This window comes from Chenopodium quinoa, unplaced genomic scaffold (assembly GCF_001683475.1).
Source record: "Chenopodium quinoa cultivar QQ74 unplaced genomic scaffold, ASM168347v1, whole genome shotgun sequence".
NCBI classification, from domain to species: domain Eukaryota; kingdom Viridiplantae; phylum Streptophyta; class Magnoliopsida; order Caryophyllales; family Amaranthaceae; genus Chenopodium; species Chenopodium quinoa.
The window spans coordinates 148697-220402 of NW_018744304.1; the positions used below are offsets into that span (position 1 = coordinate 148697).

The following is a 71706-nucleotide window of genomic DNA, read 5'->3' on the forward strand; positions in this document are numbered from 1 at the left end:
TGTCCATTTTGAACAAAATTAGGTCAAACTTTATGCTTAAAATAGAATGAGCTATGTCCAAAATCAATCTTGCCAATATGCAAATTAATAATGGATTTGACAAAAGGGAGTTGGAAAAATAAATTAACCATCCAATGATAAAATATTTCCAACTTGCATACTTGTGTAAAATACCAATATTACATCTTCCAACATGAAGATTAATCAAATTTTACTCACAAGTAATTGAACTTAATGGATTTTAATCAACCAAAACATGAAAAAATTCAAACTTTGTTCAACATGGAATTTAGGGTTAGGGTTCCAATCATTTAAACATTTAAAGATTAGAACTTTAACATTATTTGGGAACTTAAAATACAAAATCACAACAAGTTTTCACACCTTATCGCAATTTATTTGCAAAATTTGTGAAAAACAAGTTTATGTGATAAATTGGTATATCAACTTAAGCACTAATAAACACTCCATTATTATGCTCAAGGATATTTTAAAACCAGTAGATTAGTGATGAAAAAGTGGATTTAATATAACCTTGTAATGCTTGCATTAATCAAGGCTTAAAAAGAATTAAAATTTTCGTTGAAAAACGAAAAAGCCCAGAAAAAATTGGGTTTCTGGTTCGAATTTGGCTTCTGGATTATCCTAAAAGGGTTGAAACAGTTCCAGAATGTTGATTCCACCCAAAAATCACTATTTGTTTGAGCCAAAATCTGGGTTCGACAGCCAAATCGAAAATAAAATCGAGTTTTAAAAGATAATTAAAACGAGCATCTAATCTAATTAGATGAACATGAACCAGAAAATTAAATTCTTTAAAACACCTTAATTAAACAATAATTGCAAAAATTAAAAGGAGCGTGGCTCCGATACCGCTGTAGGGTTTCGTAGTGACCCGACACTACGCGGAAGGAAACCCACCAAGACCCGCCCCTTAATTAAAGCAATTAAACAAGCATAATAAACTTAATCAAACAAGATTAAGAACAAGAATTATACCTTTGACGCGTGCTTCGCTCCTATAGAGCTCTTACTTTAAAATCCCGAAAAGACGAGATCTCCAACGGATCGTACCCTCGACCCAACCCGAGTGTCCTAAGTCTTGAAGGTTAGTCAAGACCCGGACAAAATTAACTATGAGTTTTACGAATCAAAGGTTTACTCTTTTCTAGAGTTGCCTTTTTAATTCCACTCAAGGTTGTATCAAATCCCAATACCAAGCTTGGTATTTATAGGGAAATGATCCCTTGACTCTCATTCCCCAACCAATGTGGGTGAATGTTTTATTTTCCAATTAATTTATTTCTAAAATAAATCAATAAACAAATGCAATCACAATTCGACAAGTGTCAAAAGGAGAGAGAGTGTTAGGTGAGGACCACGGAGAGGTGGGGGGACCAATACCTTGATCCCTAAGGCTTTCCCAAAGCCTGGTCCCCACATCCCTCATAAACCATCTCACCCTTGGCTGCTGCCCAGCTGCCAGCTAGCCCAGCATGCTAGCACAAGCCCAGCAGCATCGCTGATGCTTGCTGGTGCGTGCTGGCGCTGGTACTGGCTGGTGCGTGCTGGCGCTGGTGCCAGCATCCCACGCATCGTCGCTGCTCGCATGGCCCAACATGCGTGCTGCTACCGAGCCACGCATGCTGGCCTCTCGCCACGCACCGCACTCTCACACCATGCGCACCACGCATCTCTCTCTCGCACACAATGCCTAGCATGCGTGCTGCTAGCAAGCCACGCATGCTTGGCTTGACGTTGCTTGCTAGCCTGCCAGCCCCTCGTACACACTCTCGCACAGCCACTCGCATTAGCCCCGGCATTGTGCACCATGTACGCACATGCCTCGCCCAGGCACCACGCACCACGCATGCGCCAGTGCCTAGCACTAGCTTTGCTTGGTGCGTGAGGTCCTGCCATACGCCCAGCACTATGCTAGGGCTTCTATGGCACCAGGCCATCCTAGGGCACGCATGGTGCGCCTAGTGATGCTGCCTGGGCTGCGATGGTGCCCAGCCATCCTAGGCCACGCATGGTGCGCCTAGTGATGCGCATAGGCCTGCGATGGGCTGCTGGCTTGCGATGGTGCCCAGCATCATGCTAGGGATGCGATAGCGCCTAGGCATGATGCTAGGGTTGTGTGGGCGCACCTGGTGCTAGCGATAGCCAGCCATGGTGCCTAGCCATCACGCTAGGGCTGCGATAGCGCCTAGGCATGATGCTAGGGCTGTTATGGCGCGCCTAGCGCCTATGATGAGCTAGCTTAGCCTAGCTACGGCTACGCTCATACTTGTCGATTGTGATAATGTGACGCTCGGTCTCGACGCCCTAGGCTCGATTTCCGACGTCTGTATTCGTAAAACTCTGTCGACTCATTGAATCCTTTTGGATTAATTCGTCGTCTCGGATCGGAGATTCGATTGGGTTCGACCCGAAGGGTTCGATTAAGATTAAGCTGTAATATCAATTGTACCTTGATATTACTGATCGGAAGCGGCCTCCACCTAGGCATTCCGATCACTTGACCTTACTGAAGAATTAGCTCTGTAATAATTCTGAACCCTTTATCGGAAGAATACACTTGTTGGAAGGACACCATTCCTTTCATAGCTTTTCATCTTTGAGCGGACTGACAAGCCGAGGGAGAGTATGCAAATGATTCTTTAACTGAATAAAGGCTTCCTAGCCTCATCGGTCCACTCGAACATAGATTTTTTCATAATTGTTTGGAAAAAAATAACGACACTTATCCCCTGATCTTGACAAAAATCATCCGAGTGCGGCTAAGCAGTCGGTTAATCTCTGGACTTCTTTTGTGATTCTGGGCGATTTCATGTCTAAGAGCGCTTAGATCTTCTTAGGGTTAGCTTCAATGTCGCGTTAATCGATCAAAAATCCGAGAAATTTGCCGGACTCAACACCAATGACACACTTCTTTGGATTTAACATCATCTTATGCCGCCTGAGTTTGGTAAATGTTTCTCAGAGATCGCTTAGGTGATCGACCGACTTCTTTGATTTAACAACCATGTCATCATTATAAGCTTCCATGTTTCGGCCGATCTGATCTCTAAAGATTGTATTCACAAGTCGCTGAAACATGGCAGGGGCATTCTTCAGGTCGAACGGCATGACTTTGTAACTGTACAACCCCTGCTCGGTCACAAATGTTGTTTCCTCTTTATCGTCTTCCCACAAAGGGATTTGGTGAAATCCGGAATAAGCGTCGTCCATGAAACTCATCAAGGCATGCCAGAACATTGAATCAACCAAGCAGTCAATTTTAGGTAGGGGAAAGCTATCTTTGGGACATGCCTTGTTGAGGTCAGTGTAGTCAACACACATCCGCCAAGTTCCATTCGGCTTGTTGACCAAAACAACATTAGTCACCCAATCAGGGTAATAATATTGCCAAATAAAACATGAGTCCAGCAACTTCTTTACTTTAGCCGCGGCCGCCTGATTCCTTTCTTCACCCTGGTTTCTCTTTATCTACCAAATAGGCCTTACAGTTGGATTAACCGCCATCTTGTGAACCGCCAACTTCTACACCGCCAAGTCTGGGCTTTTACCCGACATGTCATGAACTTAGAACACAAACACATCTCTAAATTCTCTTAACACATTTACTAAGTCATCTCCAAGCAAATCTATGGCCATATCGCCAACCTTGACCGTTCGATTAGGCTGGTCCGGGTCTAACACTATGTTCGTATGATCACCGGCCGATTGCGGCCTTAACTCTTCTAGTCGGCCGACGGTCATTAGCTGTTATGCCAGCTCTTTCTTGATTGACTTGCGCTTTTTGCCGACCTGCTGTGCTTGGAGTAACCCTCCTTCGGAGTTTTTCTCGGACGCCTTGCTATGTCCGAGTGAGGTAGGCTTCACGGCCAGCTGAATACATTCTTTTGCCATTACTTGGTTTCCCTGAATGAGCCTATTTTCCCGTCCGACCACTCAAACTTCATCAACATTAAGTAAAGGACAATTACTGCATTTGCCGAGTTCAGGGTCGGGCGGTCGATGATAACATTATAGCCTGTGAGCACTTTGACTACCATGAAGCGGACGACCATGTCCCTTCCCTCTCTCTTTTGCCCAAAACGGACGGGCAAGTTTATCTGTCTAACGGGATGGATAATGCCTCCCGCTAAACCCAACCAACGGGTGAGAAATATCCTTCAAAGCATTTTCTGGAAACTTCAAATTTTTCAAACAAGCTAGGCTGATTATGTCGGACGATCTGCCGATATCCATCAGCACTCGTCCAACCTTCAGGTTGGCAACCTTAAGGATGAACACCATGGGATCATTGTGGGGGGCTTTGACTTTGCCTCTGTCCGCCTCGCAGAGAGTCACCTCTGGGAAAGGCTCCAGTTTTACCTCTTCCGTCTGCATCACCTTCCCCAATTGCCTAGCATCCTGCTTAATTCCTTTCATGGTCGGGCCGCCTGCAGCAAAGCCACCTAAAATTACGGCCACAAACCTTGAGTGTGTGTTATTCCCATCTTCATCATCTTTTTTCTTCTTCTTCTTTTTCTCGGATTTGTTATCTGTCCGAGAGTAAGTGAACTTAGACTTTAGTACATACAAGTTGATAATGCCCTTCTCGGCCAGTTTGTCCAACAACCTCTTCAGGTTATTGCATGCGTTCGTATCATGCCCCACATCGTTGTGGTAATGGAAATACTTGTTCTTGTTTTTGTAATGGGTCGGCCCCCTCAAAGGCTGGGGCTTCTCGAACTCGAACTTGTCTTTAATTTCCATCAAAATTGAGTAACAATCCTTGTTGTATTCATACTGTGAATTATAAATCTTGGCTCTCTTGGACTTGGTCTGTTAGCAGTCGCCCACCTAGACTTCATTCTTTTCTTTTGTTGTTTCCTTCCTTCTTTTTGCCAGCCGAGTCTTGTTGAGAAGAAGGTTTCTTCTCGGCGCCCTTGGCCGGCTCCTCTGCTTTTGTAAGAGAACATAAATTAGTTGCCTCTACATATGATTCAACCTCCCATAGAACACCTGCGTATGTCCGAATCTTTTTTCTGATCAAGTCAAACTTGAAACCATTGTGCCTTAAACCTCGAAGAGCCACTGAGTAGGCTATCTGGCAGGTTCTGAATTTGTGCTTTCTCCATGTTAAACCTTTGAACATATGAACGCAACCCTTCTTTCTTCCCTTGAAAGATGGTTGCCAAGTTAAGACTAGTCTTACGGGGCGGTATATTGTACGAGAAGTTTCCAACGAACAACAGACTAAAAGTTGTAAAATAATTGATGCATCCGGCCGACAAACTATTTTACCAGTCTTGAGCCACACCCTTGAAAATGGCCGGAAAGCATTTCCACTAAGTTGATTCATCCACATTTATCAAGTACATCAGATTCATCCACATTTATTTTCAGTACTATTGGCACCGGTTTAAAGCAAGAACCGGTGCAAAAAACCCCACTTTAGGCACCGGTTCTGGTCCAAACCGGTGCCAAAAATACCCCAAAAAAATAAAAAAATAAATTTTTTTTTTTTGCATTTTTTTCACTTAAATTGATATAGAAACGTTAACATATATATTAAGTTACATTATTTCATTAAAAAAGGCTGTAATATTACAATTTTCGTCCAAAAAAATTAAATAATCCAGACTGCTCTGTTGTTTCTGTTCTGCTGCGCTGCTGTGCCTCTACCTGTTCATGCTGGCTGGGCATCTGTTTGCTTTTGTGTCTGTGTCTCTGTTATGTTCAGGCTGGCTAGGTGACTGGTTTGAGTTCTTGAGCTGTTGTGTTTCTGTTCTGCTCTGGTTAGGCTGTGCTAGGCGTTTGCTGTTCTGCTGTAGTGCTGTGTTGCTTGCTGGTCAGGCTGCTGTTTTTGCTGGGTTCTGCTGTGTGGTCCTCTGTGTTGCGGTATTGGTGAGCTGTTGTGGTGTTGTGCTGGTGGCGCTCTGATGTGCTCTTATTTGTTGGGCTGTCTTGCTCGTTATTGCTCTGATGTCCTAATGCAGTGAAGAAATAAACAATATAGGCAAGCTGATTCTTGTCACAAAGAATATCAACAACTTAAAATATCATGAGAATATAAGATATTTTAACAAAATAAAAAGAGTATACCTTCAGCAATATCATGAACTACTGCCATCTTGATACATCTGTGCAAAGCATTGTCAAAAGAAGATAATACAGCTCATTAACAAGGGAAATATCAATATGTCCAAAACAAGCATAATTGGTTAACATCCAACCTCTCCCTATTCACACCCGGAATGTCCCCATGCAGCAATCAAACCCATCAACGCCATTCGATACATATGATCAGCAATAGATTCAGGGCCCTTTATCCGATGATTAATACATCCCTGCTCCACCTGCCCCGGCCCCCTGCTGCACCTCCCCCCTCCCTGCTGCAACTACCCCCTTGTTTTATTGATAATAGAAGTGTACTCGTAATTCCCCAATATCATACTTGTATCTAAACACGACACAACAACCAAAGCTTTGAGCCACAGGGTCAAGTTGTTCACATAATTTCTATAATCAGAAACATTTAAGATTCCAGAATTAGGATAACAATTAAGCACTATAATATAGTACTAACAAGAAGATGCAGTAGAGCTTTCTAGGACAAATCCATAATTGCTTAACTGATTACAAAACCCATGATAATCCCTAAATTTTTCGGCAGAGCAATTCTGTAAAAAAAGATTGTCCAACCAAGTAAACTATAGCCAATTCATCTTCAAAATTTGTTGCTCTTCCTTTGCTGTGCTTAAGCACTCAACAGTTTTGCTAAAGGCAAAATGTACAAAAAAAAATAAAATAAAATAAAATAAAATGAAATAAAAAATATGAACGGGAGCACATAAGGTTAAAATTTTTTGCAAGTGATGCGGCTAGCACTAGAATGGCAAGTGTTATGGAATACTGGTATTTGTCCCGAGGGAGTTATATATAATACTGTAGACAGTTCTTCAAGAATGTATGCTAGATTTGTCAAAAAACAATAACAAAAAAAAGCATTTATTAGTTATTTAGTATAGTTGGTTGTTTGATTGGATTTTGATATAAAATGTAGAAGGAAGCAAGAGCAGTAGGGCTGCTGAGAAGTGAGAAAATGGAAAATTTAGTTGGGTGTTGTTGTGAGGGTGATGAGAGATTGCTAGTTGATGAGTCACACTTTCTAAGCATCTATTGCTTCCTTACCCTCACCTTGCTTCCACCCAGGTAAATTATACTTATTCATCATAAAGTTACTTATTTTACAGATGAAGTTCATGATACTTGTTGCTAATTAATTATACTAACAATAGTAGTAGCAATTTAATCCTTTTTTTTATCCCTTGTAATATAATTGTGTATATATGGTAATTATACTAAGAGAAGTGTTTATGTATGTAATACAGGTGACAAAAAATAGCAAATTATTTGTAGAGAATGCGACAGATAGGCTAAAGCTGTTTGTCAAGGCATTTTGTGCTAAAGATGATGTATCTTCTCAAGCATTAATCTCTCAAACAAGGTGTTTAGCTGGTAAAGCCAAGAAATTTATCCAGTGCATTAAATTAAAAAAAAAAAAAAAAAAAAAAAAAACAAATGTCTCAGGAGAGGAATTAAAATTAGGCTCACCTCAGTTTCTTTCTGAAGTGGAGTAAGAGCTATCACAAGAGATCTGGCATTAGGCCTTTCACGAGCTTCATACTGCAAGCAATGTGATGCTAATCGTACTAATTCAGTTCCATCATCATTTGAAAAATGGCCCTCTAAATTAGAGTCGATCAACATCGAAAAGTTTTTTCCACGTATAAGATCAAGTGCCTGGGAAAATCAAGAGAATTCTGAGTTAAAATCTTTTGTATTGTGTTCCCAAAACATCTGATAACTCTTAGATTGGTGTGCCAAGACCTAAGGCAATTAGAGAGCCAAAGTGAGCTAAAGAGTTTATATAAGATATATACTTTTTGGAACAAAGGGATAATTGGAAGGGTGGAGAGCGTGATACGATACTTAACATGTTTCGTAGTTTGACAAAACTTAATATCCAAATCCAATTTCTAAAGTATTGCAAACTTTAAATCATTCATGGGAATGTAAAAAGCTAAGCCAGCTCCAATAAGAGGACTTACAATTTAGCCCTATAATTCTTTCATGAAAGAATTTTGATGTGTCTAATAAAAACCAAATCTCAAGGATATTTGGATTCTAATATATGAGTTCTCAAGGATTCTTAGATTCTTGTTTCTTTCTAGTTCAAGTGGAGTTACTAAAGTAGCACACTGAATATAGAGGTTAATGAAGCATTAAGAGGGTAAAACATGACATGACACATTGAAAGTTGTATGAAAATTTGAAGTTTACATGGCTTGGCGGTATATGTTTCCCACTGAGCAGGTCAAGCAGTAAGGTGCCAAAACTGTAGATCACGCTCTCTGAAGAAATTCGACCTGCCAATTAGAAAGTAGGGCATTAGCTTCCTAGAGAAAGCATGCTTTCAGAAATTAGCAGCTCCATTGCAACAGCTTTATAACGTTCTCTGCACACATAACTAGAGAGAGACCTTCATCATTGAATATGCAATCAACAAGGAGATCAGGACAAGTCAATATTGTCATGTATACCATTCAGCATAGTCTATATTTACGGCAAAATGAATCATTTAGGAAGGGCCAGGTACCTGTCCTCATGTACTCAGGAGGAGTGAAAGCCAAATTTGTACTATAGCTTTTGCCATCTCGGCTGTTTTACCATCCTGTCAAAAGCTGAGTCACGACATAGAGTATATGGAGAAAAGGATAGAGACAAGAGAAAATATACAAGTTCAATTGTACCTGGTCAAATAGAACTCTATAAGCATTAAGGTTGGGGTACAATGATCTTCCTTTACTGCTACAATATTCCAAGGCTTGTGCTAAACACAATGCCACTCTCAACCTCATAGCCCATTTCAAAGGCTGATTTTCCCCTGAAGTAAATAAACAATTTGGAACTTAAACCAAAATACAATAGCACCATCAACACAACAACTTCACCCATGAATCAAAGTCAACTACATGGAAACTCTATCTACAAACGAGCATTCCTAACCATTTAAGTCTCATAATGAACGTTGTAAAACTGGTGTGCACAAACGTACCAAAACCAATCTTAATCAATTAAAAAAACCTTAAAAAAATATTTGATTATATTGACATTGCCCAAAGTTCTCCTTTTCTGTTTGAGAGTCCTAAGAAGATTACACCAATGATGTGGTGCAATTATTAAGAATACACTGGTTGTACATTGACTGTTGCTAACTCGACACAAACAATTTAGATCGAACTCGTTTCCCCTTGTCGAAAACATTATACTTTCTCGAAAATTAATAATAGGCATAAACTCTAGCATCTTCAAGCAACGTACCATGGTAATCATACCTCATTGATTATTACATATCGAAAACACAAAAGCAATGCCTAATTCAACACGACACATACAAAGTCCCTTTGATAGAAAAATAACAAATGCATAGTCAAGGTCACAACATTTCAATCTTAAACAAGAAAGTTATGAATTTAGATGATACTCACAGTGAAAGAGATGCTTAGAAAGTGTTTCATTGGGCATGAACTCAGCAACTAGCAATCTCTCATCACCCTCACAACAACACCCAACTAAATTTGCCATTTTCTCACTTCTCAGCAGCCCTACTGCTCTTGCTTCCTCCTACATTTTATATCAAAATCCAATCAAACAACCAACTATAAGATCATTTTGTACCATTTTTGCTACTAATAACTAACACATATATAAAACTATAAGAGCATTGGAAAAAATAGCCACTAACCTTTGAATTTGAACTCTTTTTTGTGGAGCAAACAAACTAGATCTACAATTCCTACAAATGATCGAATAAAAAATATTAAAATTAAAAAACTTAGGGTTTATGGTTAATTAATTGAAACTAGATTAAAAAAAATAGAAATAAAACCAGAACCCTAAAATTATGAAATTGAAAACCAAATCAACGACAAACCCTAGATTGCGAAGGAATTTAGTAGATTAAGAAGACCACATTACCTCGAAGCTGCTTCAATGGAGGTGAGAAATAAAACCAGAACACTAAAACCAGAACCCTAAAATTACGAAATTGAAAACCAAATCAACGACAAACCCAAGATTGCAAAGGGATTCAGTAGATTAAGAAGACCACATTACCTCGAAGCTGCTTCAATGGAGGTGAGAAAGCTCAGAATCGGCTTCAATGGAGAATATAGAGCACGAGTTCAATGGAGGCCAGAGATATGGAGAGAGAAGGAGGTGCTGCTTCAATGGAGTGAGAAAGCTCGTAAACAACTTCAATGGAGAAGGTGAAAATTCGGGATGGTGGAAGAGAAGGTAAAAACTAGAGGGAAAACAGAAGATGGAAAAAACAGGGGGAAAGAAAGAAAGAAAAGCAGGAGCCTGGATTTTTTTTTAATATTTTTTTAATAAGTGGGCACCGGTTTGAAGCGGTTCTAATTAAATAATTGGCACCGGTTTTGGTTGGAACCGGTGCCAACACTGATTTTTTCAATCCCGCCCATTTCTTTTGGCACCGGTTTTCAAGAACCGGTGCTAAAAGGGGGGTGCCTATTTCATTTTTTCTACTAGTGATATCCTTCCTAACCAGGACCGGGTGTCTGCCTGTCTTTAGCCATTTCAGACGTGTATCCCCACATACGGCGCCAAATGTTTTGGTGTTTTTTTGGATTCCCTCGGGATGCAGGTCGTGAATATAGCCGGACAGCCGCAAACACCTGCAAAACAACGAATATACCGTTTGACGGAAGATTTGCCTCCGACGATCAAGTTAATGATCAATAAGCGAAAGAATTTAGAGAGAGAAGTTAGAGCAATTTAATAAGCCTTGAATGAGATGTCTCTATCTACCCTTCCCGTCATAAATGATTGGGGTATTTATAGGGGTGGGAATATGCGCATTCTAAGGTTGGTGCCCTAAAAAGGGGAGATCTGATTGGAGCCAATCAGGTAGGGACACGTGTCCTTTGGGGGCGTTCTTATGGCGCCTTTCTCAGGATTTAGGCCTCATAATGTAAGGAGGCCTTCTATCTTTCAGATGCCCTTATGTTTGCCACGTGTCTTCTTCCTACTGGGACACGTGTTGCCTTTTTTATTAAGCCACGTGTCACTATAGGATTAGACCACATGTAAGGGTAATTTTTACCCTAAACAGTGTTGACCAGATGCCTTTAACAGAGTTAATTACTAAGAGATTAGCACATTCAAATAGAATGTTTTTATCCCATTATCCCATCCTCTATTATAGTGATGATATATTCAAACCCTAAGTAAGAAAATGAAATTTCAAAAATATAAAATAATCAACAATCAAAATTATAAATCCATAAATCAAAAAATGATTTCATCAACCACATAAAACATATCATCTATTACAACAACAACATTTATAAAACCCTAAGTAAGGTAATGAAATTTCAATAATATAAAATACCCAACAATCAAATTTAGATAAACCTAAGTCAGATGAACATAAAATATATTCTGAATTAGATTATAAACATACTGAAAAACCTAAGTAAAAAAAAATTCAAAAACATGATGAGTCAAATGTATACCTAGATGCGAAATTGGATATAGGTGTAGAAGTTTCGAGTTGATCGTCGAAATTTTCAGCATTCTTAGCCGGTGATCGATTAGCATTCTTCGACCTCATTATTTTGGATTAACGATGATATTACACCGTAAATTCTTTCTTATAATGGAAAAAATGAACTAGAAGAATAAAAGGAAGAAATGTAGTCGAAAATGGAGAAAGATTTAGCAAAACGAAGGTGTTGATTAAAAAATAATCGAGAAAAATGAATTGAAATTGGAGAAAATATGAGAAAGTGAAAATGACGTTTTTTTGGAAGAAGATTAAAATACGGGCTATGTGGAAGAAGAAAGAGTGGAATGGGCTATATGGAATAAGAAAAATAGCAGTTACAAAATGAGTAAGTGGGCTAGGCCGCTGAAACCCACGCGTCTCACGAAGCGTTGGGTGAGGTTTGCCTTACCCAATAGTTTGTGAAACTTTATATAAGACGTGGACAAATTCATGTATGTAGGAGGATATGATGAGGTTAGTTAACCCCACTTGAAAGTCAAGAAATCCCATTGAAAGCTTGCAAAAATATGGAAAATAAATTGGGCATATTACTTTGTAGTTTGAACCCACTAAGTAATACGGAGTACGAAGTATGAAGTAAAGCTGTTAAAAAAAACTATTATCTTGTTTTCCTATTTTTGCTGGCACATGGTGACTTTGACATGACACATGATAGTTATAATGCTTTGCCACTTTTAGACCCGACTACAACTTATGAAGTTTTTTTTACTTATTTTCAAAAGCCTGACCATTTGTCATATGAAAAGTTTATAAGGACAATTGCATATGACACTACTTTAGTCGTTCAAGGTACATACCCGTGTTGTATGAGCATCCTACTGCACATGGTATTTTGTCATTTGATGTGAAATTTTAAATTTCAATGGTATATTTTGTGTACCTTTAGAAACATATATAGTACCATTGAAGTCTTAAGTGATATATTTTGTGTACCATTAGAAACATATACTCCCTCCTTGTTTTAATAAGTGTTACACTTACTAAATGCGGCCGTGTTTTAATAAGTGTTACACTTTTTTTTTTGGCAAAAACTTTTTTGGCAAAAAATTACATTTTAATATTATATCTCTCTCCTCTCATGGTCCCCACCCAAACCCATTACTACTTTTTTTATTATTTCTTTCCTCTCATATTCATTACTTTTCAATTAATTATTAATTTCACTATCTTTCTTTTATAATTTTTTAATACTCTAACTACACGACTTACCTCTTATTTTATTCAAGTCAATTGAATCGCCTAAAAGTATGTGTCGGTCTAAGTGTAACACTTATTGAAACATAAAGGGAGTATAATATCATTAGTGGTATATTTTGAGTATCATTAGTATTATTGAAATTTACCTAGCTAGTCCATAAAACTCTATTTGTACTGCTAGAAAAGTTTTGTGACATATTTATACCAGCAGAATGTATTATAATACCATTATTACACTATCTAATGGAGTTATTTATTCACTTAAAGATAACTTTACTATCTCAAAAAAAAATTCATACTATTTACTAAACTACCATGATATGTACTGGTTTATATCGCACAGGTATGTACCAATAATTAGCACTATTTCTATCGCAAATCCACAATAGATAAGCTCTTTTTAAATTTAAGTATAGTAAGAAATTATAGTGAATGATTAGTACTCCCTCCGTCCCATTATTAAGTGTCCGTTTCTCATATTTCACAGGTTTTTTAAATGAATGAAGTGTAAAATGCATGTGTGAAGTACATTGAGAATAACTATAAAGTGTAATTTTTTGTTCTAATAGAGACAATAATGAAAAAACATGTGTGAAATACATGTGGGTACCAATTTTAAAGGTTATTTAGGGAAGATTAGTATGTTAAAAGGTATAAAGTGGGGGTATGTAGGTAATTATACATGAAACAAAAATAGTCAATTTTAGGCCACCCAATTAGAATAATAGGCATTTAATAATGGGACGGAGGGAATATAAAGTTTAAATATTTAGAGTGTTAATTTTTTTTTTTAGGAAAAATTTAATTCAGATAGTTGAATGTTTGACAATAGAAAAACAGTTAGCCAACCAAAAAGCTAAGAGACATTTAGGGTACATTATTTTTACAGTATTGTCACATATCAAGACATTTGAAATATACGAAATTAAATGCTTTTATCTAAACTTATTAGTAGAGCTTATTTTAATATTGATCTCCTTATGGACTAACTAAACTAATATTTCTCAAACTTACCTTTTTCAAAATAAAATGAACTATTCTTATCCCTTGTTTGAACGAAATTATTTTTCATAAAATAAGTGTATAGAGTGTGAATAGAGCGGAGCCTTAGTGTATTTATGCAGTATATCAATTTTTTTATTAGTTTCTCAAAAAATAAAGTTTTTTTTGGGATGTTCGTTCTTTGAATTGAACCTTTTTAATGAAAATCCTAAATCCGCCATTGATATATAAGGTCTATTATTGCGATTATTACGAAATAGAGGAAGTATATTAGTATAGATATTTCTTTCCTCCTATAGTTCTCATACTTCCCACTCAAACCCATAACAATATTTTAATTATTTCTTTCCCTTTCACATCCCTTACTTTTCAATAAACTAGAGCAGATAACACGCGTGATGCGCGCACCATAGCAAGCCATATTCAAAGAGTTCTTTAGGTTTGGCCGTAAATCATAAATTTGGGTATGACAACATTAATAAGAGAAGATATGTAAACAAATATTTTAAAGGGTCTAAATGTCCACACATTATTCTTGAGAGGTTTTAAAAAAGGTGACTAATGATGTGAATCAAGAGGGAAATTCTTTTGAAGAGCCAATCATATTGGTTTTAAGTCCTATAGGGTTCGAAATTGGAGGGAAGAGTCAAGAATGGTTAACATGCGTAGCCATTGAAGAAGATGCGTAGTTCATTACTTAGTTTTTAGAGTTTTGCTTACAAGTTTTTACCTTTCACTTGAAAGGGTTTTTCTTGTTTTAAGCACATAGGATTTCTATTTCAATTAGGAATTGTTTTCGTTAAGTGAGTTCCTAAGTTGATTAGAACTTTCTTTTGACAAAGTTAGTTCCTATTTGAATTAGGACTTATTTTAGCTTAGTAAGTTCCTAAGTTGATTAGGAATTGTTTTTAGCTTAATAAGTTTTCTAAGTCAATTAGGATTTGTTTTAGGAGTTTTAGGTTAATAAGAACTAGTCTTATTACTAGTTTCCTAGTTTAGGTGGAATCGGTTTTCCTATTCTATCTAGGATACTTGGGGATCAAGGCTAGGGTTTTATCCTAGTTTTATTAGACTTAGAATTCATTAGCTTAGCCTATAAATAATGTAATTTTCGTGATTTTTCAATAACATTTCGAAAATCATTAAAATTCAAGTTTATTGTTTAGCTTAATTGCTTACAATCTCTTTCACTAGTTTTCAATTCAAGGAGTTGTTTTGAATATTAGTTGAGCAACACTTAGTTCTAGGAGTAGTCTAAGTTTTGTTCTTCAAAATACTTAGTTCCAGGATGGTCTAGGTAATTTGAGAGGCGTTGAATTCGTTCCAGGAGTGGTCGTTTTCAAAGTCATATCCGGTTCGTTATTCTTAAGTTGTTTGATTTTCTAAGGAGATTCGAAGGGCTTATTTTACTTGTGTGATTTTACATTCTTTATTAAGTTAAGGGGGATAAATCCACATCAACTAACATTAATGAGGGCAAATAAGTAAATAAACATTTTAAAGGGTATAATTGTCCAACCACTGTTCATTTTCAAAAAAATGTTGTACATATTAATGAGGGTACATATATATGTAAATCGCATTTTGAAGGATATAATTGCACCACAGTATTCATAAGAGTAATCTTGTAATTTTTATAAGGTAGGATAGGGATTATTACCCAATATTTTTTCTTATACTGTAATTTCTTATGCCTCAACTAGAGGTGATCAACTATGGACCAACCCGCCAGCCTGGCCCGAATATAGGTAGATTGGGGCAAGCCTAAATACACATTTTTTAATTGAAAACCCAAACTCGGTTCGAAAAAGTCCAAAAATCCCACTTTGGCCCCATAAGCCCGCTTCTTTTTATAGAGTGCGCATGATATCTAATGTTAAGGCTCGATTAAACTCGAATTTTTGATCACCTCTAAGGCTCTAACCTCAACTCCACCACTTATGCCCTGTTCACTTCACCTTATTATTGCTGAACTGAAATTATTTTTACTGAACTGAAATTATTTTTGCTGAACTGAAATTAATATTACTAAACTTAAATTATTTTTGATGAAGTGAAATTATTTTTGATGAAGTGAAATTATTTTTACTGATTCTCTATTATATTTCTTCTTTAAAGTTACCGATTTTTACTGAACTGAAATTATTTTTAGTGAATTGAAATTATTTCACTAAATACTAAGGGTTCTATTGGTATCGTTGTGGTTTTCTGTTTTTTGGTTTTTTGTTTCTCAAAAGCATATGATATACGTCAATAATGAATCAACAATTAGTCAAATTAATTAAAATCATGATAATTTTGAAAACTTACAACAGAAAAGTGGATACACTTTTTTCTTGTTTCTTGTTTTTGGTTTTTTGGTTTTCAAATAAACAAAAAACATCTATATCTATATAATATACTAAAATAACCACCAGAGTTATCCCTTAAATACACGTGTCGCATTCACAATAAAAAATCTCCCGCCCCAAAACTTTTTATTTTTTTATTTTTTTCCCTTAAAAAATAACATGATAAAAAAATTAATGAATAAAAAATTTCAATTATTTTAAAAATATTTTAAATTACATAGTTAACAAGAGAGTTATAAGGGTAGACATTAAACGAATTCAAATTTCAAAAAAAAAATTATATATTCTGTAAGTCATTTTATTTAAATTAACTTCATTTTAATTGACTTTAATTATTTAAGTCATATTATTATGAATCCGAGCATTGCAGTATTGCATGGGGCAAAACCTAGTAAAATAAAACAATGTCAAATAAGTCCTAAGTATTACTTTTTTAAGATAGGTACTAAAAAAAACGTAAAAAATACTCTCTCAATAGAGAGCGGGCGTATGGCAGCGGCCAGCAGGCTAGTGGGTGGTGTGGTTGGAAAGGAGAAAACCAAGATCAGTTATATTCGATTATTCGTTGCTTAAAATATGCCAACTGCTTTATCCAACATTTTTCATTTTTTAAAAACCGTTAACATCATCAATACAATTGCGCATCACTACTTTCCGTTTGTTTACCCCACTTAGCGTAATCACAAGCAAAGAACAACACTCACTAAAGTAGGATTTTCTTGGTACACTCAAATGGGGTTACTACTCATAAACCAATTTCACAGATGTTTTTTCTTCTACTAATCTTCTTTGATCGATTTTTCCCACAAAATTTGTGCCATTCATGGAGCCTCCAACCGGAATTTGGGCTTCTCTTTTGCAGTTTTTACGCTTTCTCCCTTTTTTTATCGGTCTTCTTCTTCTGGGTACAATCAAAGGTTTGTCACCAATTTTTTTTTTAATAATTTTTGATGGATTTTTAATTAAGTTAATCTTTGTTTGGTTTTGGGTTTGATTTTTTGTTAAATTCACATATATTTTTCAAGAGTTCGGAATAATTTTTTTTGGGTAGTCTTGTTGAATGTTGAAGATTGGTATAGTGTCATTTTATTGTGGTTCGGTTAGGTTGATGAAGTGTTTGAACATTTCAGATAATTAGGTGCCCTGATGATTATTAGAAACATTCATTTTTTTTTTTCTGACGGGATTAGAAACATTCATTTTGTTATGAAATAATTGTGATTAATGTTTCAATGCAAAAGAGCAATTCTTGTTGTATGGCAATGAGATGGTCACATTACGTTTATGGCATGTATTTTATCCCTCTGATTAGAATATCAAATAAAGGAGAGATATGGAAGGATCTCCAACATCTCTAAGATTGGTTATTAGATTTTGGCTTATTAAAAGTTTGATATGTTGTTGGAGATAGTTTGGAGTTGAAGTTGTTCCTTGTATGTACTTGAGTTAACTGGTTATTAGATTCGAATGAGATATTAGTAGTTGTGTGAAGTTTCCAAATCTTTGCTGTTTTGGTATTTACTTAGGTGTGTTGAGTTTACTATTTTTTACTTTATTTAATTACAGAAGTTGAAGCTATCCTAGTTTTTTTTTTGGGATTTATAAGCTGAGGTTTAAGAAACCCTGTCAGATTCCTATTTGATAGGGAAGTTGTGATATGTATAGGAGGATCTATCAAAGACAGTCATCCTGATTTTTCAGAAGTTCTGCAATACTTGATTGTAATAATAAAAAATTGCAAATAGCCAAAGAGATCAATAATGTCTATGCATACTCTTACCAACTAATGACAGTTAGTACTATTATAATTGTCACCAGTCCATTGGTGACAATTGACGTGTATGAGGGTACTTGGAGTGTAATGCGGCGAAAATTGTAGAAATAGATGAGGGTGTATGTACATTTCTCATTTGGTTAATAAACTCATAGCAAATAGAGGCATTTGGTATATAGTATCATTCACCCCAAATACTTGTAGCAGATTTGATACATGTGATGGTGTATTTTTAATAGTAGATTGGGCTTAAATCTCTTTTTTTCCCACTCCTATATGCTAATTAGTGCAGCATATTGAGAATTAGAACTGATTAAATTATAAAATATTGAAAAAAATATTAATATATTAATTTATTATGTACAAGCGGTACAACTAATAACAAAACAAACTTTTGTCTGTGTGTCTACGGGTGCATTTTTATTTTATTTTCTATACGTCATAAATAAACTGCCAATAGAGAACTGATAGTTTACCAAACAATTTTGCAAACTAGTTATCTTTGTGCCTCATTACATTTGTTATCTCTGGCTCTCTGCAATGTGTCTGATTCCATGTCTACCGAACAACTTGCTGTCCACCATTTGCCAAATAGGGCCAATAACAGGGTATATATGACTGTAGATATGGTTTAAAACTGAAATACCTAATTTTTTTCTTCAAATATTAACTATTTGTTTGCCTTTCTGTGTTAAACAGATTGTACTTGTACTTTTGAACCAGTTACTAAATCCAAAATTAAACAGAAAAACTTCTAATATTTCTGCAATGATGCTAATCTAATCTCCTATCTAACTCCTAGATAGGGCCTTAAACTTGGCAAACTCATGATAAGTGTTTATTCTACTATGTTTTTCCTCTGGAAAAATGATACATATCTTCTCACTTCAAACTTGAAACACCTAACAGATTGAAAAAAGACATTCCTCCAAAGCTACATCTTTTACTTATTCTTCCCATATATTTGATTTGATACTGGTCACCCCTATGATTGCCCCTTGTGTCTCTTGAGATGGCTGGTTCAAGTGGCTGAAGGCTTTTAAATTTACTTTTTTATATATAAATAATAAGCTCTTATCCCTCATGCTATAGCAGTGTCAAAAATTTTGTTTTCGTATTTTTAAGATCTACTTATTTTAAAATGAATTTATCTTCTTAGTATAATGTCCTACCAGTAATTATATCGTATCATTTCATTTTAGATTTTATTTTTCTAAAATGCTTTTACCAGTCAACGGTCTTTAGTCCTTACCTATGATCCAATGACCACTGACCACGTGACCAGTAGTTTTGCAACTCTCCTTATTGGTGATGGCTTAGTATTAAAGTGCACCTAGTCGCAAGGCGCAGTCAGGCACGAGAGCTAGAGCCTCAAATGCTGGCTGGTCGCGGCCGTGACAATGCCTGTGACATCACCCATGTTATTCTGCTTCATTTTCTTGCTTTGCTCATTTTGTTCCTTCATTAGTGAATCTGAAATCCACTGCATGTCCTTCAGACTGTACTAAATGTGTTGGACTTGCTATACTTGACATTTAACACTAAATTTTAGCATCTTCCATATGATTTGTTAGCTTACTTGTAAAACTGATGCAACTCTTGAGTTGTGACTGGGAAAACATACAACCAATTTTTAACATTAGTAAAAGATTTTTGTCTATTAAAGAATAATTAATGGAGTCTTAGATGTTTAGCCGCATAAAAGGAACTTCACGTCATATATAAGGTTTTATATTAAGGATCAAGTTCTTAGTCTGCCTAATGTAGCATGCCAGCAAATGAAGGTATCTTTGAATTCTTTATTCTAGATCTTTAAAGCCAATTTATATATATTCTCACTATTTTAAAACAATGAGGTTTTAGTGTTCAGATAGAGCCACTATATTCCATTGGTTCTTACCTCTTAGCTCGCAATTAGACTTCATTAGATGATGGTTGCTTGGAAGTTTAAAATTAACTCCTGAAGTTCCTTGGTTTGTGAGCTAGGGGATAGTAATCAGATATCTTTCTTTCTTTTTAGGTTAATACATGTATCAAATGAGCCATACCTAATTTTATGGATGCATGCATTCAGTTGTAAGGTAGACTTTATCTATCTTGAATTTAAGAAATGTGAATTTCTTATCTCTGAATCTGTGGCTCTATTGTTCCCAAGTTTAAGAACCTTGTTGCTTGATTACCACTGATTTGGTATTCTCAGATGTCTAGTATCTAAGGAGTTAAACATTCTTTTTCATAATTGCAGGTGTAGTCTGTTACAGCTTACTTGCATAAACTTCTGTTTTTGAAGTGTCAATACCCCCCTATCTTCCCCTATAAAAAAAAGAAAAGAAAAGAAAAAACTTAGTGAGCCTTGGTTGTTGTTTCCTTACTTGTAGTAGCCAACTAGCCATACATTATACTGATTTAAATTATACTGACTGAAACATGCTTTCACATCCTATTACAAGTATTCCTACTATAATCTACTGTATACTTATTACTTAATTCTAATTATTATAATAATAGTGCCTAGGAATTAGAAATGAAAATATAAAGTGGAAAAAAGAAATTATCATCAGAATTGATTCAAGTAGAGGTTTCACAAGTTGTCTTGAAAGTAATAGGTAATTTTAGCCTGTGAATACTAATAGTCTAATATTTCTTGCAGGTATATTGTTTTGCCCTTTGATATGTTTGTTAATGACTGTGGGGCACAGCGCACTCATCCTGGGTCTTTGGCCAGCGCACCTTTGTTGGACATATTATTGTGTTGTAAGGTGCTTTGAGATGTTGAATTCAGCTCTCATATAGTGTACGTTTGTGTGGAAGTATACTTTCTGACCATTTTCCCTTCTTTAATGACAGAGCTAAGCAAGTGGGACCTGTGTTGAAGCTTGTGTTGTGCCCTTTGATCTTTGTTGTTTTAATTATCTGGCCTGTGGTTGGCATTGTTTCAAGTATTATAGGAGGTGCAGCATATGGCTTTCTTTCACCAGTATTTGCGACGTTTGATGCTGTTGGAGAACGAAAGGAAAACGAATTTTATCATTGTGTCTATGTATGTAATCAAGTGATTTTTTCTGAATTCACCGCCAAAAATATGAAATAGAACAAATTTAGAAATTATCGCAATGCTACGACATCCCTTTTTTAATACTCTCTGGTAACTAACTCTATAATATTTGTAATGATTTCTGCTCATCTTGCAGGACGGGACTTGGAGTACAATTCTCGGTTGTTTTACTGTTATTAGAGATTTCAAAGATGTTTGTTTTCATTCGTATTTTTCAATCATGGATGACCTACGAGATCGAGGTCCTCCAGATGCAAAGTATTATGAAATAAGGTTAGTTTTGGCTTTCATAATTTGAATATATATAGCTATCTTATTTTCATACTCTTTGTGGCTTTCAATAATTTTACAAGTCATGACACAGTGGTCATTTTGTAAGCAGATTTTGTGCAAATGTATCATCTGGTAGTGATGTGATTTTTAGTCCGAAAACTAAGCCTCACAAAGATATGAATCTAACCTAATTCTATACAGAAAATTCACCAAGAATTAAGCAAGAAACTTAGATTAATTAATCAAGAATCCACCTAATTAATTAACCTAGATGATTGTTTTAACTAAAACAAACAAAACAGCAAATTGGAATCCACCAATCAAGAATTTAAGTAATCCAACTGAAACAAAAGCAATAAGAAATATTATTATGAATGTATGACTAAACTTGTATATTATTCGAAGATTACAACCCTATATTTATAGACTCAATCAACTATCCTAATCCCACTTGAATTAGAATTCTAATCCCCTAACAAAAACCTACGGATTGCATAACTTAATCAAGTTTAGATAACTTTAATTTAGTTATTTAATCCTACTTAAACTCTAACTACTCTTAAGATAAAACTTGCCTATTTTATCCTAACTCAAGCTTGCACTCCAAGCTATTATTGACGCCTACTAGACTAAAAATAATTCCTAATCAACTTAGGAACTCACTTTGCTAAAAACAAATCCTAATCAACTTAGAAACTTGCTTAGCTAAAACTAGTCCTAATCAATCTAGGAACTTATTAAGCTAAAACAATTCCTAATGCAATTAGAAATCCTAAGTGCTTAAAACAAGAAAAACCCTTTCAAGTGAAAGGTAAAAACTTGTAAGCAAAAACCTAAGTAAAGACTCACAAAATAAAACTAAGGAAAAGAAATCATTCTTTTCATATCGCCGCCAGAACACCACTTCACGCGCCACCACTTGTGACACGCGCCACACCACCTTGTGGCTGGGCTCAGTCCGGTGCCGGAGGACAGGAGCGTGGGACCCATCTCGGCGCGTGGCCGCCTGTATCGTCGCCGGAAGTGAACTGCGCAACTTCTTCGTTCTTGGAAATCATGGTTCTTTCTTTCCAATTTAAGCTATTGAACCTTTCCTTGATCATTTCCTTGTTTGGGCAACCTATAATGGAGTTGTTTAGACCATCTAAAAGTACATTAGATTCTTCAAAAGAATTAGCTTCTTGATTCGCATCAGGTAGGTAGCTCAGCATGTGTTTTCCTTTACCATTATGCATATGGCTACATTATTTGATTTGTGCTTGTAGGCTTTATGCCTTTATGGCCATTTCATGTGCTTTATTTCTCTTACTACTTCTTGAGATACTATCATAAGAGGTGATGTTTAATATCTTGGATTGTTTTTGTTGTATTTCTTTTCTTTCAAGATTTTAAAACAATATTTGTAATAAATACAGAATACTTTATCTTCCTGGAGCAATTTTAGCTGGTGTCCTTGGTCTTTTGGTTGATATCCCAGTTATCACAATCATTGCCTTGTTCAAAAGCCCTTACATGCTTTTTAAGGGGTGGAAACGTTTGCTACACGACCTTATTGGACGTGAAGGTCCTTTCCTCGAAACAATATGTGTCCCCTTTGCTGGTCTTGCTATTCTTCTTTGGCCACTAGCTGTTGTTGGAGCATTGATGGGTTCGATGGTTTCCAGTGTCTTTCTAGGTGCTTATGCAGGGGTGATTGCTTATCAGGTTTATCTTTTGAAACCTCTTTCTCTCCAGTTTTAGTTATTATTTAGTGATTGTTTTTCAATGGCATTAAGTTAATTTTCATGTTGTTATCCTATCTTATTGGTTTTCCAATTTCTATGTTTTATAGTTTTGTGTATTTGGAAGCTTTTCTGCAACCAGGCTTAATATTGTAGAAAATAGCGAGTACTTATTGTTGAAAATAGACATCGCACGAATGAAATTAGAGATCTTGTTTTCTGTAAGTAGAAATGGACCCTATTTCCCACAAGCCTCCACGTTAGTACCGCTGAACATTTACTTTTAATCAATGGTGCTATTAAAACTGTCTCGATTAATTTTTCTTAAGGCATTTTAATAATATATTGTTAGTATTGGTCGGAACCTTTGCCTTAGATTAATTTAGGGTCTTCGCTCTTAGGCCTTTTTTTTTAAGGAGGAAAACCTTCTCTGTGACTTGAGCCCAGCAGACCATTGAGAAATGAAAAAAAAAAATTGATCTTCATTTTTCTTAGACAGTGCCCTCAAGAAGAAATCATTCTTTCATGTGTTATCTTGCCAATATCTTAGACAGTGCTAATTTTTGGAAAATCATTCTTTCATGTGTTATCTTGTCAATATCTTAGACAGTGCCAATTTTTGGAAAATCAATGCATACAAGTATTGAAAATAGTATAGTGCACCCAGGCTCATGGTGCGCCCGTTAAAACTAAAAAAGGCGGAAAGAATATACTAGTGTTTGAAAAAGAACATACCTATGTTTGACAAAAAAACATGTTTGTGTTTGACAAAGAACATGACATTACAAAAAACATAAAATCTTTACAAAAAGAACATGATAATATATTAAAGAACATGTTCTTTTGCATGGTTACTCGGGTGGTTGAATGTGTTTGAAAAAGAACCCTATGTTTGAAAAAAGAACATGTTTGTGTTTGACAAAGAATATGTTTGTATTTGACGAAGAACATTAAGTCTTTACAAAAAGAATATGATAATACATTAAATAACATGTTCTTTTTCATGGTTACTCTAGTGGTTAAATTTAACATTTATTTATTTATTTATTTATTTATTTATGTTTCCGGGTGCACCAACCACGCATTATACAAGTATAATGTTTTATTGAGTCAATGAAGCAAATTGACTTTTGAATTGGTACAGGTACTTTCCCCTGTTAAGATCTACTTTCTTTTCTTAAGATATTAACAGACTGTTCCATTGATCTTCTTTTTCCACCATAATATGTGATCTAGTCACAATTTCCTTGACAAATCTTACCTTCCACATCCAAGCCGACAATATTTTCCATAGATCAACGCTGTGAGCAGTAATTTGAAGCTACTCTCAAATTGCCGTTACCTGAAAGATCTTAATATTCCTGGCCTCATTAGAGGAATAAAGTAACAACAATTAATAGCGTAATCAATATACACTCAATTCAGTCTCATTACCTACTGTTGTTGAAGGCAGCACAATTGCCAATTGCAGCTCAAGATAAAATATTTATGATGCAAAATTAAATTCAAAATTTAACTGAATATCTGTTTTATTCTTGAAAAATGGAACTAAATCTCAGAAAGGAAAGTTTACATGAATTGACAAATAAAACAAGCCTTTCTTTAGTTTCTTATTTTGCAGCTTTAATGACGTGCGAAGTTCAAGAACCTTCTAGGCACAGATATCTTAAAGATAGAGAGATAAAGCTGAGTTCACTTAGAGTAAAAGATAGAAACAGAGAGAAATTTGTCACCCTTATCGTTGACCTCAGCTTAGACTTTTCTTACCTTTTTCAATTATTCTAGTACAGAGTTTTTGATCAAAGAACAAGCATCTATATTAATTTTTAATAAAGTTAAGAATAAAATCTAATCCGCCTTACGAAAACGGAGGCTTATTTCCAAATATGCTTTTGGAACTTTTTGTCTGGAAACTGGATTTATATTTTCTATTCGTCTGATAGGAGCTGAAATTATCACAGAATGAACTCTGCCAAAAGTTATTTTTTGTCGTAAGATGGCATTGACACACCTTTTCATTTCTTAATATTGTTCCAAGTGTGTATTGTGTAATTTTTTTCTTGCTTCTAGTTAACTGTCTTTTTTATTTTATTTTTTTTCCTGTCAAAACTGTAATTCGTTATATGAAAAAGTGTGGTATAGATGAATTCATCCTAGCAACTTAAGTAATGTCAACGTGTAAGAAAAGCTTTGAAGTCTTGGTGGACTTTTTTTTTTTTTTTTTTTTTGACAGGAAGTCTTGGTGGACTTCGTTATACCACACTAAGCCATTTAAGGATGGATTGATTTCTCACTTCTCAAGGTCGTATTGTAATAAGCCAGGCTGTTTCCTTGGATTTCTGTACCAGTTGACACCATGCCACAGTTTACCCTTTTTCATTTGTTGAGGCAATTGATCTTACAATTCATAGTTTGGGAATAGTAGATAAGAAGTTTGGGATGAACTTGTATCATTTTTTGTCACTAACTCATTGATTTTCTGAGGTGTTCTATCTTCTCAATTGCAGGAGTCTTCTCTCATGATGGGGCTTCGCTATATTGTGGCTTCCCTGGCCATTTATGACGAGTACAGCAATGATGTCCTTGACATGTCTGAGGGAACTTGCTTTCCAGGGTAATTAAATAAAGCTAACCTTAAGGATCATTTATGTACATGCAATATATTTACAACAACATTTAAGCCTTACTCATAGTGATGCAAGTTCATGCAAAACATTGATATATATAACTCAATTTTCCCATAATCAGGCTCTCTTATCGGAAGAAAGATCCATCAATACAGACTCAATCCCGTACACCATCTTTTTCAAGGCCCAATTCTTTCCAGAAGATGCCCTCTCATAATGGTTCTTTTAAGCGTCCTACGGTCGACTTAAAGCCAATTGAGGTACATTATTTTGATGAATCTTTGCAATGACTTTGTAATGTAGCTAGCCTCAGTTTATAAAATCCTTATAATTTGCCTACAACACATGTAGTTACTAGATGGCTTGTTTAAAGAGTGCCATCGCCATGGTGAAGTGCTGGTTTCTGAAGGGATAATTTCCATGAAGGACATTGAAGATGCAAAATCCGGCAAAGATAACCAGGGTGTTTTTATCATTGGTTTACCTGCGTATTGCATCTTACAAATGCTTATACAGTCGGCAAAAGTTAATTCACCTGGTTTGCTGCTAAGTAAGTCATGCTTTTGCTTGTGTTCTCAATTTCTCATATACTTTCAGAAAACCTGAACTTAGGAACAAACTGTATTTATATGTTTGGTTTTGGTTGTGCAGGTGATAACACTGAAATAACTAGCACTAATAGACCAAAAGATACGTTCTTTGATTGGTTCCTCAACCCACTTTTGATCATGAAAGAACAGATTAAAGCAGAAAATCTTTCACCAGCATTGGAAGATTATCTTGGTAAATTGGTTTTACTAAGCGGATATCCTGAGAGACTTCGAAGTTTTTGCACTGTAAACATCTCTGAAAATGAAGTCAAAATAGCAGAACTTGAGGCATTGGCTAGAAGGTATTTGCTTGAGATATTCACTCTTTGATTATATGCTCTTGCCATTCACTTAAGCATTTCTGTCTTAATGATATTTAAATCAATTCTGGACCTCTAATAATAATTAGTCATGGGTCAAGTAAATAGAGATATTGTGGAGATACACTCCTTTTTCTCATTATGCATGTCATGTACTCGTATATCATTTTTGAATTGCTTAAGTTTTTTCTTAGCATCCGTAACTTTTTCACGACAACGACGTGTCATATACTTTTTAAATTTATCTTAGTATATACTTTTATTATTTTATCCCATTAGTGTTTTATGAAATGTATTGATTTCTTTGCTAAAGTTGTCTCAAACCTCTATGGTTTTTATTCTAAACGTTTTTACCACCTCTTTAAACTTTCTTAAATTCTATTTTTGTTCTCTTTTAAAACTCCTTTTGGTTTACTTGGATACTCTTTTTTCTCACTTTACTCACCTTTTTAAAAACTCTTTCAACTAAATATCTTGTTATGTCCCCTTTTTAGATCGTACGGTTCCTTATGACCATTCATGTTAGCTGATCCCAATCATTTTGGGACTAAAGTTTTGTTGTTTTTGTATCCTTAACTTTTTCTATTTACACTATTGAAGGCTTCGAGGAATCACAAAATCAATATCAAGATATCCTACTTTCAGGCGCCGTTTTGAAACTCTTACCAAATCTTTATTGGACAATATGGCAAAAAAGAGTGGCAGAAACCATGCAAGCAATGGAACTGGATCAGCTCCAAGGACACGAAGTAGCATTGTTCGATACCTAAGTGAAAGATCATTTAAACGTAGTAAAAGTGATAGCAATTCTGATATTGATTTCCATAATCCCATTGAGAAGGATGTGGAGATACAACGATGATCAAATTGTGTGAGTTCGTTTGTACAGAATTGTTGTATTGTATATGCAATTTTAACTCAGATTTCAGAGGTCTTTGATCTTTATTTTAACGCGTTGATAATCTTAGTAAAGTTGTATAATTTAACAATCATGATACTCTTTACTCACTTCTTCCTTGCATATATGATTTAGTTTTGAAATTTTCATCTATAACCAGTTTCAACAATAAAGAAAAAAGTATATTAAAATCCTATGAACAACGAATGCACACTGTAATCTAGATAAAGGTTATTATGAAATGAATTATTTTAATCAAATCTTATCTGCTTAAATTTTGTGTTATATGGTTAATTTTGTTTTGAAGCTTGTGTAGTTTGGTTTTGAAGCTTTGTGTATTTCTGCCTTGAAGGTTGTGTTAATTTGTTTTATTGATATACTGTGTTATTTTGTCGAATTTTGGTGAAATTTGTTTTGTATCTTTTGTGACTTTTGGTGAAATTTGTTTTGTATCTTTTGTGAATTTTGTATTGTATCTGTTGTTACTTGGTACTTCGTAATATATTTTGAAACTTGTGTTATATTGTGATTAATTGAAAATTCTACAATGTCATTCTTTAAAAAAGGCACCACAATTTGTTGATGTGGCAAAATTTGATTGGCCCATTAAGTATTTTTTTTTATTTTATTTTTAATGTCCATAATATATTTAAATTGTGTTGTTTTTATATATTCTTTTTAATACATGTATTTTTTTTAAGAAATACATAATTATAAATTAATTTTCGAAGTTATAATTATAATTAAAAACCCCAATACTAAAATTGTTCATCATTGTTCATCAATGTTCTTCATTCATGTCATAGATTAACCACCCATTCCCAAAAGCATTGTCAATTGTTGACAAATTTTCAAATCCGCCATAAATCGGGATTAAAATTCGTATATCAATTGTGTTTTTGCGTTCCGTTTTTTGTAGTTTTTGATTTTAGGTTTTTGTTCATTAAAAAAATCTCATTTACAATCTCATTTTTAAGCATTTGTTAAGGACGAATCACATAGGTGTTTTGCAATGTCGCGGTGGCCGGCGACATGGTCATTTAGGTTGAATGATGGGAGTTCTTCCGACTATATAATCGGAGAAGACAACCTTTCGATTTTTTTCTTTTCGAGCCCCTTCTGTTTGATCCATAAAATATAATGATTTGTTCGCGAACTTGTTTGTGGCTTAGGTAATGACCTAAACTATTTTTGGTTATTACATAAGGAAAACAGTGTTTTCTATAATCTGTTTGTAACTAAAACTGAATTTTTTAGGTAATGGCCTAAATAAATATAGGAAATTACCTAGCCACAAACAGATTACAAAAATCGCAGATCTCGATTTTGGATCAAACAGGTCTGCGAAAAAAAAAATTCGAACTCTAAATCACATAGCACACCCTTGTTATTAGGGATGCCAATGGGGCGGGGCGGGGCAGGGCGGATGTTCGTTTTCCCATCCCCATCCCCACCTAAAATTTTCATCCTCATCCCCGCGGCGGGTCTAAAATTCATCCCCATTCCCGCCTCGACGGGTACAATTCCAAAACCATCCCCACCCCAACCCCCACTTGGATATCCACCCCCACCTAATCCCCACCTAAGACCAGCCTAATCCGCCTCCCAAATACACAATCCTTCATAATTAATAAAGATTGCAAAAAGAAAAAAATTATTGTTATATTACACATTTTTTTGGTTTATAATATAAGTGTATTACAAAGTATTATATTTACTATTTTATTTTACATAATTTTTTTTTATAAAACAGTATAAAAGTATATAATTTTGTTTTTAAAAATATATGGATGTGGGGATAGGGCGGGTACGAAGTGGGGTAGGTGGGGATGGGGCGGGTACGAAGCGGGGCGGGTGGGGCGGGGCGGGGATGGGGAGGGTACAACCTAAAATCCACCCCGCCCCATCACCCATGGCGGGTATGGTTTTTATCCCCATCCCCGCCCCACCACCCGCCAAACCAAGATCCATCCCCGCCCCGTTGGGGCGGGGATGGGGCGGGTCTCCTATTTGACCCGCCCCACTGACATCCCTACTTGTTATCCATTGATCGTTAAAAAAATGAAAGATATATGTTTTAGATCATCATAATACACGCTCCTAAGGCTAATCTCATCCTCAAAACCATCAAACAACTTGATTTTTACATAAATCAAAATTATCAATCGAACATAATACGAAATATGTATACAAATCATGGAAGCATATTCGAAACCCAATAAATCCGATCTTTGGACGGAATTTTGGTCAGAGTTCCAAATAGATTATACAAGATTTTGGGGGTGGTTAATTAAGATTATTAATGAAGAACAATGATGAATTTTTTAGTTTCTAAATTTAATTATAATTTAATTTCCGAAAATGATTTTAAAAAGATAAAAATAGATTTTAAAAAACTATAATTATGTATTCTTTAATAAAATACATGTATTTACAATTATACATACATGCATGTATTGTACATTTGGGCTTTTAAAAATAAATGAAAAATTGACCAATTATAACATGACATATCATCATGTTATGGTGTCATTTTTTGAAAGATGACACAGTAGACCTCTGATTAATGTTTTGTGATCTTATTTCAAACTTTGTGTAAATTTGTATTGAAATTGATGTAATTTTATGCAATTTCTAGTGCTATTTTGTTATCAATGTCATTTAAATCAAATTGTATGTTATTTTATTTAGTTATGGAGTGTTATATTGAACTTTTAAATGAATTCATTTAGAGAGATTTTTGCTTGTTTGTAGTAATTGAAGGATGATTTGAAGAATTTTCACAAATTGATTGAAGAAATGTAGTGAAAATGTGGTAATTGATGTTTTATGGAGGTTATTGGAGGAAAACATTCAAAGAGAAAAGTAGAGATTGAATGTATAGAGAAAATTGAAATTATGTGTTTGAATTATATAGGCTATCTTTTTTTTTTTTTTAAATGTCAATTCTACGTCTAAGTTGACGTGATTCATTGTATTTGTTTCTTTTTTATATTTAATACACGCATTTTATTGTTTGTATGTTACGTATGCCAAAAGTACCAAGAGTATGGTACTCTAGGAATACCTAATATTATTGATTGTATGAACATATCAATGAAATTCAAATACTTAAACTTGGGTATATTCTCACAAAACTCTATAGTAGATGTCGCATACTGCTATGTACCACTAAAGCAACGTACTGCAATGTACCACTAATAAAGTTAATTAAATATATTATTTATTTTTTGTACTTTTTAAACATTGTTAAACTTTAGCTAAGATGTTGTATTGTTTATTGAATTTATTAGATTGTTCGATCGACCTTGGCTAAATATCATCATACTCGGACACTATACATGTATTCTTTTGTCATTGATGACATTTATGTAATTTTGCAGCTTTAAAAACTTTTTTTTTTTTTGAATGAATAAGCAACTTTAAAAAGTTTTGTTTACTATTAAAGCAATTTCAAATATACTGTTTTTTGAATTATTTCATTTATTTTTTAAAAAAAATTCATCAATTATTTAAAATTAAAATTTAAAGCCAATTTATAACTTTATAAGTTCAAAATTACAATAATTTTATGCAACCACTATAACAAGATTAGTCATGTTTTTATTGAATTTCATGAAAGCTTAATAACCATAACCTTTAAGTATAATGACCATTAATTCTATGTATATTTATAGTTGAGATTCAATGAGAAGGTTGAGACGGATTAATATATATAGTGTTTGGGGTAAAATTACCCTATGCTACGTGGCCCAATAGCATGCTGACACGTGTCAGCCTCAGAGAGACCCAATGGGATCCAATCCACTCCTGACACGTGGCACCATAACCCTAATAGGGGAACTGATCCCCTTTCACTATAAATAGAGGAAAACCCTCATTTATTATAGATTCATAAATGAAAACACAAAAAACCGAGCAATATTAATTGCAGAATTCTCTCTGAGGGAAAATCCATTTACATCCGCACATTTATACATCCGGAAACGTTCTAACTTGATCGTCAGAGGCGGAACTCCACCCAACCGGAGTTTCGTGGTAATTTTGAAGTACAAATTACTAATTTTTACTTTATTTTATGCTATAAAAGATCTGTTCAGGGCAAAGGAAGGCCATCCGACAAGTTCAGTCGGATGGGTCAAAAAAGACTTACTCTAACGCCCGGATGTTCATCCAGGAGAAGTGAAGTCAGCAAATGTCTGAGTCAGCCTAAACGTCGACTTACCTAGACAGTTTCCGTAATACTTCACCGAAGTATTCGGAGACAAACCGAGAGAGTCAGTCACGCGGCATGTCCGCACGTAACTGGCCCTCAGATTATCTAGCCGGCTCCGTATGTGCCCCAACAGCCATACATGCCGTATGGATCACCATACATGCAGCTGGCCCTTTTTGGGGGTCCGGCGGCACAGCAAGTCCAGCCCATGGACTGGCAGCTCCGGCTGTTAAACCTTGGGGAACAACCGTCGGCGTTCTCCAAGGAGATAACCAAGGCGGCCAGCCGACCAAGGTTAAAAATGTGTTGGTCGGTACCTATGACGGTACCACCAACCCGAAGGACCATCTAATGGCTTACACCAACCTCATGTACTTTCAGGGGTTGGATGACGTCGCCTGGTGCCGATGCTTTCCGGCAACATTGAAGGGCATAGCCTAACGATGGTTTGGCAATCTGCCAGCCGGATGCATCAACAACTTCAAGATGCTTGCATACCTGTTTGCGTCTAACTTCTCCATGAACATCCCTGCTAAAAAGACAAGTCTCGATTTAGGGGCTATTCAGCAGGGAGACAAGAAGGGACTAAGGTCCTATGTCAGGCGGTTCAACCTGATGAGAATTCAGATCCAAGGGCTGTCTGACGAAGTTGCCTATACAGAGTTCTTCAAGGGTTTGAAGGACGGGTCGACCTTTAAGTTCGACTTGGTCAGAAAGAGGGTTGCTACCCTTCAAGAGGCATTGATGGAAGCCGAAGCCTACATACAGGCGAAGGAGCTCTGCGCCATCAAGCACTCGTCGAAACCTAAAAGGTCCTACAGGAAGGAGAGTCGGTCTGCTCAGCCAGCCAAAAAAGAAGAGAGCAAGAAAAGAAAAGAAATCTGGGCGGCGGACCGTTCTGGTCAGCCGTCCCAGAAGAAAAAGAGAGAGTTAAAGTCGTACGTCCCCAAGTACGAGTTCAACAAGAACTGCTCCTCCATCCTCATGGAGATCAAAGAACAGTTAACCCTTGAAAAACTGGCAGCAATGAAGAGTCCCATCAACAGCCGGGACAAGAGCAAGTACTGTCAATTCCATGAGGATATCGGCCATGACCACTACTACATTTTCGATCAAATACAACGCCAAAAAATGAGCTATTGCAACGCCTTATCCAAATGCCGTGGCAAAGATAGCCTATTGCAACGGTATTTTTATTGCCGTTGCAATAGAGTAGGCTATTGCCACGGAGTTAAAACTAATGCTCTTAGAGGTAGAGCTATTGCCACGGCTCTAAAGAACCGTTGCAATAGCCTAGATATTTTAACAAAAATGAAAGCTAATGCAACGGTAGTGTTGTATCATGAAAATTTTAGCTAGGTTGAAGCGCGCATTGTTCCCTCTAATTTTTTCACCAAAATTTTGAACAAACATGTTTTTACTTTTCTCACCCATTTTCTCCACTCATTCTCGCTGTACCCATTCTCACCCTATTTCTCCATTTCCTCAATATCCCCCAATCCTCCATTTTCTCAATTTCCCCCAATTCTCTAGTTTCCCCATCATCATCTCACATAAATAAGCAAGGTAAAACAAAAATTCTGAGGCAGATTTTGAGGTGAAAATCACGAAAAAATTCATTCAAAAATTTGATTTTTTTCGATTTCTAGGGTTATGATTTGTAACTGTTGGCGGTGGTGGAGAGCAACGATGGTGAGTTTTGATTTGTAATTGATGGCGGTGGTGGAGAGTTGCTGAGCTAACGTCGCTCAAACTCCAGCTTCGTGCCCTGATCTTTGAGTAAGCCTTCTATCTTTATCTCTCTTTTTATCTCTTTCTCGCTACTTTCTCTCCCCTTTCAATTATTGTTCCAATTTCAACAATTATACACTTAAAAAGTTTCAATCAATTGACAATTTAATGTTAATCAGGAACATCATCATCGTCCGTGGTAGTTGGTGAGAGTGATTTGCTAATTGTTGGGCTTGGTGTTCTTGGTCGCTTGGTAGCTCAACAATGGAGTCAGGTATAATTGCTATTTCTATTGCATTTCTACCTCAATTTCTTTCGTTTGTAAGACATTTAATTCCTCGAGAACTTTCAGGTTAATTTCTTTCGTTTGGGATTCTCGCCTTTATGTTCTTGCCAGGTTCCTTCTTTTATCTTTAATTTCTGATTTTTAGTAGATTTTGTTATAAATTTTTAATCATATTGTTAGTATTTGGTTTGATTATTGGAAAATTAGGTGATTTTTAACTTGCAAATAAGTGTGCTTTTGGTTGTTTTGTTGGTTATGGTAATGCGAATGTTATGGTATAGGTAATGACAGTAGATTACTATAGTTGGTGTTATAATGTCTAGTAATTGGTGCTTATAGACGATTCATGTTGGAATTGGTTAAGGACATTGCGTTTCTTTTGGGCGCGATAGAGCAAAATAGTATATTGATACTTTGGAAATGAGCATGGTTACTACTTATTGGTATATTACAATTTGGAAAAGCTGAACTATGTGTTTGGGGAATGGGGTGCAATGGGATTGGGGTCTTGATAGAAATTCTGTATGAGAACATGACACTTGAAGATGAAAATGATTTAATTCATTATGATTCTGGCTAAGCCTTGTCGAATAAAAAAGTGTATTTACTGTAATTTTATTTAAGGGACGGTATAGGATAAAAGTACAAGGTTGATTAAAAATTACTGAAAATAAGTCGAATTTTAGAACAAAGTTGAACACAGTTCTTTGTTAGCATCTGAGAAGAGAGAGAAAGATGAATGCTCCTGATCGATACGAGAGATTCGTCGTTCCTGAAGGCGTCAAGAAGTAATTATCTCAATCTTTATCTTTTCCCACTTTGTTTTTTCAGTAATAATCACAATTTATTTATTTGTTATTAATTTGATAATTGTTGTTTTTTGTTTTAGGGTTTTGAATGCCTCTTTTACCATTGAGAGAGAAGACCACACCATTGGCAACATCCTCCGCATGTAATTAATTATTTTCCCAATTTCTAATTTCATAAACACTAATTTGATCAATTTTGCTGATTGATTTTTTTGACATGGTATAGGCAATTGCACAGAGACCCAAATGTCCTTTTTGCCGGCTACAAGCTTCCACACCCTCTTCAGTACAAAATTCTTGTTAGGGTTAGTTTTTTCTACTAGTATTACCGATTTATTATTTATTTTTTCTTCTTGGAGCTTAAATTTGAAGCTAATGTGGATAATTTACTTGTTTTATGTTGTTATTATTAAGTTATTTAGCTCCTGTAGTATATTTTAGCGAATGTTTTCAGCTTAATGATTTATGTGTAATGTTAGAGCCGAAATAAAGATGAGATATTTAATTCAAGGAAAATTATGAGCTCATGTACAATATGTGGATCTTAACCCCCAAGGTTGTCAAAGAGCGGAACTTGGGTTTGGCCGAGAGAATTATAGCAGTGGGAGTATTAGAGGTGCCCCATAAGATAATGACATTGGAGAATGCGGTTATTTTTTAATTATTGAGTTTATCGACAAGGCTTAATTCATTATGATTTAATTCATTATGATTCATTATGATTCAAACTACAGCTTACCTCTTAATGTTGCCTTGATAACCTTTCAGGTACTTGTTAATTCATTATGATTCTGGCTAACCAACATCTTGTTTTGAAAATGATTCTCAAAAGCAGCTCCTAGGGTCTCTAAGGAAGTACGTGTGTTTTCAAGCTTGCCTTTCAAGACTTGTCTAACTGATGAATGCTCAACTTTGCAGGAATTGGAAGATAAATATGTACTACTCCGCTTAGCACATCTCTATGAGGTAAAACCTCTGTTTGCCTTTGCCCTTAATTCTTCATTTACTTTCATTTGAATCAGACCGAGTTTTTTTTTTTTTAGCTCTCTGCCTTGCTGCCATCTCCTATAATATCTCTGAACATAAGTATCTCAAGTTTGCATACTGAGGCCTGCTAGTGTGGCCCTTATCTAAAGAGTTGCATGTATAGTAGTTATCCTACTCAATTCTAATTAAGGTTTTTTTTTTTTTTTTTTTTTTTTTTTTTTTTTTTTTTTTTCGGTTTATTCTCCTGTTTTATTATCTATATATAAAAAGAGCATTAGGATATTTGATTTTGTATACATGGATAACTTTAATTTTAATTGATTTTGGCAAGCTTAAATTGACAAATGTACATAATGAAGCTTGGAAGACAATGACAAGATATATAAACAATAAAAACAATCTCAAATCAATGTCAAAATGTGACTTCTTTAAGCTTTTGTGCTACTGCAATGTTGGGATGTTTATGTTGGTTGTTATGTTGCTTTTGATTACTATAGGACATCTAGTGCTCTAAATTTGTCTTTATTTTGATCCAAACACCCAATTTTGTTGTTAAAAAATGGTTACAGGGAGAGTACACTTAGTTGCTGTTCTTCTGAAGATATACCATTCTTGAATGTTTGTAAAATAGGGGAGAGTAGACTTAGCCTGTTTTCTTTGCTGGCCTGGTTTTCTGTCTGTTTCTTCTCTGGTGGTTTCTGTGACAGCTTCTTGTATGATGGTGGCTTTTTGTGTGGTGTTTTGTGTGCTAATGCAGGCTTCCTTGCTTGTTTTTGCTGAAGTTGGAAGCCTTCAAATGGCTGTGTACAGTGCTGGGGCTGTGTTTTGGTACTTCTGTGCAGCTGGGTGTGCCTGTCTCTGTTCTTGATTCTGCTTGCTAGCTGTTTTTGTCTCTGTCAGGGCGTGCAGGGAGCTTCTGCCCTGCTGCTGTGTTCTGTGTTTCCTGGGTCTGTAGTGCTGTGCATTTGTTGTGCTGTGAATTGGAGTTGCTGCGTTCTTGTGTTGCCTAGTCCTGCTTTCTAGTTTGCTGAGATGATGTTGCAGGCTGTGTTATGGGGTGTGCTTGTGCTCTGTGTTTCTGTAGAGGCTGGCTGCTCCTGTTTCTTGTTCAGCTGGCTGCTGTTATTCCTGTCAGGGCCTGTAGGGAGCTGTGTGCTCCTTTGCTGTTTCTTTTTGTTAGCTTTGATCTTTAGATTGGCTTTTTTTTGTTCGTGGTGTTTTTGTTTTTGTTTGTCGTGTTTTGTTTTAGTGTTTGGTTGTTTTTGTCTGTGTTGGTCCTCGTTTTCAGTACCCTTCCTAGAAGGTGCCTAGTTTCCTAAGTCCAGTGTGTTTTTCTTCCCTCTCGGTTTTTTAGGTTCCTTTTGATTGAAGGTGGCCTTTTTACAGTTTGGGTTAGGTTTGGAGGTTGGATGCCTGTAGGGCTTGTGTAGTTTTGGAGGGTTCAGTTTTGTTTTTTGTAAAACTGTAACTCTTATTCCTTGGTAATAAATTTTCTTATTTACCAAAAAAAAAGGGGAAATTGATGTGAAAGGGAGGGGGGAAATTTTTACTCGTTTTATGGATAGCTGGGTGTCCTGGTTTATTGTTTTTTAGATGTGTTTGGTGTGTGCCCTCCTTATTTGGCTTATGGTTGCTGTTGGTTGCCGCTTCTGGTTTGGTTTCATTGTTGGATCTGATAGTGGCAGATCAGCAGCTCTAGTTCAGGGTTCTACCTGCTTGCAGCCTGTTTTGTGCCTGTTGTGTTTTTGTTTGGTTTTGGGTTGGCTGCTGCCTGTATTGGCTTCAGGGTGCTGCTGTTGTGGCCTGCGGTCTAATATGAGTATTGTTGTATGGCTAAATTCTCCGTGCGTTTTAAACTTTTCTCATGTTGATTGTGGCCTTGATCTAGTATAATTTATAATTTAGTTCTATTATATTTCTATTACTTTATTCTATTTTACGTGTAGGTGCATGGGGAGCTAAATGGAGCTGAAGTATAGTAATTAGCTAGTCATTTAACAAATGGTGCATATACGTTGGCGACTCTTATTCAAGCTCAACTTTGTGAAGATTTGGAAATTCTGGCTTATATATATGTTGAAAATTTGTATTTTGGAGGATTAAATTAATTATATAACTTTTATTTATTATTAGTAGGGTGTCATACAAAAAACAAGCAACTAATATTTTATAATGTACGTATTTAGCATTATTATTATTCTATATAAATTTAATGATATTTTGTTTCTTAGTATATTTAGATTTGTACTAACTATTTATACATATATTATATTACCGTACAATTCAAAATAAAAAAGATCAAATGATCAATCCGTTGCAGTAGATACGTACTCCATATATCATTTGTATTAATTAGCTTCAGTCGTTGCAATAGGTGTCAATTTCATCACAATTAGTAGTAAGTAATCTATTGCAACGGATAATTTATACCGTGGCATTAGGTGTAGAGCTATTGCAACGGATTATAGCTGCCTTGGTATTAGGTGTTGTATACCGTTGCAATAGACCTACTGCAACGCCAACAAATGCCACGGTACATGGCCGTTGCATTAGGCCTAATGCCACGGAATTTGACGCCTAATGCAACGGATTTGGGGGTTGCAATAGGTCAAAAATGTAGTAGTGGACACCAATGGCTGCTATAGCCTCAGGCGGCTAGTGGACCGTCTGGCTGATGAGGGGGCTTTAAAGTCCTATCTGGTGAAGTCCAAGGGTAACCACAAGACAAACAATGGACAACCATCCAAGAAGCCGGCTGTGAGCTCTAACACTGATGAAGAGCAAATCTTTACCATAGCAGGCAGCTTTGTGGGAGGTGGTCCTACTATCCGGGGTACCAAGGACAACATCCGGAAGCTGGTCAACTCAGTGGATGAGGGCTAGGCATCGAAAGACACCTTCCCAGAGGTCCTCATCTTTGAGAAGGATCAAGGCAAGGTCAGACGGCCTCACAATGACCCTATAGTCATCGAATGCAAAGTTTCCAACCAACGAGTAGGCCGGATTCTTATTGATACCGGGAGCTCGTCTGACCTTATCAGCTATCAGTGCTTGGCAAAGCTCAAGTACAAGCCTAGCAGCATGCACAAGGCCTCTCACCCCTTAGTCGGCTTTGGGGGAGGGGTAGTGCATCCGGTGGGGAGGATTGACCTACCCATCCAGCTAGGAGAGAAGGGGGAAGGACGACACATGGTTGTCGAGTTCTTGGTGGTTGAGGAATTAACCGCATACAATCTGATTCTGGGCCGTCCAACCCTCAACGAGTCCAAGGCAGGCATCATTCCATCCCTCATGCTAATCAAATTTGAAAGGGATGACGGGTTAGTGGGTTCCCTAAACGGGGATTAGAAGATTGCTAGGGAGTGTTATCTCTCAGACGTCAAGCCTACTGTGGCCGCAGCCAGCCAAGGCGTGGAACCCATCGACCTTGATGACTTCAAGGAAGCCGCGCCTGCTCCCAAAGCAGCCGACAAAAAGAGGAAGGCGGGCAACCTTTTGGCCTTAAAAAAAGAGAAGCAATAGCAATCACTAATCGAGGAACGATCAGATGATCTCCGTCCCCAGCCGGCTGGTGAAAATATTGATATTGTTCTAGATGACAGCCGTCCGGAGAGAACCGTTAAAGTGGGGACGGTTGCTTTTACAAAGTTGGGTGCAGACTTGCACCAACTGCTGAAAGAATTCAAAGACATCTTTGCCTTTGAAGTGGAAGAAATGCCAGGCGTCAGCCCGGATCTTGCTGTCCACAAACTTGCCGTGGATCCAAAGAAGAAGCCGGTTAGGCAAAAGAAAAGTATCCACGACGAGGAAAGATCTCAGGCGGCAGCCGTCGAGGTCAAGAAGCTGCTGGATGCTGGGTTCATTCGGTAATGCTACTACCCGGATTGGGTAGCCAAAGTTGTCCTTGTGAAAAAGCCAAATGGTACCTGGCGGATGTCTGTTGATTACACAGATCTGAACAAGGCATGCCCGAAGGATAGCTCCACTTCCAAAGATCGATAGTCTGGTCGACTCTATTAGGTTTACAGTGAACTTCAAACTAGAAATCACTTATAATATCAAGAAATAATTAATAAAATGTATGGGAAACAAAACCTAAATATATAATTACAAAACAAAGTAATGTAATTAAACAAACACAACAATGGTGTTCCAATCAAGTATTATAATCTAAGAAATTACAGAAATTTGAAAATAAAACACTAGTGAGAAGATTAATTACACTTGCCTAAACTCGAAGCCGAAGAACCACACATGAACATGAGAATCAAATTGCCCCTTGAGACTTCGATCTTGATACACTGTCAAAGGCTTATGAATACTTTCCTAAAGGGATTAAATTCCCTCACACGGTGCTAGGGTTAATCCGGAAATTCCCTTTAAGATACAATTGACAGCTCTTTCCGTTCTTAGCACAAAGAATCGAAAACCGATGGATGATTAACAAGGAAGGCTAAAATCAAGAAGCTTTCTCAAAATAGTTTGCAAGAAAATTTAGAGAAAATATGGAGAATTCTTGGAGAGAAGATCATAGAATAATGTTCAGTATGTCATGCTTTCGAAAAACTCATTCTATATAAAATAGAATCAACCGTCGCATAAAACCGGAAACCGGCAAGAGGCGCGGGCGCTGCTATAGTAGGAGCGGGCGCTCCTCTTCTGGAATCCCAACTTTCTGATTTTCCAGAAAGTTGATGCGATTTTGTCGCGATTTAGGCGCGGGCGCGCCACCTGGAGGAGCGGGCGCTCCTCCAAAAAGAATTGCCAGATTTCCAGAAACTCTTTGCGGTTTATGCGCGGTTTTGTCGCGGGTCGCGCCTAGCTGGAGCGAGCGCGATTTCGTAGAGCGAACGCTCCACTCCGACAATCCAAATTATCAACAATCCTCCCCCATTTAGAGTGTCTTCTTTATACATTCTCCAAAACTATTATTTAGCCACATCTTATGCATCAATGTTAATGTCCCTTCGGATTGAATTAACACCTAGTACAACACACTTAACGATGATCATATCCCATGATTTCCATATGGATTGAATCACACGGATATATCCAACCATTCGAAGGTGAAGTACACATAAGCTAAATCAAATCATTCATCACTTGACACTTTTAAACAACCATGTGTCCGTATCTTTCATAAGTTCATTAAAGTCTATATGTCCATCTAGACTTCTTGAAGCGGCTAAACTTCGAACTTATATAGGTAGGTTCTAATATACGTGAATGTGCCCTTGTGACAAGACACTTACATTTAGAGATTCTTAACTCTAAACCTTTGAGAACTTTTAATTGACGCTACCTAATACATCACAAGTACCATAGCAATATGGGTCATTAAATATTAAGTACCATACAACACACTTAACGATGATCATATCCCATGATTTCCATATGGATTGAATCACACGGATATATCCAACCATTCGAAGGTGAAGTACACATAAGCTAAATCAAATCATTCATCACTTGACACTTTTAAACAGCCATGTGTCCGTATCTTTCATAAGTTCATTAAAGTCTATATGTCCATCTAGACTTCTTGAAGCGGCTAAACTTCGAACTTATATAGGTAGGTTCTCATATACGTGAATGTGCCCTTGTGGCAAGACACTTACATTTAGAGATTCTTAACTCTAAACCTTTGAGAACTTTTAATTGACGCTACCTAATACATCACAAGTACCATAGCAATATGGGTCATTAAATATTAAGTACCATACAACACACTTAACGATGATCATATCCCATGATTTCCATATGGATTGAATCACACGGATATATCCAACCATTCGAAGGTGAAGTACACATAAGCTAAATCAAATCATTCATCACTTGACACTTTTAAACAGCCATGTGTCCGTATCTTTCATAAGTTCATTAAAGTCTATATGTCCATCTAGACTTCTTGAAGCGGCTAAACTTCGAACTTATATAGGTAGGTTCTCATATACGTGAATGTGCCCTTGTGGCAAGACACTTACATTTAGAGATTCTTAACTCTAAACCTTTGAGAACTTTTAATTGACGCTACCTAATACATCACAAGTACCATAGCAATATGGGTCATTAAATATTAAGTACCATACAACACACTTAACGATGATCATATCCCATGATTTCCATATGGATTGAATCACACGGATATATCCAACCATTCGAAGGTGAAGTACACATAAGCTAAATCAAATCATTCATCACTTGACACTTTTAAACAGCCATGTGTCCGTATCTTTCATAAGTTCATTAAAGTCTATATGTCCATCTAGACTTCTTGAAGCGGCTAAACTTCGAACTTATATAGGTAGGTTCTCATATACGTGAATGTGCCCTTGTGACAAGACACTTACATTTAGAGATTCTTAACTCTAAACCTTTGAGAACTTTTAATTGACGCTACCTAATACATCACAAGTACCATAGCAATATGGGTCATTAAATATTGCTAACAAACATAAAAAATGCGATTCAACCACATTGAATCTAAGACTTGATGTTTCTTCAAGCGTTAGATTGGGTTTCACAAATTTGTGTTTTTGGACATAAACCCATTCCATTTATAGCAAATATGATGGAATGTCTTGGCATTGCCTTTGTAAAGCAATCCGCCAAATTCATCTTTGTTGGAACATAGTCAAGACTTATGACCCCATCATTGATAAGCTCTTTCACTAGGCTATGCCTTAGTGAAATATGCCGAGACTTACCATTGTACACTTGACTATAAGCCTTTATCAAAGTCGAATTGGAATCACAATGGATTGCCACCGGTGGCATTGGCTTAGACAATAAAGGCAACTCTATCATGAGATTCCTCAACCACTCAGCTTCTTTACTAGCTGAAGCAAGAGCTATAAACTCAGCTGCCATAGTGGAATCCGCAATGCAAGTTTGTTTCTTGGAAGACCATGAAATGGTACCTCTCCCAAACATGAAAACCCAACCACTTACAGAAGAATCATCTTCTTTGTAAGTGATCCAACTTGCATCAGAATATCCTTCCAAAACCGAAGGAAATCCACTATAAGATAGACCATAGTCTAATGTACCCTAAGGTACCTCAAGACCCTCCTTATTGCAAACCAATGCTGTGCACCCGGGTTACTAGTAAATCTACTTAGTTTTCCCACAGCCAATGCAATATCCGGCCTTGTACTAGTCATGGCATACATCAAGGACCCAATTATCCTTGAATATTCCAATTGGGAAACCGTTTTCCCCGAATTCTTAACCAACTTAACATTAGGTTCCATGGGGGTGTTCACGGGACACTTATCAAACATATTGAACCGTTAGATCATTTTCTCAATGTAATGAGATTGACTTAATATAAGCCTTACATTGTCCCTAACAATCTTGATGCCCAAAATGACATCCGCCTCCCCCCAAATCCTTCATCTGAAAAGATGAGGATAAGAATTCCTTGGTCAATTCTACTTGTTGTAGACTTGTACCAAAGTTAAGCATATCATCAACATATAGACAAATGATGACACCATGACCTTTGTCATCAAATTTTCTATATATACACTTATCAGCTTGATTCACTTTGAATCCAAAAGACAAAATCGTGTCATCAAATTTCCGATGCCACTATTTAGGTTCTTGTTTAAGTCCATACAATGACTTAACCAATTTACACACCTTATCTTCATGTCCTTCCAAAACAAACCCTTCGGGTTGTTTCATATACACTTCTTCCTCTAGATCTCCATAAAGTAATGTCGTTTTGACATCCATTTGAAGAATCACTAGATTATATACCGAAGCCATTGCAATTAACAACCTTATCGAGGTTATTCTTGCAACCGGTGCATAGGTGTCAAAATAATCAACACCATGCTTTTGCCTAAAGCCTTGGATAACCAATCTGGCTTTAAATTTCACTATGGAGCCATCCGGTCTCCTTTTCCTAGTGAAATTTCACTTGCAACCAAGAGGTTTGCAACCGGGAGGTAAATCCTCTAATACCCAAGTGTTATTTCCCATGATGGAATCCATCTCATCATTTATAGCCTCTTTCCAAAATAAACTATCTTGGGAAGATATTGCTTCACTATATATCTTTGGGTCACTATCCACATTGAAACAATATGGAGTAGTAGAACTAAGGACATCCCTAGATCCTTCAACCAAATAAATTATGAAGTCATCTAGAGGATTCCTAATTTTCCTTTCTCTAGTACTTCTCCTCAATTGAGGAGTTTCAACATTCTCATTATCGAATGTACTTTCATGAGTTTCAAGTTGATCATTCAACTCTACTATCTCCCTATCATTGGCACTAATTTGTAGATCTTTCGGAATACTCATTGATGAAAAACGATTTTCATCAAAAATTGCATCTCTTGACTCTATAGTCGAATGAACAGATATATAGTCATTTTGTTCTATTACATAGAACCTATAGGTTTTGCTATGCTCAGCATAACCTATATATATGCAATCCAAGCCCCTTTCACTGAGCTTTCTTTTCTTGTTGCCGGGCACTCTTACGACTGCCCTACAACCCCAAACCTTGAGATACTTCAAGTTTAGCTTTCTTTTGTGCCAAAGTTCATAAGGAGTAGATTCTTTTCCCTTTGTGGGAACTCGGTTAAGAATGTGACATGCTGTCAACATTGCTTCACCCCAGAACCCCTCACTCAAACCTGAGTAAGATAACATGGAATTAACCATTTCTTCTAGGGTTTTGTTTTTCCTTTCAGCTACACCATTTGATTGTGGTGCATAACTAGCTGTAGTCTCATGAATTATACCCAAAGATTGGAAATAACTTGGATCATAGTATTCCCCTCCTTTATCAGTTCTAATTCTCTTAATAAATGAATCTACTTGCAATTCTACTTCCTTTTTATAAATATCAAACTTGGTCAAAGCTTCATCTTTGGAATGCAAAAGAAACACGTAACAAAACCTAGAATAATCATCTATAAACGTGACCATGTATCTTATGTTCCCCAAAGAAGGCGTACTATGAAAATCACACAAGTCACTATGGATTAGTTCTAAAATATTAGAACTTCTCTCAGCTCTCTTAAATGGAGTTCTAGTGACCTTGTTCAACATGCAAGTAGAACACTTATTAGGAGAAATATCACAACAAGGAATCAACTCATGTTTGGACATAAACAACATTTTATTATAATTAACATGTCCTAATCTCGAATGCCATAAATAAAACAAACTTAAATCAACTTGATTAACATTGTCAACAACATTCAAACATAAATCATCATTACAAACGTACTTGTCTTTTAATGAAAGCTTAAACAAACCATTATCTAAGTAGGAACGACCTATAAACATTACACCCCTAGTAATTATGCATCTATTAGCTTCAAATACTAACTTATAGCCAAGACTATTCAAGGAAGGCCCGGATACAAGATTTCTACTAATTTTCGGAGCATACAACACATTCCTAAGAACTATTGCAATCCCTGAACTAAACATAAGCTCAACTTGCCCTCTTCCAAGGACCTTGATGGTAGAGTTGTTCCCCATGTAGAGGTCTTCTCCATCAACAACCTTTTGAAAGGTTTTGAACCAATGTTTACTCTTGCACATGTGCCTTGAAGCCCCCGAATCAATCCACCATGAGTCATCATCATGCACAACAAATATGTTAGGATCCGTTGCATTTAAATCCAAACCGGAATTAAATTCAACCTCATGAATTGGATTACCTTTGGTGGGTTGGTCCTTGCTAGTGCTAGCATGGCCCTCCTTGGCTTTCTCCATCCTTTTCTTAAAGGAAAAATAGTCCTTGCGGCGTCCAACTTTACCGCATTCCCAACAAGTAAACCTTTTGTTGTTTGCTTGCTTTTTGGACTTTCCTTTGGAAGAATTATTATTCTTCCTCTTTCTACTAGTAGATGCATTAGCTCTCCCATCATCTACCATATTCACGGTAGATGAGCTAGGATTTCCATCCTTAGCTCCTTCCATGGCACGTATCCCCTCTTCAATTTGAAGGTGGGTGGCCAAACCGGACAATGTCATGTCCTCTTTCTTATGCTTTAAATCATGCTTCACATTTTTCCAACTAGGGGGCAATTTATCAATTATGCTAGAAATAACAAACAGTTCATTCATAGCAATACCATGTTGTTCTAAGCTACCATAGATACGTTGCAACTCATGATTTTGATCCATTATGGATCGACCATCAACAAACTTATAATTATTAAAATTACTAACCAAGAATTTCTTGCTTGAAGCGTCTTCCGGCATGTATTTGCTCTCTAAGGACTCCCAGAGCTCCTTAGTCGATTCCACATTTTGGTAGACATCAAACAAGTCATCCTCCATCCCATTCAAGATGTGACCACGACAAATGAAATCTTCGTTGTCCCATTTCGATCTTTCCCGAACGGATTCCAAGGTCTCATTCTCATGTTCATTTGGCCTTGGAGTACTTATAACATAGGCAACATTAAGAGATGTAAGAAGAAAATACATCTTCTTCTTCCATCTCCTAAATTCAACACCGTCAAACTTCTTGAGTTTGACGAAGTAAGTTGTAAGTTCGTTCACACTAGACATACTTGACAATTCTAAGACTTAATCCCTTTAGATTGTTAGGTTTACAGTGAACTTCAAACTAGAAATCACTTATAATATCAAGAAATACTTAATAAAATGTGTGGGAAACAAAACCTAAATATATAATTACAAAACAAAGTAATGTAATTAAACAAACACAACAATGGTGTTCCAATAAAGTATTATAATCTAAGAAATTACAGAAATTTCAAAAGAAAACACTAGTGAGAAGATTAATTACACTTGCCTAAACTAGAAGTCGAAGAACCACACGTGAACATGAGAATCAAATTTCCCCTTGAGACTTCGATCTTGATACACTGTCAAAGGCATATGAATACTTTCCTAAAGGGATTAATTTCCCCCACACAGTGCTAGGGTTAATCCGAAAATTCCCTTTGAGATACAATTGACAGCTCTTTCCGTTCTTAGCACAAAGAATCGAAAACCGATGGATGATTCACAAGGAAGGCTAAAATCAAGAAGTTTTCTCAAAATTGTTTGCAAGAAAATTTAGAGAAAATATGGAGAATTCTTAGAGAGAAGTATGTCATGCTTTCGAAAAACTCATTCTATATAAAATAGAATCAACCGTCGCATAAAATCGCAAAACGGCAAGAGGCACGGGTGCTCCACCGGGAGGAGCGGGCGCTCCTCAAGGTGGAGTGGGCGCTCCTCAAGGTGGAGCGGGCGCTCCTCTTCTGGAATCCCAACTTTCTGATTTTCAAGAAAGTTCTCGCGATTTTGTCGCGATTTAGGCGCGGACACGCCACCTGGAGGAGCGGGCGCTCCTCCAAAGAATTGCCAGATTTCCAGAAACTCTTTGCGGTTTATGCGCAGTTTTCTCGCGGGTCGCGCCTAGCTAGCGCGAGCGCGATTTCGTAGAGCGAACGCTCCACTCCGACACTCTAAATTATCAACAAACTCTACAGCCGGTCATGCTTTGATGAGCTTCATGGACGCCTACTCAGGTTTCCATCAGATACCCTTGTGGAAAAAAGGTCAAGAGAAGACGGTATTCGTCACTGATCAAGGGCTATTCTGTTATATGGTGATGCCGTTTGGGCTGATGAATGCGCCTGCTACCTTCCAACGGATGATTAATACGGTCTTCATTAATCAAATTGGGAGGAATGTAGAGGCGTACATTGATGACATGATAGTCAAATCCAAGCTCCAGACGGATCACCTGGCTGATCTCCGAGAAACCTTCACTACCCTCAGGCGGCATAAGGTCATGCTTAATCCCAAAAAGTGTGTTTTTGGTGTTGAGTCTGGGAAGTTTCTCGTATTCTTGATTGATCAAAGGGGGATATAGGCCAATCCGAAAAAGGTATAGGCGGTGATTGACATGAAGTCACCCCGCACTGTTAAGGAAGTCTAAAAACTTATTGTTTGTCTGGCGGCATTGGGGAGATTCCTCATCCGGTCAGGTGACAAGTGCCTTTACTTCTTCCAGGCAATCAAGAAGAAGACTAGATTTGAATGGGGGGAGAATGCTGAGGCGGCATTCCAGAAATTGAAGGAGCACCTCCACTCAATGCCACGGCTGGTTAGCCCTCTAGCAGGAGAGGTTCTCTATATGTACTTGGCCGTCTCAGATCATGCCCTCAGTGCTGTTCTCCTAGCTAAGAGAGACGACATTCAGTTCCAAGTCTATTTCATTAGCCATGTTCTTTGAAATGCTGAGTTGCGGTACCCCTTGGTTGAAAAATTTGGCCTCGCCCTATTCATGGCAGTCAAGAAGTTGAAGCTATACTTCTTGGCACATCTGGTGGTGGTCTACACAGACCAACCCCTCAAGCGGGCAATGACAACCTTGGAGTCATCCATCAGAATGCTTAAGTGGGCTATTGAAATGCAAAGTCTGGAAATCTCCTTCAAACCTAGGAAAGCAGTGAAGGGTCAGGCGTTCGCCGACTTCATTGTTAAAATGACAAGGCCGGCTCAGCCGGACAATGTCGATCAGGTTTTAAGGGTTTATGTAGACGGGAGCTCAACTATGAACGGCTGTGGTGCAGGCGTAATTTGCAAGTCTTCGGAAGGGGATCAATATGAATATGCACTACGGTTCAAGTTTTAAGCCTCAAATAATGAGGCAGAGTATGAGGCCCTGCTAGCCGGTATACGCATGTGTAAGGCAGTAGGGGCAAGGAAAGTTAACGCCTGCTCAGATTCTCAGTTGATCGTCAGTCAATACCATGGTGACTACGAAGCAACCCATTCGGCTATGATCAAGTATCTGCAGGCGGTCAAAGATAAGGCTGGGACAGTTGACGAATTTCATCTTAGTCAGGTGCCTAGGTCAAAAAACAATCAGGCGGATGCATTGTCTAAGTTGGCATCATCCGCCACTTGTGATGCGCCTAGGTCAGTCTTTTGGGAAGTCATGGAAAAAAGAAGCATTGAGCATGATCCCATTGGAGTTCTTGACCGAAGCTCTACCTGGATGGATGCAATCCGGGATTATTTGGCAGACGACAATTTGCCGGACGCCCCTTCAGAAGCGGCTGCGCTAAAAAAGCAAGCCTCAAGTTTTGAGATCTACAAGGAGGAGCTCTTCAAAAAGGGTTACCTCCAGCTGTTGCTGAAGTGTGTTACCCCTGAAAGGGGAAAAGAGGTTCTAGAGGATCTGCACTCGGGCTTTTGTGCATCACATATAGGCGGCAGAACTCTGGCAAAAAGGGCTAGACGACAAGGCTACTTTTGGCCCACTCTTGAGGCAGAAGCCATGGAAATGGTGAAGAAGTGTGACAAGTGCCAAAGATTTGACCGGCTCATACACCGTCCGGCCACTAACTTGACGGCTATCTACAGTTCGGTTCCATTTGCTAGATGGGGCATGGACATCCTAGGTCCATATACGCCTGCTACAAGCGGGCGGAGGTACATCTCGGTGGCTGTAGATTAATTCACCAAATGGGTTGAGGAAGAGGCGGTCAAGGGCATTAAGACAAAGGATGTCATCTTTTTCATCTGGAGAAACATCATCACCCGGTTTTGGGTACCTATGTCTATGGTCTTTGAAAATGGCCCTCAGTTCGTAACGCCTAACCTTAAGAGGTGGTTGGGAGATTAAGGGATCTCACATTGTTTTGCATCAGTTGGTCGTCCCCAAGCAAATGACCAAGTTGAAGCCTTCAACAAGCTCATCTCAGACGGCATTAAGAGGAAAATTGAAAGGGCTGGTGGTCTATGGGCGGATGAGTTGCCTCATGTCCTTTGGGCCATCAGAACAACTGAAAAAGGGGCAACTAGTGAAACCCCGTTTCTCATGACATACGACACTAAAGCCGTCCTGCCAATTGAACTTTATGAGCCAACACTACAGATCATGCTCTATGATGAAGATGTAAATTGGGAGGCCATGCGTCTAGCATTGGATTCACTCCCGGAGCGCAGGGGCAATGCCGCCTTGCGTCATGAGATTTACTGTCTGAGAATGACGAGGGCCTACAATAGCAGAGTACACAAACGGCCCCTCAAAGTGGGGGACTTTGTGCTACGAAAAATGGAGTCAACCGGTAGTGCAAATGAGCAAGGGAAGCTTACCCCTAATTGGGAGGGCCCCTACCAGATTTTTGAAGAAGTTAGAGGCGGCACCTACCGCCTAGAAACTCCAGACGGCAGGTAGCTAACCAGAACCTGGAATGTAGATAACTTGAAAAAGTACTACTTCTAAGGACTTGTAAATTTTTTGTAAATTGAGTATATTAATGAAAGAGTACTTTATTTCTACTATCTTTTGTATGTAGTCCCATCTGTACAATGCACAATCAGGCAACTACCAAGTTTCATCTGTGCAACGTACAACCGGGCAACCGTCTGCTCTAAATTGAATAAAAGGCTAACTATCGAACTTAGCTATTCATAAGGCCAATGGCCGAACATATTTTAAACTGCCTACTCCAACATGAGTAGGCATCCGGCGACGCCCATTTGGGTGAATTCGTCGAAGAGAACATCTCCCTTCCGGGTGGTACATTGTTCTACAGATCATAACTTAAACGGCTTTAACCGACTGTCTAGGTTAAAGATAACTCATGGCCGTTCGAATGATCAATAGAAATCATGATACAACCGAAAGTTGCTCCAAGGCAACGCAGACGGTAATTTAAATCTTGATCTGTAGCCGACTTTTACCAAAAAGCACTACAACCGACTATAAACTCAAAATAAGCAAGGTCAAAACCATAGCACTTAATCCGAAACTTGGTTATGATGCGTACGTCCGGCCAAATGCCGCTTGCATACCAACCAGCAGCACTGCCAGATACCCAAAGGGTAAACCGCAACCGGTTAAAAGAATAATATGCGTTGGTCTTAGCTGGCACCACCAGCTAAAACAACTTGGAGTAATTCTATTCTAAAAACGATCAAGGTCCGTCTATCTATTTGTTGTAGGGTTTCGTAGTGACCCTCACTATGCGGAAGGAAACCCCCAAGACCCGCTCCCACAATGCAACTAATACAAGCAAAACATAATTAAAACATAATTAAGAGTAAGGATAAGAAATATACCCTCGACGCGTGCTTCGCTCTTACAACGAGCTCTTACTTCAACCTAGATAATTCGAGGCCTCCAACGAGATCGTACCCTCGAACCCGACCCGATTGTCCTAAGCCTCGAAGGTTACTCAAGGCCCGGACAAAAATATAAACTTGGAGTTTTACGAATTTCAAGGTATACTCAACAATGGAGTTTCCTTTACTATTCCACTCAAGTGTGTTCTTTCCCAAATACCCAAGCCTTGGTATTTATAGGGAAATGAACCCTTGATTTTTATTCCCCAACCATTGTGGGAGAATGAGTAAAATTGATAATTAATTTAATTCTAAATTAAATAAATAATCAAATCAATCACAATGCAACAAGTGTCAAGGGGAGAGAGAGAGTTAAGTGAGGACCAAGAGTAGGTGGGGGGGACCATTGCCTTGCTCCCCAAGGCTTTGCCCAAGGGTTGGTCCCCACCCCTCACAAAACCGCCTCTAAGCATTGGGTTAGCTGGCTGCTTGCTTTGCTAGCCAGCTAGCACAGCCAGCCCAGCATGCACAGCGTGCATCTGCCAGCACACATCAGCCAGCCCTCCCAGCACTTGCATGCTGCTAGCGAGCCACGCGTGCAGGGCGCTGGGCGCTGCCTGGCGAGATGCTGTGCGAGGCTGCCAGCACTGGGCGTAGGCACATGCATGCACACATAGGCCCAGGCACCCGCATACGCATATGCATGCTTGGCTGCTGGGCTGCTGAGCGTGGGCTAGCATTGTGCTGGCGCCTAGGCCACGCACATGCGCATTGCGGAGCACAACGTGCTGCTTGGTGCTTCCATGCGAAGGCAAGCATGTAAGCTAGCACGTATGCTGCGATGCAAGGCATGCACGCATCCCAGCACACGGTGCTAGGGATGGTGCTGGGATGCTAGGCACGCACGCATGCTAGCGCCTAGTGCTAGCGATGGTGCACTTAGCACACCTAGTGTGTCTAGGCTTGCACCTAGCCATGCTGGGTGCATGCTAGCTCGAGCTCGCCTAGCATCCACATGGCTAGACCAATGTGGTGCTACGGCTATGCTCGTACTTGTTGCTTGTGATTTTGCGGCGCTCGGCCTCGACGCCTTAGGCTCGATATCCGACGTTTGTGTTCGTAAAACTCCGACGACTCATTATATCCTTCGGATTAATTCGTCGTCTCGGATCGGTTGTTCGATTGGGTTCGACCCGAAGGGTTCAGTTAAGATTAAGTTGGAATATTAATTATACCTTAATATTATTGATCGGAAGCGACTTTCACCTAGGCATTCTGATCACTTGACCTTACTGAAGAATTAGCTCTGTAATAATTTTGAACCCTCTATCAAAATAATACACTTGTTGGAAGGACAACATTCCTTTTAATCTCCCACTTGTCCTTCCGGACAAGTGTGCATACAGTGTATAGCCCATTTCCTATGTCGCTTAATGTCTCTTCGTGAACTATAAGGTAAGATTCATATTCTGCCTCATTGTTTGAGGCCTGAAAACTAAAGCGTAGAGCATACTCGTACCTGTCACCCTCTGGCGACTGACATATGATGCCTGCTCCACAACCATTTGAAGTAGAGCTTCTGTCCACATATACCCTCACTATACGGAAGGAAACCCCCCAAGACCCGCTCCCACAATTAATGCAACTAATACAAGCAAAACATAATTAAAACATAATTAAGAGTAAGGATAAGAAATATACCCTCGACGCGTGCTTCGCTCATACAACGAGCTCTTACTTCAACCTACATAATGCGAGGCCTCCAACGAGATCGTACCCTCGAACCCGACCCGATTGTCCTAAGCCTCGAAGGTTATTCAAGGCCCGGACAAAAATATAAACTTGGAGTTTTACGAATTTCAAGGTATACTCAACAATGGAGTTTCCTTTACTATTCCACTCAAGTGTGTTCTTTCCCAAATACCCAAGCCTTGGTATTTATAGGGAAATGAACCCTTGATTTTTATTCCCCAACCATTGTGGGAGAATGAGTAAAATTGATAATTAATTTAATTCTAAATTAAATAAATAATCAAATCAATCACAATGCAACAAGTGTCAAGGGGAGAGAGAGAGTTAAGTGAGGGCCAAGAGTAGGTGGGGGGGACCATTGCCTTGCTCCCCAAGGCTTTGCCCAAGGGTTGGTCCCCACCCCTCACAAAACCGCCTCTAAGCATTGGGTGAGCTGGCTGCTTGCTTTGCTAGCCAGCTAGCACAGCCAGCCCAACATGCACAACGTGCATCTGCCAGCACACATCAGCTAGCCCTCCCAGCACTTGCATGCTGCTAGCGAGCCACGCGTGCATGGCGGTGGGCGCTGCCTGGCGAGATGCTGTGCGAGGCTGCCAACACTGGGCGTAGGCACATGCATGCACACACAGGCCCAGGTACCCGCATACGCATATGCATGCTTGGCTGCTAGGCTGCTGAGCGTGGGCTAGCATTGTGCTGGCGCCTAGGCCACGCACATGCGCATTGCGGAGCACAGCGTGCTGCTTGGTGCTTCCATGCGAAGTCAAGCACGTAAGCTAGCACGTATGCTGCGATGCAAGGCATGCACGTATCCCAGCACACGGTGCTAGCGATGGTGCTGGCATGCTAGGCACGCACGCATGCTAGCGCCTAGTGCTAGCGATGGTGCACTTAGCACACCTAGTGTGTCTAGGCTTGCACCTAGCCATGCTGGGTGCATGCTAGCTCGAGCTAGCCTAGCATCCACATGGCTAGACCAATGTGGTGCTACGGCTATGCTCGTACTTGTTGCTTGTGATTTTGCGGCGCTCGGCCTCGACGCCTTAGGCTCGATATCCGACGTTTGTGTTCGTAAAACTCCGACGACTCATTATATCCTTCGGATTAATTCGTCGTCTCGGATCGGTTGTTCGATTGGTTTCGACCCGAAGGGTTCAGTTAAGATTAAGTTGTAATATTTATTATACCTTAATATTATTGATCGGAATCGACTTTCACCTAGGCATTCTGATCACTTGACCTTACTGAAGAATTAGCTCTGTAATAATTTTGAACCCTCTATCAAAATAATACACTTGTTGGAAGGACAACATTCCTTTGAATCTCCCACTTGTCCTTCCGGACAAGTGTGCATACAGTGTATAGCCCATTTCCTATGTCGCTTAATGTCTCTTCGTGAACTATAAGGTAAGATTCATCGTTGTCCTTATTACGTTCAGAAGTGTTTCTTGATCTCCGAGTTTCGACTGTCAATGAGCAGATGATTTCTAAAATCAATCTGAGCACGGCCATGCATTTTCACAGTCTCGCTCTTCGAGCGACCTTGTAAACAACAAAGACATGTTCCCTATTGCTAATAGGGGGACATTCCCAATCTTGCATTGTAAGTTTTCTTACTAAGAGGACCTAATCTCCTGAGTGTTCCCGTTATGATCCCCAGTTACGGCAGACGGTAGGAAACATCAAAGAGACTAGTACTCAAACAAGAAAATTTCACAGTACTCATGGTCGAGGAAACGAGTTCCGATAGCTATAATGAGAAATGTACTTATGACAATTTTGAATCTCTTAAAGTACTCTCATAGGTCGATTCGGTGTAGTTCCAAACTACCACCTGTGCAAATGATTAATGACTATTATGTCCTTGCAGCACAAGAAACGATGCTGTAAATCATACTACACACTAATCTCAAGTGGTCATTAATCGTCCATCATTTAAATGACCTTGATTAGGGATAATTTTCGATTTTAATATTCAATGTTCACTTAACAGGTGTTTCTTTATCCAAGACACGACCTTGATACCCTGTTTTGAATATTTCCATAAATCGAATGGACTCATTATTTAATTCTAAACCATAATTAAATAGCAATGGAGTGAAAAAAAAATTATGCATAAAAATTAATTACTCCATTAATGAATGGTTTCAATACAGTGTCTTACATTAAAACAACCAGTTTAATTAAAACCCATGTATAGGGAATTTTAAAGCCAATCTCCGACGTGCTTGATTCTCATTGCCTCAATGTGCTTGTTGTGTTTCACTTGAGGCAGAGGTTTAGTCAAAGGATCAGCCACATTATCATTCGTGCCGATCTTGCAAATTCTGATTTCACCTTTGGATTTCCATTCCCTTATCAAGTGAAATCGCCTTTGGACATGTTTGACCTTCTGGTGCTCTCTTGGCTCTCTAGCCTGAGCGATAGCTCCATTGTTGTCACTGTAGAGATCTATCGGACCCTTGATGGAGGGTACAACACCAAGTTCGCTGATGAACTTGCAAATCCAAACAGCCTCCTTAGCGGCTTTAGAGGCAGCCAAGTATTTGTAGGGTTTCGTAGTGACCCAACACTACACGGAAGGAAACCCCCCCAAGACTCGCCCCTTAATTAAAGCAATTAACAAGCATAATAAAATTAATCAAAGAAGACTAAGAACAAGAATTATACCTTTGTTGCGTGCTTCGCTCCCGAAGAGCTCTTACTTCAAAATCCCGAAAATACGAGATCTCCGACGGATCGTACCCTCGACCCGACCCGAGCGTCCCAAGTCTTGAAGGTTAGTCAAGACCCAGACAAAACATAACTATGAGTTTTATGAATCAAAGGTTTACTTTAATTACAAGAGTTGCCTTTTTAATTCCACTCAAGGTTGTGTGTTTCCCAATACCATGCCTTTGGTATTTATAGGGAAATGCACCCTCAAACTTCATTCCCCAACCAATGTGAGAGAATGAATAATTTGATAATTAATTTATTTCCAAAATAAATTAATAATTAAATTAAATCACAATGCAATAAATGTCAAGGGGAGAGAGAAGGTTAGGTGAGGACCATGAAGAGGTGGGGGGGGGGGGGACCATTGCCTTGCTCCCCAAGTCTTTGCCCAAGCCTTGGTCCCCACCCCTCACAAAACCGCCTTAAACATAAGCTGCTAGGCTGCTGCTAGCTAGCAGTGCCAGCTAGCCCACCCAGCCAGATCCAGCCCACCAAGCAGCCTTCTCATCCCAGCCAAGTAGTGCATGCTTAGTGTTGGGCGATGCTTGGCGCTGGTGCGTGCTAGCGTTGGTGCTGGCCCTCGCCTCTCTCGAACATGCTCGCGTAGCCAGCATGCGTGCTGCTAGTGAGCCACGCATGCTGGCTTCTTACCTCGCCAGTCACACGCACCACCCTCGCATCCCTCGCAACACCTCTCGCACACACACATGCCTCGCACACCTTGCTAGCCCAGCCAGAGAGCCTACGCATGCAAGGGCTTAGCATGCGTGCTGGATGATGCTGCCAGGCATCCTCGCACTATTACACGCCAGTGCCTAGCACTGCTATGGCTGTGCTTGGTGCGAAGCACACACACGCACATGCACATGCGCTAGTGCCTAGCACTACGATGGCTGTGCTGGGTGCGTGTGTGGCCCTGCCATGCACACAAAGGCATCCAGGCAAGCATGTTGCTGTGTTGCGATGGTGCGCCTAGGCTGCGATGCTTAGCGATGGTGCCTAGGCATGATGCTAGGGTTGGGATAGCGCCTAGGCATGATGCTAGGGCTGCGATGCTTAGCGATGGTGTGCCTAGGCTGCGATGGTGCGTCTAGAACACCTAGTGTGCTTAGGCTTACGCCTAGCCATGCTAGGTGCATGCTAGCTCGAACTAGCCTAGCATCCACATGGTTAGACCATTGTGGTGCTACGGCTACGCTCGTACTTGTCGCTTGTGATTTTGCGACGCTCGGCCTCGACGCCCTAGGCTCAATATCCGACGTCTGTATTTGTAAAACTCTGTCGACTCATTAAATCCTTTCGAATTAATTCGTCGTTAGTCACGCCACAAATTCGAAACCAATTACATACTATAGGTAGTTAGTCACGCCACCTATGCCCCTGGACGACTGGTTGTCTGTTTCCAGGCTAAGCAATCAGTCGGCCACTTTAAAGACTGGATCCCCTTCAACCAAATAGGAAGGTGGTTTCCTACCTGCCTTGTTTTTTTTTTTTGGCTAGAGACTCTAGCCGGTCTAGGCCGACTGTTCTCCGCCACATTTAATCTAGTGTGAACAGGCGCTGTATGAACACCTTTTTAGTTTCATACTAAATTTTTAAGGAGTGACCAAGTAAACATGATTGTTACCTAGTCGCCGAGTGACTGAGTAGTAGAGGTTTCAAGCGGTGGGTACCAATTATTCCCCTTTTCGCCAATGTTTGTTGGCTATTAACTCATAAGATACCGACTGTTCTTATCCCAAGTAGTTCAGTCGGTTGGTTGAAACGGATGGTTACTGCGAACACTTGTTTGACCTGATTAGTCAGTTAAGTGAGAGGTATCCTTGTCCGGGAAACGGCTACGTGGTTGTCTTGGTTAGACAGTCGTATAGGTGTCGTGTAATGATTTTATAGAACAATGTTCCACCCAAAAGGGAGCTGCTCTCTGCGACGAATTTCATCCAGATGGATGCCGTCGGACGCGTGCTATAATGTTGGGACAAGTCGAATTAAACTTATATTTGGATCAGTTGGCTTGGCGCCTGGTCTGATCATTTCAGCCATGAGCCTTTGATAGTTCTTGGTGAACTATGTTATGGGAGAGTAGCCGGTTGTGTGGAACAAGCGGCGTGCCCCTCTTAAGTAAGAATGAAAATTAAACATGGAGAGTAGCCGACTGTTTGTCAGTAGGCATGGCCCTCTTAGTACAAAATTGAATGAAACAGCAAACTTTTATTAAGTAGCCCTCGACTATTTACATCATTCAAAAGAAATATTTCTTAAGATTATCTACATTCCAGGTTCGAGGCAACGGTTGGCCGTCTGGTGTTTCCAGACGGTAAGTACCGTCCCTGACCTCTTCATAGATTCGGTAGGGTCCTTCCCAATTGGGAGTTAATTTTCCAGACTCATTAGCCCTACCAACTGCTTCCATTTTTCTAAGTACAAAGTCCCCCACTTTGAGTGGACGCCTGTGTACTTTTATGTTGTATGATCTGGTTATTCTCAGGCGGTAAATTTCATGGCGCAAGACAACATTGCCCCTCCTTTCTGGGAGTGAGTCTAATGCCAGGCGCATGGCTTCCCAGTTTTCCTCTTCGTCATATAGCATTACTCGAAGAGTCGGCTCGTAGTGTTCAATTGGAAGAACAGCTTCCGCACCATAAGTTAGGTGGAATGGAGTTTCTCCAGTCGCCCCTTTTTCAGTCATCCTAATGGCCCAGAGAACATGTGGTAATTCATCCGCCCATAGGCCGCCTGCTCGTTCAATCTTTTTCTTGAGACCGTCTGAGATGATTTTATTAAAGGCTTCTACCTGGCCGTTTGCTTGTGGACGGCCGACTGATGCAAAGTGGTGTGCAATTCCTTGGTCACCCAACCAGCTTTTGAGAACAAGCGTCTCAAATTGGGGACCATTATAAAAAACCATAGACATGGGAACCCCGAACCGAGTGATGACATTTTTCCAGATGAATGAAATTACATCCTTCGTCTTGATTCCCTTTACAGCCTCCGCCTCCACCCATTTAGTGAAGTAGTCGACTGCAACAAGTATGTACCTCCTTCCACCTATAGCAGGCGTATAGGGACCCAGAATATCCATGCCCCACTTAGAAAATGGTCGTGGGCTATGAATGGTAGTGAGGTCAGTAGCCGGACGGTGAATGAGTTTGCCAAACCTTTGGCACTTGTCACATTTTTTCACCATCTCCATTGCATCTGCTTCTAAAGTAGGCCAAAAGTAGCCCTACCGCCTTGTCCGTTGAGCAAGCGACCTACCGCCTATATGGGAAGCGCAGTAACCAGAGTGAAGATCGTCTAGTATCTCTCGTCCCTTTTCTGGAGTAACACACTTTAAGTAGGGTTGAAGGTACCCTCTTTTGTGAAGTTCTCCCCTTATCATTTCAAAACTGGCTGCCTGTTTTTTCAGCGCAGCCGCCTGGTGATGATCATCCGGCAGGGTACCGTCTGTCAGATATGCCCTGATTGGATCCATCCAGGTTGAGCTTCTGTCTAGGATTCCAATAGGGTCTTCCTCGATGCTTCTCTTCTCCATTACTTCCCAAAAAACAGTTCGAGGAGTATCACAAGAGGCGAATGATGCTAATTTTAAAAGTGCATCCGCCTGGTTGTTTTCTGATCTCGGCACTTGAGTGAGATGAAAATCTTCAAGGGATCCGACTGCTTGTCGTACCGCCTGTAAATACTTGATCATGGCCGGATGGGTTGCTTTGTATTTGCCATTATACTGACTCACTATCAATTGTGAATCGGAACAGGCGTCTATCTTTCGTGCCCCTGCCGTCTTGCACATGCGGATTCCGGCTAGTAAAGCTTCATATTCTGCCTCATTGTTTGAGGCCTGAAAACTGAAGCGTAGAGCATACTCGTACCTGTCGCCCTCTGGCGACTAACATATGACGCCTGCTCCACAACCATTTGAAGTAGAGCTTCCGTCCACATATACCTTCCAGACTTGGTCTGGATCTCGAGAATCTGGGGGACGAGTCATCTCAACAATAAAGTCAGCAAAGGCTTGCCCCTTCACTGCTTTTCTAGGCTCGAAAGTAACTTCAAGGCTCTGTATTTCTATGGCCCATTTGATCATCCGGCCTGACGACTCCATGGTGGTCAGTGGCCGCTTGATAGGTTGATCTGTATACACGACGACTGCATGTGCCAAAAAGTAGGGCTACAATTTTTTAACAGCCATGAAGAGTGCAAGACCAAATTTCTCCACTAAGGGATACCTCAACTCGGCATTTTTCAGTACATGACTGACAAAGTAGACCGGGAGCTGAAAGCCGTCTCTTTCAGCAAGACGAACAGCGCTTAACGCATGATCAGAGACGGCCAGGTACATGTAGAGTACTTCTTTGGGCAAAAGGCTGACCAGCCTCGGCAAGGAATACAAGTGAACTTTCAATTTCGGAAGGCCGCCTCTGCATCCAGCCCCCATTCAAACCTTGCCTTCTTTTTAATGGCCTGGAAGAAGTATAAGCATTTGTCGCCTGATCGGCTTAGAAATCTTCCCAAGGCCGCCAGACAACCTGTTAACTTCTGAACCTCTCGGACGGTACGAGGCGACTGCATGTCGATGACCGCCTGCACCTTCTCAGGGTTCGCCTCTATTCCTCTCTAATTGATAAGGAATCCGAGAAATTTCCCAGACTCAACTCCAAATACACATTTCTTGGGATTGAGCATGACATGGTGCCGCCTGAGTGTGGCGAAAGTTTCTCGGAGGTCCGACAGATGATCTATCTGAAGCTTAGACTTGACAATCATATCATAAATGTATGCCTCGACGTTTCTCCCAATCTGATCAAAGAACACAGTGTTTATCATTCGCTGGAAGGTGGCCGGGGCATTCTTAAGACCAAACGGCATGACCGTGTAACAGTATAACCCTTGATCAGTGACGAAGGCCGTCTTCTCCTGATCTTTCTTCCATAAAGGAATTTGATAGAAACTAGAGTAGGCGTCCATAAAGCTCATCAAAGCATGGCCGGCTGTTGATTCGACCAGGTTATCAATTTTAGGCAGAGGGTAACTGTCTTTGGGGCACGCCTTGTTTAAGTCTGTGTAGTCTACACACATTCGCTAGGCGCCATTCGGCTTTTTAACAAGCACCACATTTGCAACCCAGTCTGGGAAGTAACATTGCCGAATGAACCCTGCATCAAGGAATTTTTTAACTTCGGCGGCTGCCGCCTGACTTCTTTCTTCGCCATGGTTCCGCTTCTTCTGCCTTACCGGCTTCTTTTTTGGATCCATAGCCAGTTTATGTACTGCCAGGTCAGGACTAATGCCTGGCATTTCGTGGACTTCGAATGCAAAGATGTCCTTGTATTCTTTCAATAGTTTGTGAAAGTCGTCACCCAGGACTCTCAGAGCAGTCGTCCCAACTTTGACTGTTCAGTCAGGACGCGAGTCGTCTAAGATCAGGTTCGTATGCTCACCAGCCGGCTGAGGGCGGAATTCATCCGATCGCTCCTCTGCCAATGATTGCTATTTTATGTCTTTTCTTGCGGCCCCCTTCTGGGCTTCCTTTCTCTTCTTGCCACCTGCTTCTTGAACAGGCACTCTCCTTGACATTGTCAAGGTCTTTTTTTCCACCACTTGACCCAGCGGCCATAACAGTGGGCTTGATATCCAAGAGATAGCATTCTCGGGCCATCCTCTAATCTCCCCTTAGGGACCCGACTGTTTCATCATCCCTCTCAAACTTGAGCAACATAAGAGATGGGATTATAACAGCCTTGGAATTATTCAGGGTTGGTCGTCCCAGAATCATGTTGTAGGCCAAGAGTTCTTCTACTACCAGGAACCGGAGTACCATGTGTCGTCCTTCCCCTTTTTCACCCAAGCGGATGGGTAAATCCACTCGTCCCACTGGGTAGACTCCTCCTCCTCTAAACCCTACTAAAGGGTGGGATGCCGGATGTATGCAATCAGTCTGATATTTGAGTTTTGACAGACATTTGCTACTGATAAGATTTGAGGAGCTTCCGGTATCTATAAGGATTCGGCCAACTCTCTGGTTGGCCACTTTACATTCAATAACGATAGGGTCGTCATGCGGCCCCCTTACCCCTCCTAGATCTTCTTCAGTGATGACAATCTCAGGAAATGAATATTTGGAGGGTCGTTCTTGGTGAACGGAATTTACGTCTAGCCGCCTGATATTGTCTTTGTTGCCCTTAATAATGGGGCCGCCTCCTGAGAAGCCGCCTGCAATGGTGTAGACGATTGCATCATCTGTATCAGAGTTATCGGCCTGTTGACTCTTTTTGGCCGACTGATTTTTCGAGGAAGAGTTCCCCGTAGATTTCTTGACATAAGAGTCAAGATCGCCTTGCTCAGCCAGGCGGTCCAGATACCGCATGAGACTGATGCATTCGTTGGTGTGATGACCAAGATCTTCATGATAATCACAGAATTTTTCTTGGTTCCGGTTGCTTGCAGAACCCTTCATGGGGGCCGGCTTCTCAATTGAGATCCGTCCCTTGATTTCTTTTAGGATAGCTTGGCTATCCTTGTTAAACGCATACTTTGGAGAGTATGGTTTGAATTCTTTCCTCTTCTTCTAGGCCGGCTGTTTAGAGGAATCAGCCGCCCATACCTCTTTTCTCTTCTTCTCATCTTTGTTCGATGACTGTTTCTGTCGTCCTTCTCTTTTGTCGAACCTTTTCCCGTCCGACTGTTTTCTCGTACTACAAAGATCAGTCGCCTGTATATAGGCTTCCGCTTCAATCAAGGCCTCTTGAAGAGTCGCCACCCTCTTTCGAACCAAATTAAAGTTGAATGTCGACCCGTCTTTGAGGCCTCTGAAAAAGTCAGTATAGGCTACCTCATCCGGTAACCCTTGAATCTGTATTCTCATCAGGTTAAACCGCCTGATGTAAGAACGAAGCCCCTCCTTCTCGCCCTGCTGAATCGTTCCTAAATCAAGGGTCGTCTTCTTCGCAGGTATGTTCATGGCAAAGTTGGAGGTGAATAAGTAAGCAAGCGTCCTGAAGTTATTCACGCAACCAGTCGGTAGGTTGCCGAACCATTGTTGTGCGATTCCTTTGAGAGTCGCTGGAAAACACTTGCACCAAGTGGGATCATCCAACCCTTGAAGGTACATCAGGTTGGTGAATGCCATCAAATGGTCTTCTGGGCTAGTAGTGCCGTCATAGGCGCCTACTAATACATTTTTCACTTTGGCCGGCTGAGCGGCTTCAGTAATTTCCTTGGAGAAGGCCGACGGTTGTTCCCCAAGTCTAAGCAACCGTAGCTGCCAGTCCATAGGTTGGATATTCTTTGCTGCATGCCCTCCAAACAGAGGTGGCTGCAAAAAATATTGTTGTTGCGGTACAAATGGTAAGTTTGGTACCGCCTGGTCACTATGAAAGCCGGACTGACGGGAGGTACCGCCTGACTGACTCTCATGATGCGACTGAGTATACCTCATCGAGGTATTGCGTAGACTTTCTTGGAAGTCTGAAGTAGAGGCCGACTCTGACAATCGGTCATTCTTCTTCTGCTCTAGCAATAGCCGAGCATCTGTGTATGTTTTCTTCGACCCGTCCGCCTGAATATGACGAACATGTTTCCTCTTTCCTGGAGTAGGAAAGCGGTACTTTGTGAAATCAAGGACAGGCGGCTCCCAATTCCCAGAGTTAGGATGAGGGGTCGCCTCTCGCCCTTGAATAGGCTTCCTCTTCCCTGAAGAGGAAGGTTTCTTAGCCGACTGCTCCTTGGCCAGAGCAGGCGGCTTCTTGTTGAGCAACTCTTGAATCTCTCCCGTGAAGCCCCTCATGAAGGTCATGAGTTCGTTTCTTGTAATAGGAGCAGACCCATCAGCCGGCTGCTGCTGAATAGGCAGTGCGCCGGCTGGATCACTGAGTCCAGTTTGAAGATCTTCCCGTTCTCTCCTTTCGGTATGACGGGTGCGTCGGGCCCTTAGGGTCCCGTCTGAAGCTGTGTGAGCTTCAACTTCAAATTCTTCCTCAGTATCATGGTCCGACTGAACTTGAGGGTCGTCCAGGGGACGCCTCTCTTCAGGAGTCGGTACAGACGTGGATGCCATCTCAGAAGTACTCTCCCCACAGACGGCGCCAAAATGTTTCGGGGTTTTCTGATGTCCTGCGGGAGTGTTACAATTCTGAGACTGGAACCGGACGCCTGTACCTGCAAAACAAACGGATGCTCCGGACGATTGGAGATCCGCCTCCGACGGTCAAGTTAGTACTTGATTAAGGAGTAATTAATGCGGAAATAAAAGTAATTGGGTCTCTCTAGGTGAGAGTGTTAAATGTGCGTAATCTCTCTTAATGAGGATTAATGGGCATATTTATATGCCTTGGGATGCGTGCCAGTACTAGGTTTAGGTTAAACCTAAGGCTGACTGGGCCTCCCACAATGATTGGGCCTTGTTGGCCGGTTTTCCTATTTGGCATGGGTGGACACGTGTCACATTGCAATTGGTCTAAGGAGGACGAATCTCTTGATGACACGTGGCAGGCTCCTATTGGCCTACATGAAGGACACGTGGCGAAACCTGGCTGGCCCACGTGTCGGATGCTGATTGGTGGATAAAAATCCCCTAATCAGGTTCGACCCGAAGGGTTCAGTTAAGATTAAGCTGTAATATTAATTGTACCTCAATATTACTGATCGGAAGCAGCCTCCACCTAGGCATTCTGATCACTGTGTAATAATTCTGAACCCTCTATCGGAAGAATACACTTGTTGGAAGGACACCATTCCTTTCAATCTCCCACATGTCCTTCCAGACAAGTGTGCATACAGTGTATAGCCCAATTCCTATGTCTCTTGAGTCAAGAACACCTTCTTGAAGAAGTTTCTTGATGCGTTTGATGTTAATATGGGCAAGACGACAATGCCACAAGTAGGTTTGATTCGACTCGATGGTCTTAGCCCTTTTGGCAGTATTATCGATGTTATAAACCTTTGTCTAGTGAAAGCACATAAAGACCATTTTCTGAATGTGCCTTACCATATAAAACATTATCAAAATAAATAAAACAACTATTGTTTTTGATTTGAAATTCGAATCCTTTGGCATCCAACGCCAATATTGAAATAATGTTTTTGGTCACTCTTGGAACATGATAGCAGTTTTCAAGTTCTAGAATAAGCCCTGAGGGCAAAGACAATCTGAGAGTTCCAACGGAGAGGGCAGACATCCTTGCTCCATTGCCGACTCGAAGGTCGACCTCTCCCTTCTCTAGCCTCCTATTTATCCTTAGTCCCTGAGCATTGGAACAAAGGTGTGAGCCACATCTGGTATCTAATACCCACGATGTTTTGCTAGCGATGTTTAAGTCTATAACGAAAATACCTGATGAAGAAGCAACGTTGTCGTTCTTCTTATCTTCCTTGAATTTGAGGCAGTCCCTTTTCCAATGTCCCTTCTTCTTGTAGTAGAAACATTCGGAATCAGATTTAGAAGAGGCTGCCTTTTTGTCCTTGCTGCCCTTGGCAGATTTTGACTTAGGCGGGAATTTCTTATTTTTCCCTTTAAAGCTCTTCTTTTTGCCCGGACGTTTGAATGGCTTGCCCTTCCTCACCCTGAGCATGTCATGCTTGCCCTCATCCTTGAGGGTTTGCTCGGCTTGCTTCAACATACCATGAAGCTCGGTGAGAGTTTTCTCCATACTATGCATATTATAGTTCATTTTGAACTGATCATAGCCTTTGTGAAGCGAGTGGAGAATGATGTCAATTGCCATCTCGGTTGAATACCCAGCATCAAGCCTTTCCATATTCTCAAATAATCTAATCATTTTGAGGACATGCGGGCTGACTGGCTCTCCTTTCTTGAGCTTGCTCTCAAGGATCTGCCTGTGGGTTTCGAACCTTTTAGTTCGGGCCTGCTCTTGAAACATATTTTGAAGCTCAGAAATGATCTCAAAAGCCGTCTCCTTTTCAAAGAAAGTCTTTTGAAGGTCCGGAGACATAGTGGCCAACATGATGCATTTCACATCCCGATTAGCACTTTACCATCGGTTAAGGGCAGCCTGAGTGACCTCCCCATTGGGAGTGTCGGGCATTTCCTCATCAAGGACGTATTCCTCTTGTTCTTGCATTAATACAATGCGGAGATTTCTTTGCCAATCAAGAAAGTTTGGCCCGCTCAACTTCTCCTTGTCAAGAATTGAGCATAAAGAGAATTGGTTGTTGTTTGAGTTACTTGCAGACATGGTTCTACAATTGAAAGAATTTGAAGTGAAAAACCATTCATAAATCAATAAGATGAAATTTAAAACGTTCATGCATATTTTCAATCTTATTGAGCATTTTATCCACACATTTATAAAATTGTCCCTTTGGGCGAGAATAAAATGATTCCGAGATCCCAAAGATCAAGAAATGGTTAAGCATGCTTTGGCTTGTCTTAATCATTAAATATCTTAAGGTAAGCAATCCAATTGCTAATGGCTCCAAGCTATTCTCGGTTTGATAAAATGTCGCATCTAATGCATCCTTGACATTTTATCTCTTTTGCCACGACATCTAAGGACTCGCTACTGATATCATTAAGCTTAACCAAGACAACTTGTATACCTAGTATACCTTACGTTCCTAGGGAAGTAGTGATGACTCGCTTTGGCGTAGTCCATCACGTACGCGCATTAGTTCGGTAAGTGTTGTTCTTGGAACGACAAATTTTAGCTCAATATTATTAAGGGACCTAGGGTTTCTATGTTGGTTGATTTAAGTGAACTTAACTAATCGTCGCAACATATACAAATCCTAGACATGCATCTAGCAATCATATATAATAACAAAATATATAAAGCATAAAATAGATGCATTTGGCAACTAGCATGACCCCTTGAAATCTTCAATTTCCATGGGTCTTCATTTTGGCTCGTCTTCATCGAAACGCCGTCTTGAGACATCTTGGCCAAAATAAAATAAACTAGCTAGAACGACTAAGATTAATCTAATAGTACAAAAATACTTAAAGGTTCGCAGACCGTATTTAGATTTACAAAAATACATAACGGAACGTAGTCCGTATTTTCTATCCTAGTTGGGCCCCACTAGTTGCCATTTTCAAAGACCTGTTTTGAATAACAATCTTCCATTCACCCATTCACTATTTGTGAATGGCCCATGCAATTTTACGAAATACATAATTAAACACACAAAACTAGTAACTAACTTAGGTGGTTAATCCGATTAACGCGCCTAATTAAAACTAGTCAAAGTTGTTTAATTCATTATTTCTAAACGCAAAATGCTCACGCAATTAAATAAGCTCCCACTAAATTTCGCATCCATACTTAACTAATCCGATTAATTAAGTCGGCATAACCAAAAATTTGTCAAATTTTGCAAAACCGAAAATCGAGGTTTTAACCTCGTTTAAATAATTACTTTAAATTATTAAAACGGCAAAATTTTCGTAAAATCGTATAGCTAAAAAACAAGCAAAAATCCCACGCAAGTGCTTGGTGGGAGTGCACCATGGCTTCTAGGCAGCCTATGCCTTGTGCTGTGGTGCGTGGTACTAGCATGCTGCGCCCAACACAGCAAGTCGCGCTGCTAGCACCCTTGTGCGCACCATAGGCAGCCACATGTGGGCTGCTAGGCAGCCCGGCTAGCCTTGGTGGCGCTTGGATGTTTTTGCCTTGATTTACGTGCCATTTCTTGGAATTTAATTCTGATTTGTGTGTGAAAAAATTTAATTCTAAATTACATTTTAGAATTAATTTGATGAAAAAATAAAATAAAATAAAATAAGACTTAAATAAACTTTTTTTTTTATTGGTGCACAAGCCTAAATTATCCAAAAAAAATTTATTTTGAACAAAATTAGGTCTTTCTTTATGCTTGAAATGAAATGAGCATCCTTCGCTGCACCTCTCGCACACACACATGCCTCGCACACCTTGCTAGCCCAGCCAGCGAGCCTACGCACGCAAGGGCTTAGCATGCGTGTTGGGCGATGCTGCCAGGCATCCTCGCACTTGCGCACGCCAGTGCCTAGCATTGCTATGGCTGTGCTTGGTGCGAGGCACGCACACGCACACGCACATGCACATGCGCCAATGCCTATCACTGCGATGGCTGTGCTTGGTGCATGTGTGGCCCTGCCATGCGCACCTAGGCATCCAAGAAAGCATGTTGCTGTGTTGCGATGGTGCGCCTAGGCTGGGATGGTGCACCTAGGCTGCGAAGCTCAGCGATGGTTCCTAGGCATGATGTTAGGGCTGCGATAGCGTCTAGGCATGATGCTAGGGCTGCGATGGTCAGCGATGGTGTGCCTAGGCTGCGATGGTGCGCCTAGCACACCTAGTGTTCTTAGGCTTGTGCCTAGCCATGCTAGGTGCATGCTAGCTTGAGCTAGCCTAGCATCCACATGGCTAAACCAATGTGGTGCTACGGCTATGCTCGTACTTGTTGCTTGTGATTTTGCGGCGCTCGGCCTCGACGCCTTAGGCTCGATATCCGACGTCTGTGTTCGTAAAACTCCGACGACTCATTATATCCTTCGGATTAATTCGCCGTCTCGGATCGGTTGTTCGATTGGGTTCGATCCGAAGGGTTCAGTTAAGATTAAGCTGTAATATTAATTATACCTTAATATTATTGATCGGAAGCGACTTTCACCTAGGCATTTCGATCACTTGACCTTACTGAAGAATTAGCTTTGTAATAATTCCGAACCCTCTATTAGAATAATACACTTGTTGGAAGGACACCATTCCTTTCAGTATTCGGCTTTAGTTGTAGAATCTGTAGTGGTGCTCTACTTGGCACTCTTCATGCTAAACTCTCCTCCATTCAGATAAAATATGTACCCTGACTGTGACTTGAAGTCGTCTTTGTCATTTTGGAAGCTAGCGTTGGTGTAACCTTCAACAACCAGGTCTTTGTGTCCATCATAGACCAGGAATTTATCCTTGGACCTTTTTAGGTACTTCAGAATATTCTTGGCCGTAGTCCAATGTGCCTCTCCTGGGTCCGATTGGTATCGGCTTGTAGCACTCAGGGCGTACGATACATCTGGCCTGGTACATATCATGGCATACATGATCGATCCAATAAGCGAAGCATATGGAATCTGATCCATTCTCTCTCGCTCAACAGGTGTCTGTGGACACTATTTCTTGGTGAAAGTTACGCCATGGGGCATGGGTAGATGCCCTCTTTTAGAATTCTCCATAAAGCTCGATCCAATCATCCTTTTAGATCTATCCTTGTAGATCTTGATGCCCAATATGTATTGTGCCTCTCCTAAGCCCTTCATTGAAAAGCACTTTCCCAACCAGCCCTTTACGTACTCCAGTAATTTTGTGCTGTTTCCAATGAGCAGTATGTCATCGACATATAGGACTAGGAATGCGATGTCACTCCCACTGACCTTCTTGTATACACAAGATTCATCTGGATTCATGATAAAACCAAACTTGCTAATGGCTTTATCAAATCGCAGATTCCAATTCCTACTAGCTTGCTTTAGTCCATAAATGGACTTCTTAAGCTTGCATACCTTTCCAGCGTTGCTTGGATCAACAAAACCTTCTAGCTGTGTCATGTACATAGTTTCTTCCAAAATCCCATTTAGGAAGGCGGTTTTTACATCCATTTGTCATATTTCATAATCGTAATATGCAGCAATCACTAGGATAATCTGGACAGACTTTAGCATTGCAACTGGTGAAAAGGTTTCGTCATAGTCAATCCCATGGATTTGTCTTTAACCTTTCACCAACAGTGTAGCTTTGTATATTGATACATTTCTATCTTTGTCTATCTTCAGTTTGAAGATCCATTTGCAACCATTGGGTGTGTAACCCTCGGGGAAATTCACCAAGTCCCAGACTTGATTTTCAAACATGGAGTCCATCTCGGATTTCATGGCTTCTTGCCATTTAGCAGAGTCGGGGCTCGTCATAGCTTTTTTGTATGTCGCTGGCTCATCTCCATCCATAACTAGGATGTCTTGATCATCGGTTAAGACAATACCAAGGTATCTGTCTGGTTAAGATCTTTTCCGTTGCGACCTATGAAGGGTAATGGGTTGAGCATTTACATTGTCTGTTTGATTCTGACCAATCTTCTCAACTGCTTCCAAAGCACTTAGATTGTCAGTTTTATCCGGTTGACATTGTTGCTCATCATCTCGAACTTCGTCGAATTCAATTTTCTTGCCACTTGTCATTTTGGAAAGGCGTTCCTTCTCCAAAAAGACACCACCACGAGCAACAAACACTTTGTTCTCGGATTTATTGTAGAAGAAATACCTTTTGGTTTCTTTTGGATATCCCACAAAGAAACACTTGTCCGATTTGGACTGAAGTTTGTCGGAAATTAATTGTTTAACATATGCTTCGCATCCCCAAATCTTAAGAAAAGATAACCTAGGAGGTTTCTTAGTCCATAATTCATACGGAGTCTTTTCAACAGCTTTTGACGGAGCTCGGTTTAGTGTTAGTGACGCGGTTTGTAGCGCATGTCCCCAGAAAGAGATAGGAAGTTCACGAAGACCCATCATTGATCGAACCATGTCTAACAAGGTTCCATTTCTCCATTCGGACACTCCGTTCCATTGAGGAGTTCCGGGAGGTGTCAGCTCTGAAAGAATACCATTTTCTTTAAAGTGATCATCGAATTCATGGCTCAAATATTCGTCACCTCGATCCGATCGAAGTGCTTTAATTTTCTTGCTAAGTTGATTTTCATCTTCTTTCTGAAATTCTTTGAATTTCTCAAAAGATTTAGATTTATTCGACAATAAGTAGATATAGCCATATCTACTAAAATCGTCGTAAATGAAAATGAATTCTTAGATGTCTTAGTTAGCGGTATCAACTCTTGTCAAATCATATGTAAAACATGCAATTTCTATTGAACATATATTTGCAAGACAATTTTGAAACAACTATTGTCAAAGTCTTACATTCAAAATAACTAGGTGTCCAACACCATAGATCATAGTATGTTCAAAATCATGATGAAAACTAAGATTAGTTTAATTACATGTCATAGACAAAATAGTGCATGCAAGCACGACCGAAAAACCATCTTCGTCGTCTACTTGTCCTTGCACCAACACTTGATAAGCTTCTCACTTGGTTCCTGAAAAGGCAACATAAAATGAGTCATACTTGGTATCTAATACATATGATAAGCTTAATTCACAAGTGTTTAAGGAAGATACCTGAGGTAGATGCTCCATTGCTCTCCTCCTCTTCCCGAAAGAGCTTGCATTCTCTCTTGTAGTGGCCTTGCCCACCAAAATAGAAGCAACACATCTTTTCCTTAACCTTCTTGAACTCCCTTCTCCTTGCTCTCAAGGGATTCTCGGTCACTCCATATGTGGTGGCTCGGCTGAGTAGTTGCACCACCTCCATTAAGGAGCGTGTCTCCTTTCCCGCAGCTATATGCACTCTAAGTGCATCATAGCCCGAGTGGAGCGAAGCAAGCAAGATATGCCCCGCCATCTCATCCTCCAATGAGATTCCGAGAAGCTACATGTGTTTGAAGAGCCTAGTCATTCCAAGCACATGAGGTCGGAGGGGCATGCCGGGTCTCAATTTGGCATAGTAGACCTTTGTCCAAAGCTGACGCCTTTCCTTAGCAAGACAACCCACATTTGGTGGCTTTATCTTCATGTTTGAGAGTGACCTAGTCAAATCAAACACGATTCCATCATAGTTTCCATTGTCACTCTTAGTGACTCTTACATTGACAACGTCCTCAAGGGCTTTGAGGAACATGTCCGAAAGGTAGGAGGAAAAGCTTTCCTTCCAATCTTCCGGGATGGAATTAGCCATTAGTGGTGAGACTTTCTTGCAATTGGAAGACCATTCTTCATGAGCCTCATCGGTCATGATCCCTTTAGAGAAGAAGCTTGGAATGAAAGTATCAAGAGTATACTCTAAGGAAAAATTCCGGAGAATTTTCCTGAGTTCCTCCTCCCACTCCTTAATGTTAACCAAGTTGAGGCAAAATGCCAACTTTTCGGGGAGTTCCGGGCACATATGGTTGTTGTTTGAGTTACTTGCAGACAATTTTCTACAATTGAAAGAATTTGAAATGAAAAACCATTCATATAACCAATAAGTTTGAAATTTAAAAGTGTTCATGCATATTTTCAATCTTATTGCGCATTTTATCCACGCATTAATAAATTTGTCCCTTTTACGCGAGAATAAAATGATTTCGAGGTCCTAAAGATCAAGAAATGGTTAAGCATGATTTGGTTTGTCTTAACATTAAATATCTTAAGGTAAGCAATCCAATTGCTAATAGCTCCAAGCCACTCTCGGTTTGATAAAATGTCTTATCTAATGCACTCTTGACATTTTATCTCTTTTGCCACGACATCTAAGGACTCCTTACTGATATCGTTGAGCTTAACCAAGACAACTTGTATACCTAGTATACCTTACGTTCTTAGGGAAGTAGTGATGCCTCTCTTTGGCCTAGCCCATCACATACGCGCATTAGTTCGTTAAGTGTTGTTCTTGGAACGACAAATTTTAGCTCAATATTTAAAGGGACCTAGGGTTTCTATGTTGGTTGATTTAAGTGAACTCAACTAATCGCCGCAACATATGAAATCCTAGACATGCATCTAAACATTCATATATAACAATAATATATGTAAAGCATAAATTTGATGCATTTGGCAACTAGCATGACCCCTTGAAATCTTCAAATCTTCAA

At 39.4% G+C, this 71706-nt stretch overlaps 3 protein-coding genes across 13 annotated transcripts; 2 read left to right on the forward strand and 1 right to left on the reverse strand.

Annotated features, from left to right (window-relative positions):
* Window positions 1-5500: 5500 nt before the first annotated feature.
* On the reverse strand, window positions 5501-12071 carry LOC110695605 (probable serine/threonine-protein kinase At5g41260). Of its 6 annotated transcripts, none has more exons than XR_002506127.1 (11): window positions 11598-12070; window positions 10177-10757; window positions 10039-10094; window positions 9806-9856; window positions 9549-9684; window positions 8811-8944; window positions 8657-8731; window positions 8341-8426; window positions 7612-7800; window positions 6100-6457; window positions 5502-5984 (listed from the first exon to the last, which is right to left on the reverse strand). XR_002506127.1 is itself a non-coding variant. In XM_021872812.1 (9 exons), exons 4-8 carry the CDS (start codon window positions 8834-8836, stop codon window positions 6111-6113), a joined length of 390 nt encoding a protein of 129 aa, XP_021728504.1. In that variant the 5' UTR covers window positions 8837-8944; window positions 9549-9684; window positions 9806-9856; window positions 11598-12071; the 3' UTR covers window positions 5501-5984; window positions 6100-6110. The 6 variants fall into 6 exon arrangements, 1 of the variants encoding a protein (XP_021728504.1); XR_002506130.1 differs by having other exon boundaries at window positions 10177-10281; window positions 11598-12065; XR_002506128.1 differs by lacking the exon at window positions 11598-12070 and having other exon boundaries at window positions 6100-6137; window positions 6231-6457; window positions 10177-11581.
* Window positions 12072-16749: 4678 nt separating this feature from the next.
* On the forward strand, window positions 16750-27552 carry LOC110695607 (uncharacterized membrane protein At3g27390-like). 2 transcript variants are annotated; one of them, XM_021872813.1, is made up of 10 exons: window positions 16753-17117; window positions 20625-20733; window positions 20822-21014; window positions 21166-21302; window positions 22718-23006; window positions 25531-25637; window positions 25772-25910; window positions 26002-26200; window positions 26302-26542; window positions 27161-27552. In XM_021872813.1, the coding sequence occupies exons 1-10, from the start codon at window positions 17024-17026 to the stop codon at window positions 27420-27422; spliced, it is 1770 nt and encodes a 589-aa protein (XP_021728505.1). In that variant the 5' UTR covers window positions 16753-17023; the 3' UTR covers window positions 27423-27552. The 2 variants fall into 2 exon arrangements, with proteins under 2 accessions (XP_021728506.1, XP_021728505.1); XM_021872814.1 differs by lacking the exon at window positions 20625-20733 and having other exon boundaries at window positions 16750-17117; window positions 20923-21014.
* A 5414-nt stretch (window positions 27553-32966) lies between these two features.
* Window positions 32967-37698, forward strand: LOC110695608 (DNA-directed RNA polymerases II, IV and V subunit 11-like). 5 transcript variants are annotated; one of them, XM_021872819.1, is made up of 9 exons: window positions 32967-33240; window positions 33324-33453; window positions 33585-33679; window positions 33758-33802; window positions 34316-34479; window positions 34581-34643; window positions 34727-34805; window positions 35419-35466; window positions 36245-37698. In XM_021872819.1, exons 5-9 carry the CDS (start codon window positions 34427-34429, stop codon window positions 36353-36355), a joined length of 354 nt encoding a protein of 117 aa, XP_021728511.1. In that variant the 5' UTR covers window positions 32967-33240; window positions 33324-33453; window positions 33585-33679; window positions 33758-33802; window positions 34316-34426; the 3' UTR covers window positions 36356-37698. The 5 variants fall into 5 exon arrangements, with proteins under 5 accessions (XP_021728511.1, XP_021728507.1, XP_021728508.1 ...); XM_021872815.1 differs by having other exon boundaries at window positions 32967-33453; XM_021872816.1 differs by having other exon boundaries at window positions 32967-33453; window positions 34378-34479.
* Window positions 37699-71706: the final 34008 nt, after the last annotated feature.

Bases quoted from the DNA above. Each gene is read 5' to 3' on its own strand.
- LOC110695605 (XM_021872812.1), bottom strand. From the start codon at position 8,836: ATGCTTATAGAGTTCTATTTGACCAG. The intron at 7,801-8,340 runs GTAAACTTCAAA...TGATTTTCCCAG, and splicing joins AACATATACCGCCAAGCCAT to GCACTTGATCTTATACGTGG. The intron at 6,138-7,611 runs GTGAGCCTAATT...TGCTTTGCACAG, and splicing joins CACTTCAGAAAGAAACTGAG to ATGTATCAAGATGGCAGTAG.
- LOC110695607 (XM_021872813.1), top strand. From the start codon at position 17,024: ATGGAGCCTCCAACCGGAATTTGGGCTTCTCTTTTGCAGTTTTTACGC. The intron at 20,734-20,821 runs GTGCTTTGAGAT...CTTTAATGACAG, and splicing joins ACATATTATTGTGTTGTAAG to AGCTAAGCAAGTGGGACCTG. The intron at 21,303-22,717 runs GTTAGTTTTGGC...TAATAAATACAG, and splicing joins GCAAAGTATTATGAAATAAG to AATACTTTATCTTCCTGGAG.
- LOC110695608 (XM_021872815.1), top strand. From the start codon at position 34,427: ATGAATGCTCCTGATCGATACGAGAGATTCGTCGTTCCTGAAGGCGTC. The intron at 34,480-34,580 runs GTAATTATCTCA...TTTTTGTTTTAG, and splicing joins GTTCCTGAAGGCGTCAAGAA to GGTTTTGAATGCCTCTTTTA. The intron at 35,467-36,244 runs GTAAAACCTCTG...GTGCTAATGCAG, and splicing joins GCTTAGCACATCTCTATGAG to GCTTCCTTGCTTGTTTTTGC.